At 32.5% G+C, this 72,089-nt stretch overlaps 2 protein-coding genes across 3 annotated transcripts; both read right to left on the minus strand.

Moving 5' to 3' along the window:
- Positions 1-14,119: 14,119 nt before the first annotated feature.
- Positions 14,120-20,409, minus strand: LOC120075196 (ACT domain-containing protein ACR4-like). Of its 2 annotated transcripts, XM_039028396.2 has the most exons (9): positions 20,073-20,409; positions 19,772-19,982; positions 16,114-16,186; positions 15,980-16,025; positions 15,781-15,895; positions 15,625-15,692; positions 14,946-15,539; positions 14,757-14,861; positions 14,120-14,661 (listed from the first exon to the last, which is right to left on the minus strand). In XM_039028396.2, exons 2-9 carry the CDS (start codon positions 19,812-19,814, stop codon positions 14,320-14,322), a joined length of 1,386 nt encoding a protein of 461 aa, XP_038884324.2. In that variant the 5' UTR covers positions 19,815-19,982; positions 20,073-20,409; the 3' UTR covers positions 14,120-14,319. The 2 variants fall into 2 exon arrangements, with proteins under 2 accessions (XP_038884324.2, XP_038884326.2); XM_039028398.2 differs by lacking the exons at positions 19,772-19,982; positions 20,073-20,409 and adding an exon at positions 16,431-16,796.
- Positions 20,410-28,222: 7,813 nt separating this feature from the next.
- LOC120075864 (Translin family protein) lies at positions 28,223-31,176 on the minus strand. The gene is made up of 7 exons (XM_039029575.2): positions 30,956-31,176; positions 30,737-30,843; positions 30,192-30,271; positions 29,793-29,934; positions 29,567-29,716; positions 29,121-29,322; positions 28,223-28,579 (listed from the first exon to the last, which is right to left on the minus strand). Exons 1-7 carry the CDS (start codon positions 31,026-31,028, stop codon positions 28,479-28,481), a joined length of 855 nt encoding a protein of 284 aa, XP_038885503.2. The 5' UTR covers positions 31,029-31,176; the 3' UTR covers positions 28,223-28,478.
- Positions 31,177-72,089: the final 40,913 nt, after the last annotated feature.

The raw sequence follows: 72,089 nt of genomic DNA on the forward strand, positions 1-72,089 counted from the left end.
GGATAAAACCTCATATGTTTGAAGAGCTAGAAACACGCGCTCATGATATAGAGCTGAGCATTGCCAATAAGGGAACTAAAGATTTCCTAGTCCCTGAAGTTAGAAAATACAAGAATGAAGCCAAGGGCACTGAAAAGATTGTGGATAGTGCCACAAAAGAATCTATGGTCGTTCATGTGACCCCGCTGAAATTTTCCTCCAAAGGAAAACAAATCAAATTTGAAATAAGGCACAATGAGGGCGAGAAGCGCCGTCCAACTCTTAAATAAAGGCAAGAGAAGGTTTATCCATTTCCTAACTCTGATGTGGCAGATATGTTGGAGCAACTGCTAAAGAAGCAACTTATTCAGCTGTTGGAATGCAAGCGGCCGGAACAAGCAGGAAAAGTAGATAATCCTAACTACTGCAAGTATCATCTGGTCACTAGTCACCCAGTTGAAAGGTGCTTCGTGCTGAAGGAACGAATTCTAAAGTTGACTCGTGAAAAGAAGATTGAGTTAGATATGGATGAAATAGCTCAGACAAATCACGTTACAGCAGCGACAACTTCAAGTGTTCCAACACTGTATGTGTCCCATGCTCAAAGACAAAGCTTGATCTAGTTTAGAGCCTTCGAGCCTATAGTCGTTTGGTTTCAGCAAGAGATTCAAACAGAAAATTCCAAAAAGAAAGATGAGCTCGTTGGAGATGACAATGAAGGGTGGATAGTTATGACTCATCGAAAAAGAAGACAGCCAAACTCCACCCAAAAAGAGTCGTGTTCCTATCGAAGCTACGGAAGAAGGAACAAGACTCATAAAAAGAAAAGGCAAAAATATGACACGGAAGCCTAAGCCTGCTAAGAAAAAAGACAAGAACTTTCCTCAATTCCGACAGTCGACAACTTCAGCAGAATTTCTCCCAATAAGCTTTTTCAATAATCATCCAGAGAAAGTAACATAAGTTATTGCATGTCATACTATCGGCATAGTGGAAGCGACAATAATCATATATTTGTCGAAGAAGTCAACAACTCAGAAGAAATGAAGCAAAGAACTTATGTCTTCGATCGTATTAAGCCTTTAAGTGCTCGATCTTCAGTCTTTCAAAGATTAAGTATGGCCACAGTAGGAGAAGAAGACCAATGTCCAACGACTACTTCTGCTCGAACTTCAGCCTTCGAAAGGCTAAGTATATCCACATCAAAGAAAGATCAACCTTCAGCATATGTTTTTGATCGTCTCAAGACAACAAGCAATCAACGTAAAGGAAGGATGAAAATTTTGAAGCCAACGTCATTCCATGAAGAAAACAACGATGAAAAGATTCACAATCATGTCCCTTTATGCATAAAGAGGAAATTTTTTGTTGACATAAGTACAGAAGATTTCTTGATAGTGAACCAAAAACTCATCATATTAATGAATCCTACAAATGAAGAGGATGATCAAAACCATGATGAAATAATTGCTTCTGAAGTTTAAATGAAAAAGCTCCTCATCGCAAGAGCCTAAACTGCATGATGCTCCTGGCCCGCATGAGCTTAAAATGTGAACGACCCCCTTCCCAAAAAGAAAAAATCTTTGTACGAACTACGTTACGACTTGATCCCTGTCATTATAAAGGGTACGTAGGCAACTTAGAGAAATTTAAGTTCAGTCGCGCATAAAAAAAACTTTTTGAACTACATTATGACTTGATCCCTATCATTATGAAAGGTATGTAGGCAGCTTGAAAGAAACTTCAAGTTCAGTTCAGTTTTTTTTTTTAAATAAAAAAAAAAAAAAAAAAACCTTGAACTACGTCATGATTTGATCCCTTTCTTTAAGGGTACAAGGAAACTTAAGAAATTTAAGTTTAGTTCATCAAAAAAGGTACCACAACCACCTAAGTATGATACTACAAGATTGATGTTAATCATCCCCGTAAAAAAATGACACTCCAGATTGAAGATGTTCATCCCTCGTAAGGAGCTAACACAGCAAATAAAAGACACACACTTGGAATGCGCTTCGCTTCCTCTTTAAAATCAAACTTGGATGTTCCTCCATCTTTAAGTTCAGAGGCTTCGTCGAATGCTCAAGTCTGGAGGCTTTACAATGCCATCTTCATGCTCAAAGTCACGAAGTTGAGCTCAATGTGAAGATTCATCGATGCTTCGTCAAACTCAAGTGTAGAGGATTTGTCGATGCTTCAAGCTCAAATGCGGAGGGTTCACCGATTCTTCAAGCTCAAGTGCAGAGGATTTGTCAATGCTTCATCAAACTCAAATGCGGAGGATTTGTCGATGCTTTGTTAAACTCAAATGTGAAGGTCTCGTCGATGCTTCTCCATCGATGCTGCTCCATCTTCAAGTTCAAGATTGGCGTGCATGGCCCCACTTCCATCTTCAAGTTCAAGATCGATGTGCATGGCTCCGCTCCGTCCTCAAGTTCAAGGTCGATGTGCATGGCTCCACTCCATCTTCAATCTCAAGGTCGGTGTGCATGGCTCCGCTTCATCTTCAAGTTCATGGTTAGTGTGCATGGTTCGGCTCCATCTTCAATGACTCGGTCTATAAAATCATGACGCAGCTTCACTTCATCTCCAAAGTTCGGTGTGGTTCGCTTCATCTTCAAAGTCATGGCATGGCTTCGCTTCATCTCCAAAATGTTGGCGCAATTTCACTTTATCTCCAAAGTCTGACGTGGCTCGCTTCATCTTCATAAGTTTGGTATCGCTTTGCTTCATCTCCACAAGTCTGGTGTGGCTTCGCTTCATCTCCACAAGTCTGGAATGGCTTCGTTTCATCTTCGAAAGTCAAGTGCGGTTTCACGTTGGAAGAAAAGAGGAAAAGGAAAGAAAGGAAAGATTAGAAGAAGATGAGGGGATGAGGACAATGGAGGGGTTTGGGGTCCTAGAGGTTCCAATGTTCCATAACAAATTAGGAAATCCAAATCAAATAAAAGATTTGATTTAAAATATTAGATTTTTTTATTAGATTTACTAATTTGATTCTATTCTAATTTTAAATTAAATTAAACAAATTTCCTATTTAATTTAATTTTATTAGATTTTGTCCTCAAATTTATCTTCAACTAAGATTTGGACATATTCCAAATTTTATTCAAAATAAAATTTAAATTGTGGATAAAATCACAAATTAAAATTTGACCATATTCCAAAATTTATCCCAAATCTAAAATCACCAAATCACCATACTTTTATCCTCACCAAATTATTAAGTATAAAGTTTTAAATTAAAATTTGGGCATCCTCCAAATTTTATATCAAATTCATCCAAATTTAGATTCTATCTCTATTTCCAAATTGGCAAAGATCTAATATTCATATCAAATTAAAGTTTGGCCATATTCCAATTCAAGTACTCAATAGAAAAAAAAATCTCAATTGATCTTTTATTGAAATTTAGGCATATCCCTAATTTTATCTTAAATCCAAATTAAATTGGATAAAATATCAAATTAAAATTTGGCCATAGTCCAAATTTTATTCCAAATTCAAGTTGTCTAGCCTTGAGTTTTTTTTTTTTTTTTTTTAATCTTCAATCGAAATAAATTGTGAATAAGAAAAAATCTCAATTGATCTTTTATTAAAATCTGAGCATATCCCAAATTGTATCTTAAATCCAAATCAAATTAAATTGGGACAAATCTGAAATTTTTTTGTAAACTTGGCGATATTCCAAATTTTATCCCAAATTCAAGTTAAACTTATGTACTAAATTCATAGTTTGACTGACTCATCCATTGAGGTCAAATTCAAGAACAAATATATTTGGATTTTGATTCCAACTTTATCTTTTTCGAGATTTATCCACCCATATATGTGCATAAATCTCGAAAGAGGCATTTGTTGAATAAGAATTTTGGACCAATCACAAGTTGCCACGTCATTTACTAAATTAATGACGAAATTCTAAATTATTAAATTTGGGCTCAATTAGGAGTTGACATATGTCCTGAATTGAAGTTGAAGACAAATTTCGATGATGCCACGTGTTTTTATCATGACCTGAGATAAATTAATTTGGCCTAATTTGATATTATTATTTGGGTCAAAGTCCAACTAAACCCAAAAATAGGTTGAATTTGATGCAAATGTCAAATCAAACTTAAATCTGATTAATTGGGCCCAAGGCCAGGCCCATGGATCAACCAAGTCCAAGCCCACCTGCGAACTCTATAAATAGATAAGCTCTCCTCATCTGGAGAGGTGTTCTTTGGAGATACAAGCATTCTGAAGACTGAAGTCCTTTGATGACTGAACTTTTTTGAAGATATACTGAAGTACAAGTAATTCTACATTTAGAGAGCCCAGAGAGAATTCATCATCAAGTAGAAGACTCCTGAAGCTGCACTTCTAAAAGACAGAAGACCCTTGTGTCTAAACACTCTTCCAAGACTTCTACTTCAAGAACGGTACTTTTTTTCTTCAAGTCAAGCACATCCACCCAACCGAGAGAGAATCAAAGGATCAAGTACTTGAGATCCACATCACATCAAATCAACCTCAACATCAACACCAACTCAAGTTCAACTCACGAAACAAGTTTCTCCGAAAGCCTCATGCAAACACTAATCCTTCAAGAAGATCAACAAGACTAAAGGGCGATCGTCCAAGAAGATCAACAAGTCTAAAGGTCGATCGTCCAAGAAGATCAACAAGCCTAAAGACCGATCGTCCAAGAAGATGCCCAAAGGCCGATCATCCAAGAAGATCATCAAGCTCAAAGGCCGATCGTCCAAGAAGATCATCAAGCCCAAAGGCCGATCGTCTAAGAAGATCATCAAGTCCAAAGGTCGATCATCCAAGATGATCAACAAGCCCAAAGACCGATCATTCAAGAAGATCAACAGGCCCAAAGACCGATCACCCAAAAAGGTCAACAAGCCCTAAGGCCGAAGATCAATCAGCTTAAAGATTATAATTTATTTTGAAAGCATCAAAATACTATGTATTAAAGATTGTATTCACTTTCCACAGAATTAATACAAATACAAAGTTTCAGTTCCACAAAATAAATTTCTCTTGAAATCTCGTACAAACAATTTCAATTGATATTTTTGGAAAAATTATAAAAAAAATAATAATTTTAAATTATTAAATAAATATTTTATGATTTTTAAACAAATTAACATATTTATTATCTATATTATATTTACATTAGTAACATTTTATTGTTTATTTTTCATATTTCATAAATTTTTCTACAATACAATGAAAATATCGATTCATCCTTTATGTCAATATCAACTCATAAAAATGTAAAAAAATCGACATCTTTTAGATGATACGAAGGGAATTATTTGTATATCATGTGATGTTGCTGAATAAAGAGCTGCCCAAAAATTGGATTCTCCATGTGAGACAAGAATCATAGCACGCAAATGCATACATTTACAGAGAAGTTTTTATATTTTATTTATTTATTTCCCTAACCCCAAAAAATAAAATAAGAAAAATAAGAAAAGTGAAACGCATCGTTTTCAGTGAGAAGAAACTGCAGGAAGCACATGGCTTACTTTGCTTTAGAGTTTCCATGTTTCATGATTTCCCCATAATTATTGTCTTTATTTTGCGCCGTTGCCTATTAAATATATATATTATAAACACATATTTACATACATATCATAGTATATCATCTTATATTAAATTATAAATTTAGTATCTTATTATAATTTGAAATTTTGATTTTGTATCAAATAAGTCTTCAAATTTTTTTTAACTATTTTTCGATAAATTTATTAGGAGTTGTTTGATAGATAATCCAAAATGTTTTTCATATTTTTGGAGTTATTGAACAAATATGCGTTTGAGACATGTGTTTTGTTAAATTGTTTTCAAATTTTGTGATTGAGTAGTGCAAATTCAAAAACAATCGTTTTATATTTCATGTTTCATTATTGTTAACTCAAGCTCGAGAGTTAGTTTTGAATTTTGATCATTTTTATTTATAATACTCTTAAAAGTTTTAGTTTTGGTTTTAGTTATGGATTCATTATTATATTTATAAGCTTGAGATTAATGTAAAGGGTGGATGAGGGAATAGTTTCGTTCTAAAGTTTGATGTCTAAATTTAAATATTAGTGAAGTTATTTATGTTTGTAAGCTTGAGACTAGCCCAAGGGTGGATCATGGGATTATTTTGGTAATTTTTAGTTTTAATGATACTAACTTTGAGTCTAAGCTTTAGTTAAAATTGTTTATAATGATGTGGGAGTGACGGGATACTTAAACTTATTCGTTTAAAAGTTTTCATGTTGAGTTTTATATTTTCAAAATAAAATTGTATACATCTAATTCTTATATTTATATAGAGTTAATTACTTTAGTTTTTTATATGCTTATTTGTTCTATAATTTTAAATCAACTGGTTAGTTTTTAAACTAATTGAGTTTCTTTGTAAAGATATGCAAGGAAAGTTTTGTTGAGACAGATCTAAGATGCATATGTATGAGTACACACGTGTGCTGTTTTCGTAGTTGTTATGCCATAAGTTTATTTAACTTTATAAACAAAGTTTCATATTGTTTTTAATTTCTTTGTACTTTGGCTCTTTGTAGTTTGATATAAAAATTATATTGGAATGAAATTAGATATTATGAATTTGGTACAAGAGTTTAAAGTACAAATTTAAAGTATTAACAAAGTTTGAATTCTAATAATAGATTTGAGATCTAATAATTTGGAGTGCAAAAATAAATAAATTTAAATTGACAAAGAAAAATTGCTGACCTCAATTGGTGTCATCAGAACCTCTCCCGACGATATATTCTAAAAAGGAAAATCAAGGGTTTTTTCGACACCACATGCATGGGACTTTGACATAGGGGATATGCCAACACTATTTCTTGGCATCGAAAGAAATGGACTCTCTCAACACCTGTTTTTAGTACCGTAAAACACATCCTCTCACTATAATGATCTTTGACCAACGCCACAAAGCGTCGGGATAACCTTGAAAAGCATCGACAAAAGGCCCTGCCGACGCTTCTCAAAAGTCGGTAAAAGTCGTTGGGTAGGTTTTTTTCGTTAGCGTCGACATAGACTGTCTATATTTACACCATTTAAGTTCATAGAGTTGCTGATACCGAATGCATGGCGTTGGCATAGACCTACACCGATGACATTTCTATGCATCGGTAAGATGTTTTCCCAATGCATACATTTGTATGCATCGAGATATGTTGTTTTATAGAGGTTGATCTTTTGCCAACACTTACATATAGCGTCGAGATAGATGACTTTTACCTACAAATATGTAGCGTCAGCATTGACTTTATTTTTTAGAAACACTATTTTTCTTAGCTTCAATTGTAGCTAAATATCCTAATAGTTTGTGTGAAGCAAAATATTTGAAAACAAAAACAACAAATGAATTTCATTTAAACAGTCATAAATATCCTTACAACTTATATTGTTCCAAAATGAAATAGACATATATGAACTAAAAATAACAAAAACATGAATCTTGATTAAAAAAAAGAAAAAAGAAAAGAAAACTTAAGTTTAACAGATATAACATTTACATAAGAACATTTCAATCCTGTTTGACTTTGACTTAGATTTTAAAAGGATATTCCCCGACGTCTACATAAAGCATCGGCATAGGATTGCTATCCCAATGCTTGTTTTTAAGACATCGGGATAGCCTTTTCGTAGGGCCGAATTGAGTCCACCTATCGCAACGCGTGGCGTCGGGATAGGAGGTTTGTGCAAACGCCCATCTAAAGTGGCGTCGGGATAAAAATTCTATTGTCAATGGGAGTCTATGGGTGGGCATAGATGGTTTAAAGCATCGACAATATTGGCGTCGGAATCTTTCGATGCGACTTGTGGCGTCGACAAAATGTCCCCAACGCCCATCCCAACATCCAAAATGGGATTGACGTTTTTTCTGCTTCTCCTTGTGCTTTTTTTGCCAATGAGTAAATTTCTTTAAATGGATTTTCAGTTTTCAAATTTTGAAATTCAATTTTATACTTTTTTTTTTTTTAAAAAAAATAAAAACTTTAATAAATATAGTATTTCATGTCATAAGTTTAATTATTTTTATAAAATAAAAATATATGTGTAATGATATATATTGTATATAATATATGATATTGTAAAATAATAATAACTATTCAAAACATGTTTATAAATTAATTAATAAGAATTTATATTCAATCTATTGGGTAACTACAATTAGTTTTATGCGATCTTGTATTTTATCAAAATGTCACCATCTCTTTTATATTAAAAGGACAAAATAGGGAGAATCTTTGACTCCCCATTTTGTGCTTACTTCCTTTTAGAGTTTTCATTTTACCCTTTTCTCTTGTTTTTATTTTTTTCTCTTCACTCTTCACATGACTGTTTTTCTAGATAATCTCATGTCCCTTTGTTTTAAAACCTTTTAAGTATAAAGGATGTTTCAACATGATGATAACTTTTTCTGACTAAGAAGTTTCATGAAATTAGATTGTTTTCTTAATGATTTCTTCATTAAGAATTGTTGGATCCCAGGAATAATGTTTAAGATTTCTGAAAGATTAGTGGTCGTTTAACTTAGTTTCATATTTATATTGCAATTTTAGTTTTTCATATTCATTCCAAGGTATTTTGATAGTCGTAGGTGCCTACAATTCTTATGAGAAGTGGTCAAATTTTATAGAATTAAGTTTGCTTAAAAAGGAAAATTTTAATTTATTTTCAATTTGGAAAATTTGTTTGAATTGAGGAACTTCATGGATTTTTTTTTCTTTTTTTGCATAAGTAAATGGTAAACAATCACTTCAAATCGTGTTCTAAAGATTAGGTTAGGTTGGGCTTTTGATTTAATTGATTTTAAAGAAGTAAATGATGGAAAAGGAAGTTTGCTTAAATGTGATTTTGGATTTGTGTAGTTTTTTTTTTTCTTTTGTAGAAAGAAATGGTGAACAAATAACTTGAAATCGAGGTTGGGGTTTCAATTTGACTGCTTTTACCGAAATAAATGATGGAAAACGGAGTTTGTTTAAAAGGTAATTTTGGATTTGTGTTGGTTTGTTTTTTTTTTTTTTTTTTTTTTTTTGGTAGAAGTGCATGGTGAACAAATGGCTTCAAATTGTGTTCTAAAGATTAGGTTGGAAGATTGATTTGATTGATTTTTATTTATGGAAAATGTAGATTTTTAATAAGATTGTTTTTTTAGATTAAATATTTTTATTGAACAATCGTTTTTTCTTTACGTCTATATAATATAATATATATGTAAATCTATTCAAAATAATAGAAACCAATGATCCTACATTTTTCTTTGATAAGGGAGTGGGAGATGCAAAGAGAAAATTGAGAAAATTCAGCAATAGTGAAAAATGGATGGAGAAATTGATAAAAGTAGGGAGTTTAAAAATTAATTTAATAATATTTCTTAGTTTACAATCAACCATTTATCTATCTTCCTCCTCCATCTCAATAATCTTAAAATAGTACGGAATTTATTTATGGCTATAGATATAAATAGAGTTTGAGAAGATAAGTGAAGAAGAAGGGTACATAGAGAAGTCGAGATAATTAAGGAGATAATTGGTAAAAAAAAAAAAAAAAAAAAAAAAAAATCTAATCTTCTTAACTTTAAATTCAAAAAGCATATCAACCATTCATCTTTTGCATTTCGTATTTTCTAGAACTATTATGCATATAAATGAACTTTTTAAATTCTCTTTAAATTACCAAAATAAATAAACTTTCCAATTTTATTAACTTTTAGATATATTGTGTTTGTTGAAAATTCTAGTTGATATTAGAAAATTTGTTATTGCCCTATAAAATCATAAACAATGAAAAATATTTTGACGGGAGGATTTATGAAAAGTTTTAAGGTAATAAAAATATGGTTTTTTTAGACCACAAATATTTACTTAAATGTCAAAATTATAATTTTGTAAATGGAAAAAATAGTTTAATGTTTTACTTTACAAAAAAAAATATGGAAATTAAAACAAAACTACATAAATATTTATTTGTTTCATGGTAAGGCCTACTACATTTTACATAATTAAATTTAAATTTCAAGATTTCACATGCATTGTAGGTGTTTCTTGACTAATTATTTTAAATGAGATCCAATTTATGAATCTAATATCAACCACATATATGAAGAATATAAATACAACTCTATTTTTATTGAACCATTGATTTTCAATTTTATGTCTTTAGATTGTCTACTAAATAATCCTACTAAACTCTCCATTTTGTATGTAATAATTCTTCAACTTTTTTTTTTTTTGTGTCTAATAAGTTATTGACCTATTCAATTTTTAAAAAAATATCAACATATTAAACACAAAATTAAAAGTTTAGACTCCATTTGATAATCATTTAGTTTTAGGATTTTGAAGATTTGTCTTAATTACTACAACTTCTATAGCAAGAATTTTATCTTCCTTAAATAATTTGAATTTTTAGCCAGCTTTCAAAAACAAAAACAAATTTCTAAAGCCTACTCATTTTTAGTTTTCAAAACTTAGTTTGGTTTTTTAAAACACTCATAAATGCTAGATAACAAAACAAAGAAATCAATTGGTGAAGTAGTGCTTATTACTTAATATTTTTTTTTCCAAAAAAATACAAATCGTTATCAAACGAGGTCTTAATTGTTCTATTAGACACAAATTGAATTTTATGTTGAATAAATTCATTAATTTAAAAAAAATAATGTTGAATGCCAATGAACTATTAGACGCAAAGTTAAATGTTTAGAGTTATTAGATTTTTTTAAAAAAAAAGTTTATGAACCAATTAGACACAACCATTAAAATTCATGGATTAAACTTGTAATTTAGCATATATCTTATTTTTCAAACATTTTCCATTAATATTAAGACTAGATTCAATGCATTGCAATTTTCACACTTATTGTGTCAATTACAATATATGACAAAGGGTAAAACTTCAATTTGAAAGGAGGTAATGCATGTTAATTATTGTTAAGCTAAAATGTCATTTTTATCATTATATTTTAAAATTTTAGGATTTTCATTCATATTGTATTTTGATATAATGAGTTTTTATTTATTTTTTTTTAATGTGTAAACATACAACATTTTACACTTGAATGTTATACTTAGAAAGGCTTTGTATTGACATACTAGATATTATTACTTATATTTATCGAATATATATATATATATATATATATATATATATATATATATATATATATAAAAGGTATAGGGTTTATATATATATAGTTCAACAATATGGAATCAAGAATTTAGATCTTTAACCTTTAGTTGAAAATATATGTCTTACCAATTAAGCTATATTGCATTATTTAAAGACATTTCTAACTCGATCACGGGTAAATGAGTTGAGATCTACATTTTCTCAACACAAATCTTTAAACTCTTTTACAAAAGTTCATAATTATGCCTTCACTTTTTCTCTATATATTGTAGATCATTTTCCTTTTTCTCTATTTTGATTGGCAATAAAGAGTTAGAAATTAACACTAACCTAAACTCGAGACCCAATTTTAGAGGTATATTTATAAATGATAACTATTACAAAATCACTTCTAAACATACATTAATCATCCAAAAATTAATTGAATGCTCAATATAATATTTTAAGAAAATGTCAATTTGATATTCTTAAAATTTTGTGTCTATAGACAAATAGATCTCTAAGCTTTATAAGTATCTAATAAGTCCTTGAAATTTTAGTTTTGTGTCTAATAGACCTTTAAATTTTAAGAATATCAATTAGATCAGTGAAATTTCAATTTTGTATTTAATCGTTCATTATCATATTCAACATTTTTTAGAAATTAATAAATCTATATTAGACATAAAATTGAATTTGTATCCAATAAGATATTAAACTTTAGATTAAGTGTTAAATAAATTTATTATTATTATTATTTTGAAAGTTCAAAGATTGTATTAACTTAAAGATTTACTAGACGTAAATCAAAAGTTTAGGAACTTATGGATGTTTTTTAAAATTTGTGGACTTGTTAAATACAAAATTGAAAGTACAGGAACTTATTAGAGACTTTTTAAACTTATGTAACTTAGGCCCGTTTGGTTTTTTTTTTTTGGAAAATTAAGCCTTTAGACACTACTTCCACCTCTAAATTTCTTCTTTTGTTATCTATTACCAATGGTTTAAAAAACCAAGTCAAATTTTGGGGGGGGGGGGGGGAAGTCAAATTTTTGAAATAGGTTTAATTTTCAAAAATTTAAAGAAAAAAAAAACAAATGACTATCAAAAGGGATCTTAATAATTGACATAACTATAAAGTTCAAAGACTAAAGTTGTAATTTAAAAAAAAAAAATGTATACATAAATGAATTTGGTATAAGTTGTCATATAAGAACTAAAATTATAATCGATCCATAATAATTTTTATCAACACACAATGAATTATTATTTTATTGATTTAGGTGATAATGTGATCTTCAAGATGGGATTCATCTCTCAATTACTTGCCTTGTGGAGTTTGAACTCTTTGAACTAAAGAATGAATTTTTAATACATAAAGCTTCTTTATATTCTCAGAACCTTTCCACAAATAAAAGTGTTCTTCTTTGAGCTTTCTTCCCATAACCATGCTTTTTCCCATTCCCCTTTTTTACAGCTAAAGATTCAAACGAACTTTGGCAAAAAGCCTTGGAATTTATGGCAAAAAACGTATTAGGAAATCCCCAATTGTCTCAATTCTTTCAAGTGAACATGACCACGTAAAGCAATTCCCTATTTTTAATCAACCATCTCCGATCTTTTTTGGATAGATCATTTTTGGGAAGAAAATTTTGTCTATACGTAAATGGGTTGTGAAAGTCATATAAGATTGCTCCAAGCAAAATACGATGAACTCTAGAATTCCTATGATTGAGCTACCAAACCATACTATCATATCCTCAAGGTCACTTTCGTTCATATGTCGTAGTGCATTTGTGTACCATTCCTCTACTCGAGCGACATAATAACTATTTTCATTTAGATTCTATTTAAAACCAACTCAAATCTGCCTAAATAACATTATTCTTTTACCAAAATCCTACTAAATTAGTAAGAAAAATTATATAGTTATTCATCCTAAATAAGAAAAGAAAAATAGAAGAATGAAGATAAAAGACTACACAAAACTGTCCATATTAATGAAGAAAAATATTTTAATACATCTTACGTTGTACCATCTTTGAGCAACTCACCCAATAGTCAAATCATTATTTACCATAGAACAAATCATTTTTTTACCCTTTTTTTAAAAAAGAAAAAAATTGTATTTACTTTTTTCTATATAATTTGATGAGGTTGCCACTTATACTACATGCAAGTATTACTCTTAATAAAATCTTCTACTACACGCATTATTCTAACATTTTTCCTCTAATATTTACATTAATCCATGCATTTAAAAGAGATTTACAAAATTGCACAATCAACAATTTTAAAACGAAAATCTTAGTTTAAGTTGATTTACAAGTTTAAAGATATAAATTAATATTTTTATTTTCGTTAAAAAAAATCTCTAGAATAAATATATCTCAATTTTTTTTGGATACATCATATTTAGATCTAAGACATAGATTTGCATAAACGTCATGTGACTACCTTTTAGAAGTCTTGATCAAAACCACCTCGCTTAATGTTCTTTTTTTCTTTTCTTTTTTCCCCTCTTTTTGATGTCATTTTATGGAAAATTCTAAAAAATCTACCTAGCAATTGTTATTAGTTATAACACAACTCATATAGTAGGTGTATGTCTTGATCTGAAAGTGATGTTAAAAAGGCCACCACCCATCATCAAAGTATCTAGACTTTGTTTAATAAGTATCAATCAAAAACTACTCAAAGTTCAAACCACTATTCTCATTCCATATTGGAGGGATTGAAAATATCAAGGTTCGTTAACTTTCATTTCAAAGTCTTCTTAAAAAATTAACCCAAATATATATACATACATATAATAATTAACAAGATCCTTCCATGTTGGTTCCTCGACCTTGGAAAATTTTCTAGAAATTTGTGCTCAAATCCAAAATAAATGTCAACCCTTCATTCTACCCATGTTACCCCAACCAAATAAACAAACATAATTAATAAAAATTAACCTTTTTTTTTTTTTTTTTTTTGGGGGGGGGGGGGGTTGTGTGGGTGGGAGTTGAGATTTTTTTTCTCCCCTTGATTTTTGGTACATCAGAAAACTAAAAGCTAAAAGAAGACACTAATTCTTGTGCCCAAGGAATATATACAAGCTGATGCTGCTCTATGTTTTTGTTCCTAAGTTGTATTTTATGGTGAGGTCATTTACATGATAGGCTTAAAGTCAGTTTTGAGTAGCAGCACTATGTTTCTTCATGATTAAGACCTTATTAACCCAAAATTAACAAAAGATCTAGATCTAAAAAGACCACCAAATAGGAACCTGGTAGGTGAATCCTGAGAAACTTGTTTTTGATCTTTAGGACTACTACTTCCTTTCACTTTCAGTATTGTTTGCCCGATCAATTCTCGGATCGAATCTATCGTCTTCGAATCGACTGGATACCCCGATGGATCGCGGACATAAAACGTGTTAATCGCCTTACCGGCTTTCGTTGTTACCTCTGCTCTTGTGACAGTCAGACTGTTCTCTCGAAAGATGCGGGTAACATCAGAAAGAAGCCCAACTCTATCTGTTGTGCATAACTCTAGCTTCAACCCCTGAAAGAAGATGGAAAAACAAATCAACAATTTGAACAAAGCTGAAAAAACTATTCATTAGTTTCAAGGATATGATATTTTAGTCCTTCACTCACCTCACACACTCTTCTTCTGATGGCAGCTTCAAGACATTGAATTACTCTTTGTCTCTCTGCATCAGATTTAACAGGAGATCCATCTATGTGTCTAATGTAATATTCCTACAAATTCAAAATAGAGAAGATAAGATAAACCACAAGAATAAAGAGAGAACAATCCATATTATCTCTTGGTTGTATTTTTACCTGATATGCTTCTGTCCCTTCAGCAACTACATTGGCATGAAAAACCACATATTGCATGTCTGTCAAAGTGCAAACAGTGTCGAAAAGAAGTTTCGGTCGATCTTTGCTCCGAATGGTAACAACAGAATAGTCTATATCACACCAATTCACAACTTTGATATTTGGTCTTTGTTCTTCTTCCATGACATCCTCATCGAGAAGTTCATAATCCCTATCAGCAAACATCATCTGATGAAGCCTTCTCTCAATGTGAGTGACTCCATGAGAAACAACAGTCTTAGCTCCATTGGACCTGTTATTGCTTCCCCTTAGTACGTTACTGAGTAATCCCTTGATCCTAGACAGCCTCTCAAGATCAGTAATTGCAGAACCAGTTTCATCGTCTGTAACGTGCATAACGGCGGCCGCACGTGTGTTGTGAGTCCACACCTCAGCGTGCACAACGTTGCATTTGAGGTGAGTGAGGACAGCACTGACTTCAGAAAGTAATCCTTGTCTATCATTGCCAATAAGCTCAATTACTGTGTAATCAACAGATGGTTTTACACCCACAGATCTCATGGAAGGTGCAAAACAAGAATCCGATTCAAGCGACTGAAAAGAAGAAAACAAAACCGAGTTGTATTAATTGAATGAAACACGTGGAAGATACAACAGAAATATAGAAACAGGCATATACCCTTTTGATGTAGTCTAAAACCCCTTCATCTGTAACTTTGTTTCCATCTTGATCGGTGACGTTAAAAACTGTTCAATAAGCCAAAACCAAATGAAAATCTTGATGGGGGAGAGATTCCATATAAGAGGAAGAATGAGAAAAAGAAAAGAAACTTACCATCCATGAACCAGCAACCATCACAAGAAATATAGGCTTTGGTGACGATAAGATTAAGATCAGTAAGGACTTGAACGACTTCAAGAAGAATCCCATGTTTGTTAGCGCTATCTACCTGAGACAAAATGGTTGAAATGAGTATCAACTAACCCAAATGATAGATTTCACCAAACAAGAAACAGAGTTCAAAAAACCATACCCTTATTACAGTAGCATCCTTACAGGCATCATTGTCAATTACAACCCTGAAAAAAGATAATAACTTTAAAGCTTATTTTTTGTACGGAAGAAAGTTATGTTTATTCATTCAGAGAAATGAAGGAAATTATGTACCTGGGTGGATTCATTCTTCTAATCAACTTCACATATTCATCATCAATATCACTGGAAAAGTTCATTTCGATTGCTGTGATAAGAGAAAAAGGGTAATTAGACCAACAAATAACATACGATTGGGTAATTTTGGAAAGCCAATAGGAAAACAGGTTCAAAAGCTACGACCATAGAGAGAGATCTATGATAACAGAATAGTGAAAAGAAACCCAAACAAGAGAGCCAGAGAAGACTAGAACCCCAAATAAGACAGAGAAATCGAAGAACAGAGTAAAGGTAAGGCAAGCAAAATAGCAAAAAAACAGAAGAGGACATACCCATTTGCGATCTCTGAAGATTAGTAATCTATTTCAGAATGTTCAAGGTTTCTTCTTAGTTTTCTCTCAAACGCCGCAAACAAGGTTTTGTACTCAACAACGAGAAAGCAAAGGCATAGATTATATACACAAGCCCAAGGGGATCTAGAGCTCACTTTGAGAAGGTTTGAAATTGAAACAAAGTATTTTGAAAAATCAATTCATTTTTTTACCAAAAAGATAATAGTAAAAAAATAAGACCTCCCGACACGATACTCCAAAACCTGCAACTTGAAAAAAGTACAAGAAAACACACAACACTTCTTCCCCACTTCCCCTCTCTCTCTCTCTCTCTCTCTCTCTCTCTCTCTCTTTTTCAACCCCTTTTTTCGAATTATTTAATTATAATAGAGATTTAATCTCCATTATTTGGTCTCTTTGTCCTTGTGTTTACCCTTCCAATCTCAGTCATTCTGAATCAGCACTTTCATATCATCATCCGAGAGAATTTCACTGGCCGGCGGGATCTTTGGACGTCGGCGACGGAGCCAGTACACGTGTTTTTGGAGGGTTCAAACCTGAAACAGCTCCAAGGTTTATGGAGCTAGAGCGAACCCGAACCGGCGCCAAATCTTCCCACGACTTATGGCCAATTTTATTGCGTGTATTAACGCTCATAACTGTTTTTTTTGTTTTTTTAACAAGTTGAGGGGTAACTGAGGATGTAATAATTATTGTTAAGTTGTATGTGGTGTAGCTCATTGAAAATGTGCAAAGCTGACAGCTTCCATTTCATTTAATTAAGGAAGTTAGGTCAATACTTCACTTTAGTAATTGTTCACTAAAATTAAACTCAGCCTAGAACCAGAACCCCAAAACCACTAATTATATTTGTTAATTTTTCCCTCGTTTCTAACTATTACGATTCACATCACAAATAAATATAAAAGTAAAACTTTGTATAAAATAATGAGAAGGTGAATTTGAACAAACATTAATCTCTAGAGACAACTATTTGACAACTATTTTGTTGTCAAGAAACTCAAATGATATTTTATGATACATGAAATAGGTGGCTATCATCCATAGAACACTTTCTCTCTCACCCCTTAACATTTTTATCTTTTGAAAATTTTCAAATAATTCTACAATTTTTTTTCCTTTAAGAAAGCACCGTTTACATCATATAAAGAGTTCAGCTCCCACAACGTTTCTTCCCCATGTCATATAATAATATCTAAAATTAAGTCCACATGAAAGAGAAAAAAATTAGAAAAAATATATATTGTACAAATAAAATCCATCCTAATTGGACTTAAACACGTTGTTTGATAAATGGGCATTCATTACCCCCTCCCCAAAAAAAAAAAAAAAAAGTTGTGCATGCGGCATGCCTATTACTTTAAATGAACAAACCCTTAAATAAAATCAAATGACATATTCAAGCCCTGGCAAAAGAGTGAGTAGGACTAGAAAAAGGAACAGCCCAAATACAGCTCGGATAGCAATAAACATTAGACAGACACCAATCAACTACCAGAGTTTCAGTGTCTAATCGAACCCATTCAACGTAATGCACGCAATGCATTGCTAATAATATAATAAGATAACACTTTATGGAGGGGATGTTAGTTGATATGGTTTAATTATGTTCTATTATGGTTGGTCAATTTCGAATGTAAATTTCATTTTTAATGTCTTTATTTTCAAATTTTTATTCTCACTTTACTTTTAAAACATCTATTAGTCCCTTTACCAAAAAAAAAAAACAACAAAAAATTATCATTGTAATCGCTTTATTTATTTTGGCTTCATTACTGTGGCATGAATCACGGTTTCTTTTCTACTCCAACAATATGGAGCAAATCATTTGAATCAAATGTCTTAACTTTTATAAGAATATGTTTGATATCATAACTAGTCGTGCTTAGGTTGATATACACACTTTCAAGTTCGTATTTATTCCGTTCATGAATTATTCAAAATATCTAATAAGTTTTCTAAATTTACAATTTTGTCTCCATAGGTATATAAAATTTTAATTTTGTGTTTAACATGACATTTACCTATTCGAAGTTTTTAAAACTCACTAATCTAATACACAATAAATTGAAACTTTATGACCCTATTAGACATAAAATTCGACTTTAAATAAAAATATATCATTTAATTTTTTTAAAAAAAATATATGTCATAGAACTTTGCACATAATATTATAAGTTCAATGACCTATTTAGGGTGTCTATGGCTCAAAGAATTGGGAAGTAGAAATTGGGAACTCTATTGTTTGGTCCAAGAAGTTTGTGCATCCCACTACAAAAAAGCATCATTTTTATAATTTATCGGCTCCTTATACTGTTGTGAACCCTAAAGGGATGCTTGGGGCAAGAAGTTGATTATTTTCGTCCTAGATTATTATCTTTGGGTTATACTAATTTGTGTTTGGGGTGTAGATTATTTTAATTTGGATTATAATAGTATGTGTTTGACATGTAAATTATTTTAGTTTGAGAATGATATAGTAAATACTGTAGCAAAGAATAAAAAAATTATGAATGTAAAATAATAAAAACTGTAGCAAATAGTAAATATTGTAGCAGATGGAGTTTTAAAATAGTGTTCACTGTAGTTAATTGGGGGTTTTGAAATGTATTTATTGTAGCAAGAGTTTGTTATTATAGTCTTAGGATAATCTTTGCCTCAAATGGTGCCTAAGAGTTCACAACCCTCTAAATTTCATAACTCCTTGAAACTCAATATTTCACTCCTTGCCCCAAACACTCACTTAGACATAAGCTTGAACTTAGGAAGTAAACTTATAATTTAGCCTTATGTTTTTTTTAAAGAAAAACTTGATTGTTGAGTTGCACTTATCTTTGAGCAACCCAATCAATTTTCTAATAAAAATCTATCATGTGATAAATATATATTTTTCTAAAGAAAGATGAATTCTTATTAGTTTTTTCAGTGGGTAAAAAAAAATCCTTTTGTATATGATTTGCTTAAAGAAGGGTCAAAATCATTATTCTTTTGAAGTACATTCCTAAAGTGATCATGTTAAAAATACATAAATCAAAATAAATAAAAGTTAAAAGTATAAAAACTAAAATCATCCGTCGAAGATATAAAGATTAATATGAGATAAAATTGAATATTTTGAATTTGACGGACATGATTTAAATTTAATTTAGTAGTGGGGGTTTGTCATACAGGCAAAACAAAACACTAACCTACTCGTTTTGGCATTTAGTCAAACACTTGGTGCGCATACGCGCAAGTTAAGCGCAAACAACAAATTAAACTTAGTTTAGCAGTGAGCAAGATAACGGTTAGGGCAAAACAAAACAAAACAAAACACTAACCTCCTGGTTTTGGCATTTTGTCAAACACTTGGTGCGCGCGCATACACGCGTGTCTTAAGGCGACTGCCGGCCGGCCTCGTGGTGCTGTCACATGATCAATGATCCTTCATCGTCCCCCCCCAACCCCCCAAAATTTCTACAATGCCTGTTTGTGCGATTTAGGGCGCACACACACTCTCTCTCTGTCTCTGTCCTTCTGCATACGTAGGTGCTGCAGTTCAATTTCAGGCCTATTAGTGGCGTAGCCGAGTGGAACATTCAGAGATGCTTGTGCATATAAGTTATTATGAACTTTACTTACAGAAAGAAAGATAATCAAAAATTGGTCTGCCGCGCTTTTTTTTTTTTTTTTTTTCTCTTCAGAATCGGCAGAATTTGCTGGTTTTGATCTCCGTTTCTTGATGAACATTGTTTTTTATTGATGATAATAGTGGATCTTCTTCGGGCTTTGTAATGGAGAATCGGATTGCTTTTTTGGGTGTACGGTTTCTAAGCATTTGAAAAGACAAGACGTTCGATGATGGTATGGCAATCTGAAACTCCTCTGTTCATGTTCAGATTTGCCGATTTATCAATCAAAGGAAACTGTAACTTTGTGAACTCAGAAAAATAATAAGAGAATAAAGGAAATTATTTTTACTTTTAAAAAAAACCATTTGATTCAAATACTGTTTTGTTCTACGTAGTTTTAGATTTGCTTCCTTTTGCTACTTTCAATATATTTAATTTGATCATTGTGCTTTTAATATTAATTTATCTCTTGTAAAAAATTGATCATTTTCGTCTCTTTGTTTTTCATATTGAAGAGACCAAAATATTGTTTTCTATTAAAGTCTAAGAACCAAAATTATGACCAAAATAATTTTTTTGGATTTTGAGAATATCGAAACTAAAATGAACTCAGTTTGAAATTATATATACAAAAATAAAACGGATGAAATCAAAAGTACCATGACTAAAATAGTATTAAATCAAAAAAAAATTGTTCTTAAACTTTAAAGTTTTTTTTTTCTTTTTGAGGAAATTTTTTAAAGATTTAGTTTATATTCTTTCAAAATTATAACATTTTACTACTTGAATTTTAATAAATAACAATTTAGTCGGTATATTTTACTATTTGTAACGATTTAGTTTTTATTGTGAAAAATATTATTAAAAATTAATGAATTTTCTTATAAATGTGATCAATAAATTGATTGAAAATCTTCTTCCTTTTTTAGACTATAAAGGTTGGAATTTTTTTTAACAAATAAAGACTAAGGTATTACATAATAAATTGAAGAGTTTTTTTTTCACCATAGAGACCAAAATTAATACAAATTTCAAAGTATAGGGACTCAGTCAGTACTTGATAAATTTTAGGAACTAAACTATTATAAGTTTAAAAGTATATTATTACTTCTATAAAGGTTGTTTGGATTGCAGATATTGTTTCATGGATATAGATATTAAATATCTAAAATTTGAATGTCTGGATTTTGATGCCTAAGAAAAATAATATCTATATTTAGATGTGCATGATAATCAATGTCTGAAAGTTAAATAGTCGTATTCAATTTAATAATTTGTATATAGAAACTAAAAGTAAATTACTATTTAATTAATGCAATAGATCAATTAAACTTAACATTTATTAATTTATTGTTATGTTAATTAATTATTTAATTAATTGAATAAATAATAAATAAATATTTTTTAATTTAACATAATTAAACTAATTACTAGCCATAATTAAATTAATTAATAAATAATTAGAATATTGATAATTAACGATAATAATTTATATAAATAGTTAAGAGAACATAAAATATTAATGGTAAATATATTAGTTGAAATTTATTAAGTCTAAATAATATATTTATATTTAATATTTAATACAATTAATATTAATGAATACTTGATATCAATTTATTAATTAATTAAACTATATTTTTACTGTTCATCTCCTAAATATAAAAATCTCACACTTTTGCAGGTATTAAAAAACTAATGTCAAGTGGGTTTTAAAATTTCCTAGATATTTCTAGATTTTAAAAAGTGGAATTATATGAAATAAACTGGGATATGAAAAGTTGTCTGAAGTCCCACGGGAATGTTCGTGAAATAAATAGGGCCTAAAAATTTTGAGACTAAAAGTGCTTTTTAGTATTTTGCTTCTATAAAAGTTCAAAGAAGTTTTTTTTTTTTTTTTTTTAATTTATAAAAATTTAGAGACCAAAAGTGGGGTTTTTTTTTTAACCTTTTTATTTTCCTAGAGAAAAATCAATATTTAACTTAAAAATTGCTAAATTTTGATTCCAACATTAACTTTCAATTGGATTTTAGATAGTTAAATAAATGCTATAATTTATTTTTCTTACACACCGCTTTTAATAAAAGTGAAGGTAAACATCTTTTAAAACTTAATTTCGATTAAAATAGCTTCTATAGAAAAGTAAAAATACCTCTGATTGCTTTCCACTAAAGTCTCGTTAATTTTCTAGGAGACATATGTTCTATAATTCTTTAAAACGTACATAACCATTGGTTCTTCTTTAACATGTTTTAAATAAAAAAATTTTATTAGGTGAAATATTGCAATATTAACTTAAATAATATATATCATGTAAAATTTATCCAAGTTTTACTGCAGTTCGAGAATTTTAAAATCGTAGGCAACAAATTAATGCACTTTGTCAAGTTCAAGAGTAGATTCATATTCGATAAGCTAATAATTACAATTTTCTAAAAATTGATGATTCGACCGTCGCTCCTGCTATGATTGAAATTATATATATACACTTATTCTATCTATTTTATGTGGGGGAGTGAACATGTATAATTCAACTCCAATATAGATTATTTTTTAAACAAATTGACGTTTTTATTAATAAAGTAAGATCTTTTTAGTATAATTAGAGATACGAGATATTCGAATCACAGACTTCGTGATTTATAGCATACTTATATGTCAATTGAACTATATTTGACTCAGCAATATAGCAAGTTGTTTGATAGTATAATAAATGTACGAAATAAATATGAAAAATACACAAACAAACATAAGATTTAAACTTAGACAAAGTGATGATTTACTTTAATCTCTTTTAATAATTCGTTTGGTTCACTTTCTCAATTATTAAATACTCATTTTTGCTCTTTCTAAAAAATACTCATTTTTGTTTTCTACTATCCCAATTAAATATAACTATACAATTAAAATAATTAAAATTAAATGTTGAACTTAAAGATTAGTAATCGAATGAAAAAAAAATAAATAAACGTTTGAAAAACATTTAGACTTGAAGCATGTTTGGATTATTTGAAAAAGATATATATATTCATTTAAACAGTTTTAAAAAGTGTTCGAAATAATTTGTCGTATTGCTAATTACTTTATTATTTTATTCAATTAATGTTCACCTTATTACTCAATATCGGTTGTGAAGTTAGATATAATCCAAAATTTTGTTCTTTTATTATTTATTATTATTATTATTTCCTTTCAAAATTATATTTTTATCTAATTAAGAGACCTAAAGGGTAAAGTTGAATTGTCCATGTCCTAAAAAAGCAATTCAACACTACAAAGGCGTGCTCAAAACTACAAAATTATAATAAAAATAAATATATATATAAATTTTTAAAAAAATTACATTAAATTATCTTCCCCTCTTAAAATTGACATACGTGTATATAACAACTTCGTTCTAATTAATTTTGTACTTTACTTTTTTTTCCAAAGAAAAATCTTATAAAAATCTTATTCTCTCTTTTATATATATATAAATATATATATATATATATATATATATATTAAATTTTCATCAACATATCAATATTTTATTAATATTTTCATATTCTTATGGATTTAAAATCGAAACGAAGAGTGTATTGACATTGTCACTGTATCGAAAAAATCGATAAAACATAAAAAATAAGACAAAAAAGATGTGTAATATAAATATAATATATTTGTCATAAATAAAGGACAAAAATCAATTCATATTCCTAAACTTTAGGAATGTATCAACTTAAATCTCAAACTAATAATTATATTAATTGAAATCTCGAACTTTCATAAGTGTATCAATTTGAACATTTCATCATGTTTTATTTGGACAAACATCGTGTGAGCCTTGTAGTTTTATCAATTAAACTTCTAAATTTACATAAGCGAACCAATTTAAACTCTCTTTTGAGATTTATTTGAAAAATTATCTATTTAAATTATGATCATGATTTTGTTAAATCGACATTTGTAGAAGTCTATATATGTATGAGAATTTATGCATTGACGACTTTCAAATATAATCCTAATAGATGTTCTAAATTGATCCATTTATAATAATTCACAAGTTTAATTGAAAAAATTAAATGTGGTTGCATGATATTTTTCAAACTAAATCTAAAGGAATGAGAAAATTCACATGCTTATGAAAGTTCAAGTTTTGAGTTGATATACTCGAGAAAGTTCATGGTTTAAATGGATGCAATTACTAGTTTGGGTATAAATTGATACAATTTGAAAAGTTGGTTAAATGGATACAACTTCAAAATTTAGGGGTATCCTATAAATAATAAATATTTCGATTTGGATAAAAAAAACATAAAATATTAACTATCAATTTCTATTTTTTTTATATAACTTTTTTAAATATCCAACAATATTTTATTGATATTTTCATCATCATTTTTATTAAATTGAGACATCATTTTAAACCTTATTCCTACTTTATTGAAGTACCCTTTTGTTTTCTAAATAAGTAATTAAATTAAGAACTAATCGTAATTAGTGGACGCAAGTCTACGTCTTATCTATAGACCCTACGTTTTAAGTGGGGCCCAACGTAATTTTCTACGGTCAAAGGATTTGTCCGGAAATCAAAGGGTTTCGATTATCACGTTCCCACGTGGGACCTGCAGTTAGCGCACGTGACCTTAGGGGCGGCGCCACCGGATGAAAACGACGTCGCAGGGACTGGGGAGAGGCCCTTTTGAAAATTTTATTTTATTTTATTATTAGTATTATTTTAAAAATTGGTCTCTTGGCAGTTGGGAAGGGTCGTTATCTAAGGTAAAGTACATTCTTTTGTTGTCAAATTTTAGGTTTTGGTCGTTTTTTTAAAAAATTTGTAGGCTAAATTACAATTTTTTTAATATCTAAATTTGGTAGTTTGTGTCTTAGTCATCAAACAGTTAAAATTATAAAGTCTTTAAAAAATTTATTTTTCTAAAAAAAATTCGTGAATCTATTAGACACAAAATTGAAAGTTTAGGTCACATTCGATATAGATTATGTTTGGAATATATTTTCAAACATTTAATTTTAAAACAAATTATTTTGGAAGAAATTAGAGTGTTTGGTAACTATTTAAAAACAACTTTTCAACTGTATTTTCATAAGTTTTTTTTTTTTTCAAAAGTGTTTAAATAAAAATGAATTTCTTGAAAAAACATCTTTTTCTCAAGTTAATCAAAACAGTCCTATAGTCATTTCGTTTTTACTTTTTGTTTTTTGAAAATTAAGCTCGTTTTCTTTCAATTTCATACAATGATTTGTATTTTTCTTAAGTAGAAGAGTTATATTCTTAGCCAAATTTCAAAACAAAAAAAAAAAAGTTTTTAAAAACTACTTTTTTAATTTTCAAAATTTGATTAATTTTTGGAAACATTGGAAAAAAAAATAGACAACAAAGTTATAAATCTAGAGATAGAATGGGCACTTATAGGGTTAACTTTTAAAAAACAAAAAACTCAAAATCAAATGATTACCATACAGAACCTTAGTGATCTATTAGACACTTTTGAAAGTTTAAAAATAAAAAGACACAAATTTTTAGGAACTAAACTTATAATTTAACTAAAATTATATTTAGTTTCTATTTGATATTTGAAATTTCAAATGTGACATTATAAGGTCTATGATATTTGAATTTAATTTCAAATTAGTCTACAATGTTTGAAATTAGTTTCTAAATGATACTAAATGGAGAGTCAACCTTACCCCTTAACCTAAGGAAATAACTGGATAGTTAATGTATAATGAGTAGACTCTATTCATATGTATTTATTTTAAGGGATTTTTTAGGAGATTTTTAAGGGAAAATTACCTTATATTTTTCTCTAAGTTTTTACGAGACACTTTAACATCTAAGTTTATAAAAGATGCATTTAATGTGAGTTTTGAAAAATGAGTTGTGAACTAACTAAGTGATAATTAATATGTATCACTTCACATTTTAAAAAAAGTTTTTAATTCTCAAATTTAGGACCAATATGTATTTGTATTCCTTTTTTTTAGTGTTTTTTAAATTTATTTATGTTTTCTATTTTTTCTATTCTCATTGACCAATTAAAAGTAAAATTCAAAACTTGAACAATAGAACTTTTAAATTTTCAATATAAAAATTAAATACAAATCTAATTGATGATTAAAATTACATTGAATCATATGCATCCCGTTTTTCTTATTTAGTTAAAAAAAATAGAAATAACATAATTTTTTTCATAAATAAAACACTACCACATGACCAATTTTATTAGTGTGAGACACAAACAAGTGCAATCAAGAATGCACCAAAAAATTTTCATTAAGAAATGTTAGTTTTGAAAATTAAATAACAAGGGAAATTTAATGAAATTCTTAAGACCAAAAGAGAATTTTCTTTCTTTCTTTTTTTTTTTAAAAGAGAATTTAGTCACATTTTCACAAATATTTTAAAAAACTACAATATTTTACCTATTCTATAATGTCACATTATCCGTCCATGTCACAAAATAAAAAAGGGACCATTGGCCCAATTAACTTTTAAAATGAATTATTATTATTATTATGGTCCATAATTTGCGTGAATATTGTGAAGGGTTTCGAGTTCCCATACGCACGTTCTCATCCCCCGTTTTGAGGAACGCCATGCAGACGTGTCCATTTCTGACTGGATCTTCGGGCAAGCACAAAAATATCAATTAAAATTTTATAAATAAAAAATAATTAGAAAATATATCAATTTATACCTTTTTTTTTAAGGGTTGTATTAAACCATAAATTAAGGTTTGTATCAATAGAGCGTAGTTCAACTGATATAATATTCATAAATGAATTAATTGAGATTGCTAGATAATTTTGTTTTCTTCAAATCGTGAATGAATTTATTCTAATAATCTATTTTGTTAAATTGATGTTTGAAGAAGAAGTCTATATATATTTGACTTAAATTATAAGTTTCACATGGTATTGTTCAAACGTAATCTAAAGGATGTAAATTGATACCATTATGGAATTTTAGGTTTAAATTGATACCATTATTAGTTTATGGTTTTAATTGATACAACTCCTAAAGTTTAGACATAGATTGATACTTGCCCAAATAATTATGAAACTAGTTTTAAACTTCTAGTCATTTGTGATATTTACTATAGTGGCAAGAGCATTTCTACAATGACATGATATTTTTAATTTGAAGTATAATAATTCATGACTTTTAGTTTTGATCTCACTCAAAAGACCTCCCACTAATAGAAATAACCAACTTCATGCTGAAAGTTATCGAGTGAAGTGGTATCTCAACCATTGAGTCATGTTCATGTTCAAGAATTAAATGAAGATTGTGAAACAGAAATCACATGAGAAATAATTAGACAAATATCATTACTATTTTTTTTTGTGGTTTTTAGTTATTTTCCCCTTGATTTCATTTTATTCAACTCAAAATCACCTATATAAAATGAATCTTCTCCAAAAGTCTTACAAAGGTACTAGAAGAATAATCAATTGATTCTTTCTAAATAATGAATGAAAAGTAGATGAAAGATGAGCAAATGAAAAACGGCTCAAATTAAATGAAAAACCACTACTATACTTGATTCTCTCATTTTTTATAAATAAGACGTAATACACGTGTAAACATTGTGCATTAACAATTTTAAAACAAAATTATAATAGAAAGCCCAAATTGATTCACTTATTAAATTCATGGTTTAAATTGATACAAATTTTAGCTTAAAATTTCAATTTGATACAACCTATATTGTAGGTTATTCTCTTAATGAAGAAAAAAAAAATCTTTGAAAATTGTATGTCATATTATTTTTTGACAATAAAACTCTAAAATCTAAACGTTATTTTAAACATAGCTCAATTGGTTAAGGTACATATGTACAACTACGAGGTTAGAGGTTAACCATACATATGCCAACCATTTGACTTATGCTTGAGTTGAGCTAGAACTAGATAGTTGCCTTTTGTAACATAATCAGTCCCCACTTCCTGTCTCATTTTTTTTTAAAAGATATTTTCACATATAGAAAAAAGAAAAAAAAAAGTTTGAAGGGACAAGAGGAACATGTTTCCTGCGACCATCACCTCCTTGCTTTCTCACGTTCTGGTCTCCCCACCGGCTGATTGGCCTACAAACCCTACCTTTGGCCCAAATTTATTGTAAAGATTTCTATGCCTACATTGAAATTTCATTTAAAAATATGAAAAACAATCAAATCAATATATATAAAGATCTTAATTCAGGATCACAACTTAGCATTATGGCCAAACATCCAAGATGCTTCTTGCCCCTAACTTAACAAAATTTCCCAAGTTCTAAGGTTTCTCCTCCTGAAGTTTTTCTCTCTCTTTTCAGGCAAGGATGATAGAATGTCGGTCCTACCTTCTAAGTGTTTTCATTTCCAATAACAGCAAAATAAATGACTTGGCAAAAGTGAAAAAATGACTTTAGAGCTCGATATCGGGAACCCCTGACAAGAATGAACCTGGATCGTCTGACCCAAGTAGTGGCATGTATTCTGATCCTCGAACATGAACACTGAAGCAAGCTGCAAAAGTAAACACAAGTTAAGATATTGGCAACTGAAGCAAAAGGACACATCTGATGAAATATGTTCTGCTAATTGATCCATCTACACCATCATCATGTATGTAAAGGAATTTAAGTTTGGAGTCTCCAAAGAATTAAACTCTTGATAACCACATGAAATATACATTAAATATCCTGGAAAAGTTAAATTGATTCTATTAAGAGTATAGAAAGTTGAAAACCTCAAAACAATCAATTCCTCTCTAAAAATCCATCTCAAGTAAACCAATGAAGACTATTTCCATTCCACCAAACTTTACTATTGTCTTTAGTGGATTAATGGTTTTTCAGCCCAGTGCCCCTCAACACATGGGCAATAACACGCGTACTGCTCATATCTATAATCGTTCGCATTCTTTGTTTATACAGTATCAAACTGGCTATTCACAAGTTCCTACGACTACTAGTTAAAAACATGCTTGACCTGATCAATGGGTTTCTGACTTCCAATGCACAAATGAAGTAGGTCATGCTTACAGATGAACATTTTGAGAAAATACCATTTTCTATCTTCATCAGACTTTGAAGCATGGTATCCATCTTCATTTTCATATCTGAAGTATCATCCATATGTGGTACTAAAAGAGTGAGCTCACGGTAAATGTCACGAACAAATCGGCATATCATCTCAGCATACTCAAGTTCACCGTCTGATATTCGACCAATTGCCAACCGCATCAGTTCTCCAGTCAAATCTGAAAGCTGTATGGAACATGAATTTTCTCTTAGTCTAGAACAGGGGTTTAACATGTACTAACAAAATTCGTGAACTCACTTGTTTATCACTTTCCAATAGTAGTAACGATTAGATGGATTTTAGAGATTCTTAACTGACCGATAAGTACATATCACAGAGCATGGTGTGGATCTCTTAGTACAAAATGTATTTTGGTCCTAATCATTTTGAACAAAATAATGCCATGATAAGAAACAAAACTTTACTAACCCCCAAGAGGTAGTCGAGATTGTTAATTTGTAAAGGTTCAAGTGATGGATCACTGAGGGGTAATAATGTAGCATTTATCTCATCAAGACTCAAAAGGGTTCCTGTTTTGCAGAATTTACATAACGTTGCAGCTTCAACATACTCTTGCACCTGCAGGAGCCAAAGCTAAGCAAATCAGCTCATCATTTAATTTTTGGCTTAAAAAGGTAAAAGAAAGAAAGGTTACCCCTGGTGAGTATGCTCGCCTTAGCTTCCAGAAATCGGTTCCCTGTAGTTCTTTTACAAGCCGAGACACATGCCGAGTTGTCACATACCCCAAGTCCTTTTCTGCCTTTTCCAGAACTTCGTCTTTGTTCTGTTTACTGATTCTGTTTTAAAAATCATACCACTAAGCCACATTCTACATACATATAATTATATTCATCATGAGTTCTTATCAACAACTAGACCATGAAAATCCAAAATGGATATAAGTGAAAAACTGTATAGATAGATGTGCTCAACAGTTCAAGACTACCAATGGTTGAAAATAGACGAAACCAAAACAATAATATACAAAACAAAGTAAAACAAAAGATATTAAGAACAAGAACAAGTAGATATTAACAGAGTGGCAAGATCCCACCTGTGTACTTGAAAAATGACCTTTTTGCTGTTCATTGTAATATCACGGCTTGCTTTCACCACTCTTTCTCGCTTGTCATTCTGCAGATTTGGCCAACCAAAAAAGTAGAATAAAAAAAAGGGTTCAAATTGATGCAAACTCATGCATTATAGCAAACTAGTCTACCCAAAAAACCCTAAAACTAACTAGCCTGAAGATCTCTTGATGCTGGATGGCCAACTATTGAGTTCATACTTCATAGTAACAAGCAAGAAATAAGAAACATGGGCTTAACTTAACCAACTACATTGCATTTCATCGGCAGCAATTCAAGCCAATAAGCTAGTAATGTGACAAAGGAAACAAACTAAAGCAACCCACAACGATAACAACAGCAACAACAACAACAAACACTAACTTTCCAAATTGGTTTCCTTCAACAGTCTCCAATAGCCTTTGGCCCAACGCGAAATCGTCGGAGCTAAAGAGAAATGAAGTAACAACGATAGCATTCGATTCATTGGTGCCTCCTTACACAAGAGTTATAAGGAAAATGATGAACTCACAAGGTTATTAAGGTAGTCAGCATATTTAGCGAAAGCGTCTTTCATGGAGGATTGAGTGGATAATGTCCTCGCCCTTTTGGCTGAGCTCTGCACTGCTGTCCCTGCAACTGCCCACAATTTGAAATTGTAACAACAAAACAGAAGAATATAGTAAAATCGAATTGCAAAATTCAATTGCTATAAACCCTAATTCTCAGAGAGAAAGAGAGAGAGAAATACTTGTATGGAGTAGCTGGGCTTTGGGTTTGGAAGCCATGAGAGCGGCCTTGTGAATTCCGGTAGCATTAAACATCTGTCCCTATGGGACACCTCAGTTTCAATGTGAATTTGGAGTTTTTATTTTGGTAAAGTTCATGTAGTTTTACAAATAAATGACAAATAGAGGATAGTTCGGGGGAAATAAACAAATAAAATTTAATAAGGTAAAAAAACAAAATTATGATTTGGGGGTAGAGAGAAAAATTATAAAAGTCAGCTAACATACTTTTTGATGTCTAGATTTGAAGTCTGGTTTTTATTTCATCGTTAGGTTTCAAAATGTTATATATTTAGTCCTTTAATTTTAAATTCGATTTTAATTTAGTTTTTAGATTTCAAAATATTACAATTTTACCTTTGAAATTTGATTTTTGTTTATTTAATCCCTAGACATCAAGATTCACATTTTCAACCTTAAATTTTCACTAAATATTCATTTTCGTCTTCAATATTAATGTATGTTAGTAAATTTAAAATAGTTAGATGAATTATAGTTAATTAAGTTTCTTTGTTTTTCATCACTTTTAAAATAAAGTTTAAAAATTTTATTTCATAATTATTTTAAATTAATTAATAGACATTGATGTCAATGTTTGAAAGTGAATATTTCATGAAAATTTGAGATTAAAAATATAAAGTCTTGAAATCTAGGTACTAAATTCAGACAAAACTCAATTGTGAATGGTAAAATTGCAACATTTTGGAACCTAGAAATTAAATTGGAATCAAATTCAAAATTTAAGGACTATATGTGTAAGATTTTGAAACCTAAAAATTAAATAGAAATTAGACCTTGAATCTAGAATTTTTTTTTTTTTTTTTTTTTTTTCTAAAAAAAATTTGTGGACAGATTTAGGGTATAAGACTCGTGAACAAGGTACACGTACACATACACGACTTTTCTTCCTTTTACATCACCTACATTATTTCTTCCACCTATGTGGCTAACTTCAAACTCGTGGTGGTACACGTCTACACAATCATTTCTTTTATTGCATTTCTTTGTATACGTTGTTTTTAGAATAATGAAACATATTATATGAATAATTTCACCAAAAATATGAGAAAATACATAACCTTGTAAATGTGAAAGAATATGAGTCCAACGAATTCACGTTGTCTCCTTATGACAATTTTACTTACTAATGTCTGAGTTTCTTGAGTAATTGTCTCACATGACATATAGAACAAATTACCTTTCTTATGGAAGCAAGCAACACCTCGTCCACGAGATCCAACGAACTATATTTTGTGGAAATAAACTGAACTTCAAAAACTTGAAAACAGAGAAAGTTTCATGAGAGAAAAGTGATTATGAAAAAATTCTTAAAAAGAATTTGAAGAAGAGACATATTTATAGATTATTCGTGGTCGTTTGAATAGTCATGTCTCTTTTATAAGTTGGTTATTTTCAAAAGGACATATTCATTTATGAAACTATGCAACTCTACATGAAAAGTCACTATCATTTATTCCAACAATCCCCCCCCCCCTCCCCCTCAAATGGTAAATTGGCAATTCATGATAAAAGAAAAAAGAAAACGTTCTAGTATTTCCCAATGAAGAATTAGATCGTCCCCAGCTAAAGTGGGGGCTGAATCATCTACATTTTAAGAACGAATTCATGGTGATATACGTGGATCTATTAACCCACCAAGTGGACCATTTAGATATTTTATGATATTAATAAATGCATCCAGTAGATGGTCACACATGTGCTTATTATCAAGTCGAAATCTTGCATCTGCAAGATTACTTGCTCAAATAATTAAGTTAAGAGCACATTTTCCTGTTTATACAATTAAGATCATCCGTCTTGATAATACTTGTAAATTTACATCTAAAGCTTTTGAGAATTATTGTATACCAATTGGGATAAGTGTTAAACATCCTGTAGCTCATGTTCATACACAAAATAGTTTAGTAGAATCATTTATAAAATGTTTGCAATTAATTGTTAGACCATTGCTTATGAGTGCTAAGCTTTCTACATCTATATGGGGTCATGCTATTTTGCATGCTGCATCATTTGTACATATTAAGCCAATAGCTTATCATAAGTACTCATCATTACAATTAGCTTATGGCCATGAACCAAATATTTCCCATATGAGAATTTTTGGATGTGTAATACATGTTCCAATTGCTCCACCACAACATACTAAAATAGGTCCTCAAAGGAGGTTAAGAATATATGTTGGATATGATTCCCCATCAAATATATCTTGAACCTTTGACATGTAATATAATTACTGCACGATTTGTTGATTGTCATTTTAATGAGATAAATTTCTAACGTTAGGGGGAGGAATTAATAAGTTGAAAAAAGAAATTACATGGAATGCATCGTTATTGTTTCATTTAAATTCTTGTACAGAACAATGTGAACTTGGAGATAAAAAAAATAATTCATTTGCAAAATATAGCAAATCAGTTACCAGATGTATTTATAGATGCAAAAAAAGTAACTAAGTCACATATACCAACTACAAATGTTCCATCGAAAATTAATATCCCAACACATTAAGTTGTCACTAATGAGTCTGTAACATGCTAAAAGCGTATTAGACCACTGGGTTCAAAAGATAAAAATCCTCAAAAAAGAAAAATAGTCAATAGTAAAAAAGACTTGGTTAAGGATGTAAATATCTATGAAAAAACTTTAGATATGACTGATAGTCGATTAGTCAAGAAGGTGAAATATCTAAAGATAATAATAAGATTTCAATAAACTATGTCATGGCAGGGAAAAAATGGAATCGAACTAATATAGTTATTGACAACAATTTTGCGTATAATATTGCTCTTGATATTATATCTGAAATGAGGATTTTGAACTAAAAATCAGTTGAAGAATGTCAACATAAAAAAAATTGACTTCAATGGAAAGAAGCAATTAAGACATAATTAAACTCACTTTCAAAATATTAGGTTTTTTTTTACCAGTAGTTCAATCACCAAAAGGTGTCAAACATGTGGGATACTAATGGGTGTTTGTGAGAAAAAGAAATAAAAATAATGAGGTCACATGATATAAAGCAAGACTAGTTACACAAGGTTTTTCACAAAAACCTAGCATTGATTATGAGGAGACATATTCTCTGATGATGGATGCAATTACACTAAAATGTTTATTTAGTCTGACTGTGTATGCAAGTATAAATATGCATCTTATGGATATAGTTACACCATATTTATATGGATCTCTTGATAATGATATTTATATGAGAATCCCAAAAAAACTTAAGATACCTGAAACATATAAATCAAATTCCTGGGAATGTATTCAATAAAGTCATAGAGATCACTATATGGATTGAAACAACTAGGACGAATGTGGTACAATCTCTTGAGTGAATATTTATTGAAAGAAGAATATCAAAATAATCCAATATGTCCCTGTATTTTTACAAAGAAATCATAGTCAAGATTTGCTATTATAACTGTATATGTTGATTATTTAAATATAATTGGAACTTCTGAAAAGCTTTCAAAAGCAATAGAATATCTTAAGAAAGAATTTGAGATGAAAGATCTCGAAAATACAAAATTTTGCCTTGGTTTGAAAATTGAACATTTAGTAGATGAAATATTTGTTCAGCAGTTAACTTATAAAGGAAGAATTTTGAATAGGTTTTATATGGACAAATCACATCTATTAAACATTCTAATGGAAGCCCATTCACTAGATGTAAAGAAAGATATATTTTGACCTCAAGATAATAATTAAGAAATACTTGGTCCTAAAGTACCATATCTTAGTGCAATTAGTGCATTTATGTATCTTGTTAATAATATAAGACCAGATATTGCATTTTTAGTAAATTTTTAACTAGATATAATTCTTCTCCAACAAAAAGACATTGGAACGAAATTAAGCATATACTTCGTTATCTCTGAGGAACGATCAATATGAGTTTGTTTTATTTAAATAAATCAAATTTTGATCTAGTTAGTTATGCAGATTCTGGATATTTATCAGACCCACAAAGTTGATCTTAAATAGGTTATCTATTTACATGTGGAGGAATTGCTATATCATGGCGATAAGTGAAATAGGCCATAACGGCCACATCCTCAAATCATACTAAAACAATTCATGAGGCTAGTCGACAATGTGTATGGCTAAGATCAATGACTCAACATATTCATGATGTTGGGATGTATGCCCTAAAGCCTCGCAGTTATATGTTAGTTGAATCAATGGTTGATTAGTTTTTATGTAGCTTGTGCAATAATCCATTAAACTAAAATCCAAGGTTATCTAATGTAACTTAACCATCTATGTAGAGACATAAAGGTGGGTCATGTTTAAATGACAATCTAAATGGTTAGTAGTATATGGATAAGATTTGGTATCTTATCCTAGTAATGCTATTGATGCGACCCGCTTTATAAATGTTACAATTGTTGTAAAGTATTACAAATGATCTGTTCCTGATCGTTCATATGGAGATATGTGAGCGAGGGTATCCAATACAAAGAGTTTGTATAAGATCGGACCACAAAATGCTGAGTCTCTCTTTGTAACAACATTGTTATAAAAGACTTACATTTTACCAGGATGACCATAGGTGATTTGACCTTAATCCCAAGTGAGTTGTGAACTTCTGCCTATGAGAGGATCCTTTTATCTACGTTGGTGAGAGTTGCCAGATTTGTTGACTCAATATGCCTACCATTTTAGGGATTCATCTGATTGGAGAGCTGAGAACACAACTACACAAGAAGGAATTCGCTCATTCCCTATTGTAAGGGTAAGTAGAAAAATTGCCCCCTTAAGGACTGATTCTATGACTTTAACAATGAGGCGTCTCACCCTCTCCTGACCCGAGAAGGGTTCAGTCGTAGTTAGACTATGACTAATTGTTCATTAGAGGGATCAATGGTACTTAAGGAGTTAGATGTAACTATAGCGGTAAAACGACAATTTGACCCGATTATACTTACGGACAATTTGTGAAGGGTCAATGCTATTGGGATTGATGTCCTAAATCTCTTGTATTCTCGTAGTTTGTAAACATTGTATAAATAAGTTGTTATTAATAAAATAATTGTTATTTTATAAACATACACTAAATCCAATAAACTAAAGATCCTAGGTTTTTTTTATGTAATTTAAACAAGTATGTAGAGACATACAGGTGGATCTTGTTTAAATAATAACCTAATCAGTTTGTAGTAGATGGATAAGGCTGGGTACCTTATCCTAGTGACACTATGGATACGACCCGCTTTGTAGGTGTTACAAGTATTGTAAAGTGCTACAAATGATTTGATCCTGATCATTTATATGGAGACATGTGAGTGGGGGTATCCTATACAAAGAGTTTGTATAAGACCGAACAACGAAATGATTGGTCTCATTATATAACGTCATTAATAATAGATACTTACATTTTACTAGGATGACCATAGGTGATATGAATTGAATCCTGAGTGATTTGTGAACTCCTGCTCATGAAGGCGGTCCTTTGATTTGTATGGGTAAGGGTGAGTCAGATTTCAACTCAATAAGATTACCATTTTGGGGATTCGTCTGACTGGGGAGCTGGGAACATAACAACACAAGATGAAATTCACTCATTCCCCAATGTCGGGGTAAGTAGATAAATTGCTTTTTTAAGGACTGATTTCGAGGCTTGAACATAGTGGCCACACCCTTTCTTGGCCCGAAAGAGACTTGGTCATAGTTGGACTATGACTTATTGTTCATTAGAGAAATCAATGGTACTTAACGAGTTAGATGTAACTATAGGGGCAAAATGATAATTTTGGCCCAACTGTACTTACGAGAAATTTGTGAAGGATCATTGTACTGTTGATTGGTTATATCCAATGGACACAGAAATATATCTATAGTACGAAGAGTGCAACTCCCAGTCTTTAGTGGAATGACCGACAATTAATGAAAGTTGGGTAATTTAATTAAAGAGTTTAATTAATTATCCAAGTACCATTGGAGCTTTAATCTACAGGTCCATAAGGTCCCCTTTGTAGCTCAACAGGGATTTAATTGAGACTTAATTTTGGATTAATTTGAAGTGTTCAAATTAATTGAGAAAATTAATTATATATGATATAGTTTACTAAATTAATTATATATGCGATATAATTAATATAATGTATTTGATACATTATGATTTAAGGTAATATGAGAGGAATTTGAATATGATTCAAATTATATGGATGAGATTCATATAAGTGAATTTAATGTAAGTGTGATTTATATTAAATGCCATGTATGGTTGAGAGAAAATAAATCTATAAGTTATATTGTATATGATACAATGTGTAACTAAAGATTATGTGTTATATGAAATATAACATATAATAAGGTTGTTATTATATGTATAATTATTATTAATTTAATTTTATTAAATTAATATTAATTAATTAAAGGGAGGGAGGGAGTTATAACTCCCCCTTCCCCTAATTTATCTCAACTAAGTACGTGATGTGGGAAGAGGATGAGGTGTCTGATGCTCATTCATCTTCCTCCTTGAAAACCTGGAGAAAGGTTCTCTTTGAAGGAAATTTTCACAAAGAAAGGTTCCCTAAAAAATCCTCTTATTCCCTCTTCCAAATCAAAAGCAGAGCCCACAACTCCTGCCAATTCTCAATCCTAGAAAATATAAGAGGCTCCATTTGTGGTGATGCCCCAATTGGATAAAGGGATCATGATATGTTCGAGGGAAATCTTGAAGAATTGTTCTTCAAAGGTAAGTCTTTCTTCTCCTTTTTTCCCTTTTGAAAAGCATGTTGTAAACTTAATTTTAATGCATAATTTGTTTTCTTTTAGTTCTGTAATTTCATAAATTCTGTGAAAAACAAAATTGGGATCGATCCCCACTTTTCATTGCAAAAACCTTTGATGGTTTTCCTTTCAAATGCACTATCAATTGGTTATATTCAATGGACACAAAAATATATCTATAATGCGAAGAGTGCAACTGACGATCTTTAGTGGAGTGATCGGCAGTTAATGAATGTTGATTAGGTTAAATAAAGAGTTTAATTAATGAATCAAGTATCATTGGAGCTTCAATCTATAGGTCCATAAGGTCCCTTCATTAGCTCAATAAAGACTAATGAGAATTAAATTAATTTTGATTTAATTTGAATTGTTCAAATTGATAGGGAATTAATTGTATAAAATACAATTAAATAATGTATTTTGATACATTATAAAGTATAATGTATGGTGATACAATATATAATTTAATGAGAGATATAACATTTGAATATGATTCAAATATTTATTATATAAATGGAATTCATATAAAATTATATGTTAAAAATTAATGTAAATATGATTCATATTAAATTTATATAGTTTTATGAGAGAAATGAATATTTGAATATATTAATTATGTAAATATGATTCATATAGAAACTATTTATTAAAATTAATGTGAATGTGATTCATATTAAAAATCTATATAGTTTTATGGGAGAGATAATTATTTGAATGTGATTCAAATATTTTTTATATGAATGTGATTCATATAAACTATAGGTTAAAATTAATCTGAATATGATTTTTATTAATAACATAGGTTATTTGAGAGAATAGTAAATTATATGTGATATAATATAAACTATAGAGTATATGTTGTGTATGAAACATATATTAAAGTGGTTAATATATATTAAATTCAAAATTTGAATTTAAATTTAATAATTCCCTTTGGGAGTTATTCTCTCAAATTAATAAAAATAAAGGGGAAGGAGATATAACTTCCTCAACCCTTTAACCTCTCTTGTTCATGTAAAAAAATCGTAGAAGAGAGAGATGATGATCATTTCTTTGGTTTTTGGTCTCTTTGTATTCTCTCAAATTCTTCTCCTCTCTCTTATCAAGATTAAGTGCAATCTCACAAACTCTGCACGATTCTCGTTCCTGAGAATAACGGGGAAGACCTTGTGGTGGTATTCCTTTTTCCTTGATGATACGTTCGTGGTGCCGGATTTGGGAAATCAAAAGGAGATCGGGCAAGCTCGTACTATGGAGAGGAAACACGAAGATATAGATCTTCAAGGGTATGTATTTCTTAATCTCTTCCTTTCTAATTGCATAGTAGAAGGATGCTTAGGTTTTATTTATCCTACGTTTCCGTCGCCTTTAAATTATTATTGTTCTGTAAAATGAAAATTAGAGACCAATGCATTCCATTGCTTCCACTGTAAGTATTCAAATTCCTTTCAGTTAGTATCATAACATGTTTTTAAATGGCTTAAAATTGATTTCAGAGTTATAACTCCCTCAACCCTCTTAATTTCTCAAAAACACGTGAAATAGAAGAGTGAGAAAGTGGTTCTCAACTTTCTCTTCTTCTCTCTGGCTTTTGGTCTCTCTGTATTCTTTCAAGTACTTCTTTTACCCTTACCAAGATTAAATTCAAACCCACAAAATCTACACGATTCTCATCCATAAGAACAGTGGGGAAGACCTCGTGGTGGTGTCCCTTTTTCCTTGATGTTATATTCGTGGTGCCGGGTTTGAGAGATCAAGAGAAGATTGGGCAAGTTCGTGCTATGGAGAGGAAACACGAAGATATAAATCTTTGAGGGTATGTATTGCTTAATTCCTTCCTCTCTAATTGTACAGTAGAAGTATGCTTAGGTTTTGTTTATCCTACATTTCCGTTGCTTCTGAAGTATTATTGTTCTGTAAAATGAAAATTAGAGGCTAATGCATTCGATTGCTTTTACTGTGGGTATTCAAATTAGAAACATACAAGTTGATCATGTTTAAGTGATAACCTAAATGGTTTGTAGTATATGGATAAGGTTGGGTGTCTTATCTTGCAAATATGACCCGCTTTGTAAATGTTACAATTATTGCAAAGTGTTATAAATGATCTGATCCTGATCATTCATGTGGAGATATGTAAGCACGAGTATTCTATATAAAGAGTTTGTATAAGACCAGACCACAAAATATTGAGTCTCTCTTTATAATGTCATTGCTAGAAGAGACACACATTTCACCAAGATGACCATAGGTGACTTGACCTTAATCCTGATTGAGTTGTAAACTCCTACCTAGAAAGGCAGTCCTTTGATCTACATGGGTGAGAGTGGCCAGAATTGCTGACTCAATATGCCTACCATTTTATGGATTCGTCTTATTGAGGAACAAGGAACACAACTACACAAGAAAGAATTCACTCATTCCTTGTTGTAGGGTAAGTAGATAAATTACTCCTATAAGCACTGTTTTTAGGGCTTGAACGATGAGGCGCCTCACTCTTTCTTGGCTCGAGAGGGGTTCAGTCATAGTTGGACTATAACTAATTATTCACTAGAGGGATCAATGATACTTAAGGAGTTAGATGTAACTATAGGGATAAAACGATAATTTGACCCAACTGTACTTATGAGAAATTTGTGAAGGATCAACGCACTGTCGATTGGTTATATTCAAAGGACATAGAAATATATCTATAGTGTGAAGAGTGTAGCTATCGGTCTTTAGTGGAGTGACTAACAATTAATGAAGGTTAGTTAAGTTAATGAAAGAGTTTAATTAATTAATTAAGTATCATTAGAGCTTCAGTCTATAGGTTTATAAGGTCCCCTCGTTAGCTCAATAAGGACTAATGAGAATCAAATTAATTTTTGGTTTAATTTGATTTGTTCAAATCAATTAAAAGACATTAATTGTATAAGATACAAGTAAATAATATATATTGATACATTATAAAGTATAATGTATGTTGATACATTATATTAAATTTATATAGAAATAATTATTTGAATATGATTTAAATATTAATTATATGAAAACTATATATTAAAATTAATGTGAATATTATTCATATTAAATTTATGTAGTTTTATAAGGGAAATAAATATTTGAATGTGATTAAAATATTAGTTATATGAATATGATAAGAAACACAGACACAGATACGAATACAGGATACGGATATGATATGGCGATATGTCAATTTCTAAAAAACTAAAATATGGATACGCTGAAAATACGTTAAATAAAATGGGTTGTGGGTTGGGCTTTTTAAGTGGCTGGACTTTAATTTGAATAAAAAACCCAACGTATCCCCTTCACGTATTTGAAAATTAATAAATAAATAATTTATCAGATACTTCAAATCATGTATCAGACATATATCTGTCACATATCTGGACTTATCCTATCTAATATCGATTCTCTACGCAATTAGAAGAATTTGTGCTTCCTAGATTCATATAAACTATATGATAGAATTAATATGAATATGATTCATATCGAATCTATATAGTTTATGAATAAAATAAAGTTTTGAATATGATTCAAATATTAATTATATGAATATGATTACTATAGAAACTATATGTTAAAATTAATGTGAATATGATTCATATTAAATCTATATAGTTTGATAAGAGAGGTTGTTATTTGAATATGATTCAAATATTAATTTATATGAATGTGATTTATATAAAAACTATATGTTATATTATATGTTATATAATATAAACTATAGGTTATATGTTATATATGACATATAGTTTAATATTTATATATATTAAATTAGTTAATATATATATATACACACACACATATATGTTATAATTATAGTTATAATTCAAATGATTTGAATTTGAATTTTGAAATTAAAAGATGAGGGAGTTATAACTTCCTCAGTCCTTTCAACCTCTCAAAAACGTGTGAAACAGAGTGAGAAAGTGATTCTCAACTTCTTATTCTTCTCTGTTTTTTGATCTCTCTATATTCTCTCAAGTACTTCTTCTCTCCCTTACCAAGATTAAGTACAAGCCTACAAACTTTGGAAGACCTCGTGGTGGTATCCCCATTTTCTTTGATGTTGTGTTTGTGGTGTCGATTTTGGGAGATCAAGAGGAGATCGGATAAGTTCGTGCTGTGGAGAGAAAACATGAAGATATAGATCTTCAGAAGTATGTATTGCTTAATATCTTCCTCTCTAATTGCACAGTAGAAGCATGCATAGGTTTTGTTTATCCTATGTTTTCATCGCCTCTAAATTATTATTGTTCTATAAAACAAAAATTAGAGACTGATGCATTTGATTTCTTTCGCTATGGGTATTCAAAATTTTCTTCAATTGGTATCAAAGCCAGGTTAAGTCTCTAATTTTCTGTTTTCGAACTTCAATTCAGAGTTTTTTTTTTAATTAAATTTTTTTATGGGATTTATGTTTTGTACTGTTAAATGTTGAATGTATGAGGATTTACACTTTGGATGTTTTCAAAAATTGACTTACATTACTGCATTAATGTTGTAATTACCCAGTGTTTTGGGTGTTTTAATTCCGCTATCGAGTCTGTAAGTTTGTGTCGCTCGAGCTGAAGATCGAAGTAGACAAAGGTTCTGTGGTAGAGTGTAACGAACAACATAACTATGCTACCCTTTACGCTGTAACACAGAAGGGTTGGCATCGTTACTGCTGCCTTGAGCATTATGCTACGCTGTGACTAAATTTGGATCAGCATAATTATGCTCCCGGCAGCATAGCATTAGTTGTAACAAAGTTGAGATCAGTGTAATGACACTCGACACTACCGACGAGCGTCATTACACTTCGAGGTTCATCCGCACGCACGCCAGGCAGTTCGTGAAGGTGGTTTCGAGCATTCCTTCAAGTAGTTTTACTTATTTCATTTTTTATTTAATTTATATTTTAATTAATTAAATTAATATAGTTGTTATATTAATTGAACTGGTTTATGATGCCAATTTTTGGCCCAAAGTTGCTTTTAGGGGTGATCATCGGCCGGTTGGGGTTGGTTTTTTGACTAGACCAACATTAAGTTGAGAAGAATTGGTTTTGAATCTGACCAAACCGGTCTGGCCGTCGATTGAGCAAAAACATGACCGGCCGACCGGTCGGTGGGTCAGTCGGTTTGGCGACCGATTTGCTGTTTTCCCTTTCTTTTTTAAATAATATTCTTAAAAAATGGCTATATTTAATATCTAATTATTTACATTTTACCACTTAGTAGTTAGTACTATTTGCTATTAGGTAAAAGTTATATTTAGTTATAAATTATTATCGTTATAAATAGCAATTTTTTTTATACAAATTAAATTAACTATCAAAAGTCAACTATTTGTTAACTTCCTTTTTCTTCCTTATCAATAATGTTTAGTTTTTCCTCTTAATTTGTGATTGTGATTCAGAATTCAAGATACCATTTCACATTTTATTACTTATGGTTATGGAATAGAGGTATTAAAAATAAAATATTGATATGATTTGATTTGACAACCCTTAATATTTAATGATTAACATGTCCATTGTTTAGGACTGTGTTTGCTTCACATAATTGCTTAAAGAAACACATAATACACATATATTTGAAAACAAAAGTAATATAAGAATCGAGAGTGTACGTCACAAATAGTATCAAATACAACGAAAACACAAATAGTACGTCACATCACAAATGTCACATGACACATACAATCTAGTTAGAAATTACAACATAAAGTCAAATACAATCAAATTATAATAAAACACAAATAGTAGTACGTCACAAATAGTCAAATACAACCAAAATCATTGCTAGTAAATGATGTCACTTTACAAAATCTGGAAGGTCTTGAATCTTTTTTTCATTATTCATAACCGCTCTAAATCCTATATAATTATGATTAAGAAGAGAGACAATCTCATTAAGATTTTAAACTAACAAGTTACAACTACAAAATACAAATGAATAAAATTTAAAGTTAAACAATTGAATAAATACCTTCTTCAAATAATGAAGCTTCTTCCAAGTCATGTTGAACGTCAAGATCTATTGGACTAGAATGTAGCCAATTTTGAGTACAAATGAGAGCCTTTAATGTTTTTGGAGCCAATGAGCAACGTGATGAATCAATAACACGTCCTCCTGCACTAAAAGCCAACTCATACGCTATAGTAGATACTGGAATTGCCAAAATATCTCTAGCCATATGACTAAGAACCTCAAACAGATGACTGTTCATCTTCCACCATTGAAGTATGTCAAAATCACCTTCATTCTTAACATTGGCTTCCAACAAATAAATATCAATCTCTGACCCCTTTTTGAAAGGTGTAGTCTCATCATCTTCAAAATCTATATCAATTGTATCATAGACAAAGTCTTCACCCACCTTTTTAGTTGGATCACAATCAATCATGGTCTCCGCGACTGAGACAATTGGTGTATTAGTAGTAGTAGTACTTTTACTCCACTCCCACTCCCACTCCCAATCTGAGTACTGTACTTATGAAAGAGATGTCTACAATATTGCTCCACTACATACATTTCCTATAGATTTGGCAACCTCTGGCCCAAAATTTTTTTAAGGCAAAAAGATACAAACCTTAGCTTTTTTCGAGGATCTAGCACAATAGCAATGTACAACAATAGATTATTTTTTTTCATTGTTCCCCCAATACTTTTCAAATTTGGCCTTCATGCTATTGGCCATTCCAACTAGCATTACATTTGCACTACCAACATCCAAACGTATACAATTCTGAACCACTATAATCTGATGAAAAACCATATCTGAAGTGGTGTACAAAGAGCCCGAAATTTTCATTCACATCATAAAAGACTTTTAAAACCTAATCAACATCTTAACATTTGTCCAATCTTCCTTATTTAATGACAAATCGTATTTTTAAGAAGTATCTTCATCTTCTAATCTATCAAAAACCTTTTCAAACTTCACAGCTGCCTCAAGCATAAAATATGTGAAGTTCCATCTAGTGGGAACATCAAGACACACATAACTCTTACAAGAAATTTTTTCAATTTCAATGCACATTTTAAATTTTAAAAAAGGTGCAGGAGAAGATCTTATAAATCATACAACATATTGAATCCTATTAATGTAATCATTATGTTCCTTAAAAGCATCACATACTATAAGATTTAATATATGAGCACAACAACGAACATGTAGAAATTCTCTACCAAACAATAATCCCTTATTGAATCTTTTCAGAAGATAAGCAATGGTAGTGTCATTCGAACTTGCATTATCAACCGTCAAAGTCATTACGCTTTCAATGCCCCAATCCTTCAAATTCTTTTCTATGGTTTTACTGTTGGGGTTGATGCCCTAAAGTCTTGTGTCCTATAGTTTGTAACAGTTGCAAATGCTTGTGTTGTATAATATATGATATTTAATTCACATCTTGTATTTTGCTCAGTTGCTTGTTTTATTTGCTTTACCAAAAACCAATAAACATAAAATCCCTGGTTATCTGTATGTGACTCAAGCATGTATGTGGTGACATACAAGTGGATCATGTCTTGAGTGATGACCAAAATGGTCTGTAGTATATGGATATAGGAGGGAAACCTTATCCTGGTAACGCTATGGATGTGATCCGCTTTGTGGAATGGTCATAAGTGTTGTGACTTGTCACAGATGGTCTGATCCTGATCATTCGTGTTAGGGACATGCGAGCAGGGGCTTCCTAAACAAAGAGTTTGTATAAGACCTGACCACGAAGTGTTAACGTATCGTTATATAACACTGTTCATGACAGAGACTTTACTTCACTAGGATGACCATAGGTAACATGACCTTAATTTTGAGTGAGTTGGGAACTCCTGCCATTGAGGGCGGTTCTTTGAGAGTGCGAGTGGCCAGGTCGCCAATTCAAACCTACCATTTTGGGGATTCATCTGATTTGGGAGCTGGGAACTCAGCTACACAAGATGGAATTCACTCATTCCTCGGAGCAGGGGTAAGTAGATAGATAGCTCCCTTAAGGGTTGATTCCAGGACTTGAACGATGTGGCGCCACTCACCTTCTCTTGGCCCGAGAGGTGTTCACACATAGTTTGACTATGTTATATTATTCATTAGAGGAATCAGTGGTACTTAGGAGTGAGATGTAACTACAGGGGCAAAACAGTAATTTGGCCCAGCTATACTTACGAGCATATGTGAAGAGTCATTGTACTCATGATTGGTTATATTTGATGGATACAGAAATATATCTGTAGTAAGAAGAGTTTAGCTGTTGGTCTTTAATGAAATGTCTGACAGTTAACGGATGGTGGATCTCGTGGCTAAAGAGTTTAGTGAGCTATTCACGGACCGTTGGAGCTTCGAGCCACAGGTCCATTAGGTCCCCTGGGTAGCTTGGATAAAGTCGAGAACCAGTGTTTGGGTTAATTTGAAATGTTCAAATTGACAAGAGGAAGTTCAATTATATATGATATAATTGGACTACTTAATTATATATGATATAATTGGCTAAATGTATGAGATACATTATTTTGGAGGAAATTTGATATAAATATGATTTATATCAAGTAGAGGATAAAATATTATAGTAGATATGTGATATCAAACTATAGGATAAAAATATAATATGATTATATTTATTATTAATTAATTAGTTAATTATATGATAATTAAGCCAATTTTTCACGTTCGGACGTGGGTTAGTGGGGCAGCATTGTACCGATGAATTAAAATGAAAATGGTTTTCATTTTGAATAGCCCATCCAAAAAGAAAAAGAGAAGCGCGCTGGTGAATAGTAAACGATCGTTTACGTATTTCGAAAGCCGATACGATAGTCACTCTTCGCCTAAACGATCGTCCACCTCGCGCCTAAACGATCGCACACTAGTTCCTACACGATCGGATAGCTTCCTTAAACGATCGTAGTGTGTCTCAAGTTTGCTAAACGATCATATACCATTTCCTAAACGATCGCTCAGTAAAACCTACACGATTATGTAGCTTCTCCTAAACGATAAGCATTTTGCTATATGATAGCGCCTTTTCCCCTCCCACTTGCTTATCGTCTACACAATCCGTGCTTCCTCCTTCCTCTACCAAATTCACCAAAGATCACGCTTTGGGTTCTTACTCCGAGAATATCTAGGGCTCTTTTCTGGTGGTGTCGTCCGCAATGCGGTCGTGAGTTTGCAGTTGTACGTGCTGCTGCGTTGACGATCGGGTGGAGGTTTCCGCTGCTTTGAGTTTCGAAGTTTGAAGACTGTCTTTAACGGTATGAAAACTCTCTCCCTTGTTATATCTTGTTCATAGCATGCTGATAATTACTATTTATTTGCATAACTGTACGTTTGAATGTATATTATTGTATTTCGGTCACTGTGAAATTGGAGCGATCCGAACGCGCTCATGGAACTCTTCGGTAAGAGATCCTTCATTTACCAATAGTATCACCTTTATGATTCTCAATTGGACAAAAACTAAGTATCCTTGTATGTAATCTCCAATCAGAATCTATGAAATGGGCAGTTAGTACCATGTAATTTATATTTTATCCCGATGTCCAATAATCTGTAATGAGAGAAACTCTATACTTCTTATTCGCAACATGTCTTTCAAACACTTTTTCTCATTAACATACAACTTAAACACATTTCTAGCCACAGTAAACCGAGACAGAACAACAAATCTAGGTTGACTTGCACATGTTAATTGATGACATGCAGAAATGCATGTCACCTTTATGATTCTCAATTGGACAAAAACTAAGTATCTTTTTATGTAATCTCCAATCAGAATCTATGAAATGGGCAATTAGTACCATGCAATTTATATTTTGTCTCGATGTCCAACAATCTGTAGTGAGAGAAATTCTATACTTCTTGTTCACAAACATGTCTTTCAAATGCTTGTTCTCATTAACATACAACTTGAGCACATTTCTAGCCACAGTAAACCGAGACAGAACAACAAATCTAGGTTGACTTGCACATGTTAATCTATCGACAAATTTCTTAAATCCTTTACCCTCCATAAACTTAAATGGAAATTCGTCAACAATTATCATTTCAACCAATGCTTCCCGACAACACTCTAAACTATATGACTCACATACAAGTTGTGAAGTATTATCCCCAACATTGTCTTTGTCTTTAGTTTTGAAAGCTAATGTCATTTGGGTTGGATCTCTCTTTTTCTGGTAAAGGTATTTTTTTACAATTTTTCGAATGATTCTTCATAGTCCCAATACCATTATGTTTAGAATGACATGCATAGACAACTCCATAGTATTTACATTGAGCATAGGGGTCTTTAGAATCACCTTTTAGCCTCTTAAAATGATCCCAAACTATGGATTTTTTCACGTTCTTCCTTCTTTTTGGTGGATTTGGAACATCTGTTGCCTCATTTGCTGAATCAACATTAACAATATTTGTATTGGCATCTGTTTCTGCATCTTGTTCATTTTTTGAAGTATCAGTTGCAGTTCCATCAAACTCCATATCCCTTGAATCCATGTAGATGAACCGCACCATATATTGTCAGTATCACACAATTCACAATTTCACAGAATAATTTTAGACCCAACTATTTCAGTCTTACAAAAACTCAAAGTAATAAAATTGATTTATTATTTAGTATTTTAGTCTTACAAAAACTCAAGTCTCAAAGTAACAAAAACTCAAGTATTTCAGCCTTACCGAGGTTAGGCTGACTGTTGACGGCTGAAGAGTGAACGAGGGGACAGTGAAAGATGAATGCTGAATGATGGGACGGTGAACGTAGCCTTACCAAGGGGACAGTGAACGATGGAGCCGGGCTACACCTGCAACGTTGGACAGACGACTTAAGATCGATGGACGGATGACTGTCCATAGGCTAGGCTACAACGATTGGATGGACGCCAGACGGACACGGACGACTGCAAGGAAATCGCTGAAGATGAACCCTACCCTAGAATTTATACCACGCACACCCTATTAGTTTCTTTTTAAATAATAAATTAGTTGGGTCGGGTCGAGACTCAACTAAACATTGAACCGACCGACTTTCACATCAGTTAAAAAAAACATAAATCAACACCGATCGTAGTTCATCGATTTTCGACCGTCCAACTTGATTTCGGTTGGTTTGGGTTGGTCGGGTCGGTTTTTCGGTCTACCATGCCTAGTTGCTTTTATTATTTTGTACATGAGATGTATGTTTTAATTTAATTATATAGCATATCATATGCCATATAGTATCAAAATCCCACCATAGGATTAACATTATTTCATGCATTATTTTAATATAAGTGTTATATTATATAGTTGCATGATATAATTAAGCATGTCCATTCATCATATTTAATATAATTATTATATTATATGGTTGCATGCATAAATAACATGCCCATGCATCATTTTAGATTATAATAGTTATTATATATTGTTACGAAATCGACAATTAAAAAACACAAAAAGGAATGTAGAGATAGAGAAGATCGACACACAGACATACGTGGTTCACTAACGGTGTGTTAGCTATGTCCATGGGCAGAGGGAGAACAGTATTATTAGGGAGAATGTTTTCAGAAAATTACATCATAACGTTGCCTCTAGGGTTAGAGAGTTCATATAGCGCACTACTCTAAACCCTAGGGTCATACTTGGTTGTTCGAAGCACCAACAAACAAATTTAAGACATTCCAACATATATTGTATGGTTTGGATGGATGAATGTTAATTTTTTTCATTACTTTACTATATAATTGTTATGTATAATGTAATTAAAATTTGAGATGCATGAAGCATGACACTACTTTAGAAAAATATAATTATTATATTTTTAAAGTATGTCATTATATGCATGTATATGTTTTAATTGTTTAATTAAGCTTTATAAACATTATAAGTTTAGTGAAATTAGAATTAAAATCTATAATCAAGAATTGCATGCAAAAATAGGTTAAAATTAATTTTAAATTGTTAAAATTGATTTCACCTAAGCCTATATTCAAAATATTTCTAATGAGATTAGAAATAAGATTAATTTTTCATTTCCTTTTAGTAGGATTAATTTGAAAATAATAAAAGATTAAATTTATAACATAATTTTCTATAAGGGACCTTTGTCTAAGGAAGGTTCTAAGGTTGAGGTATTTAATGTTGGCTTTTTGGCCTTTAATCTCAAATTAATTTATTTTAATTAATTAATTGATTGAGCGGCTAGGGCAAACAGCAAAAATGGAAGGGGGGGGGGGGGGTCACGCGTGCAACTTCCCTAAAGAGGGGGTTCTACTCTTGTTTTATAAAAAATAATAATAACTTAAAATAAAATAAAATATAACTTTAGTTTATATTTTATTTTATTTTATTTTATTATTTAAAACCCACATAATTGTAAATGCGTAGATATATATATATATATATATATATATATATATATATTTTAAATCTTCATTCTCTTTCCCTCTTTTAAAAACAAAACCAAACTCTGAATTTGAAACAATTTTCCCCAAATAGCATCTCACTTTTGACATTAACTTAAATTCAAATTTACAAATCTTTTTAAATACTTGATTTAATAACTTCCAAATAAACCAATTATCTTATCCTAATTCTTTACTTAAATTTTGGATCCAAATTCCAAAATTAAAGAGGGTAAAATTTTAAAACCATAATTTCTCTTTTCCCTTTCAAATTTCACAAAAACTCAAAATTTCTTATCCAAATAATTCAATTATCCCTTCCAATTAATTTAAAACTCTACTCAAAGAATCTACATTAACCAATAAAACTTCTTCAACTGTAACAATTTGATTCTAAATTCTAAAGATTGCAAAAACTAAAACTCAACAATTTGAGATAATTAACTTAAATTTTCTTTAAAATTCGGGATGTTACAGATCTCACGATGTGAATTATTCAGGGAGAATCGTGAAATGGAAATTGAAGTATTGTATACATCATTTTCCTCCCACTGAGTATTTTACAAATCAGGATTCACTACTTAGGTAAATTAGGCTAAGAAATTTATCTAAGTGGATTGTTAAATTGACTCAATATAACTCTTATATTGGATAGTTTAACAATATATGATTTTTGTTTATTAAACACTTTAATAAACCTAATCATTTATTGCATGCTTATAACATTGTTGTCTAATTCACCTTCTAGGTCTGTTCCCAGGTAAGGGTGTTCCGTTTACATCAGCTTAAATGTAGAATCGATATGGCAACCCTAGAGGAGGGTGAATAGAGTTTATTAAACTTAATGAAAACTTTTTCCTAATGTGGGCCCAATTAAACAAATTAACAAACTTTTTGCTAACAAGTAATTTAAATAATAAATTCATGCAAATAAATTCAATCCAAAATAATCAAGAAGTTAATAGTATACTATAAAGCCCCAAAATTGATTCTAATGACAGGATTGATAATAAATATAGAAATTTAAATACTAGTAATCAAAATATACAAATATAAACAATTAACTTCAAGAACAAAATGCAATTAGTTTCAAGCAATAAAATATAATAACAAATTAATTACAAAATTAAATAGGAGAGAGATAGAGAATTTGATACAAAGAATTCTATAATGGTTCACCATAACCGGCCTACATCCACTTCCCAAGCTCCTTTTGGGTATATCACTACGAACTTGACTCTTTCTACACCTTAGAGTCAAACCATGTACCCCAGACGTAACCACCAGCCGTTCGCTTCATGCCTTCTCCAGTCATAGACCCGTGCGCTGAAACCCATGCCTCGTCGTCCCTCCCCTTCATGCTGCCGCCAGCCACGACCTTCTACTCCAACCGCGATGCCTCCGCTCTGCTCGACTTCGAGTTCCCAGCCACCGAGTGGAGTCGCCATTCGTGGGTTCCGCACCGCTGCCCAGATCTGAAGCCAGCAGAGCCACCCGTCCTTTCTAGCCGAAGCTAGCTGCGTCGCCTGGAGGAACTCTTAAACAAGAAAATCATTAAGCGGAAGCAGATTATTTTGTGAAAGAACAAAACATTTACAAATAAACAAGAACAGTTATGCATCATCGAGTAAATTACAACATGCTTTTAAGTTAAATACAAAGGGAATCGTGTGACATAACTTTGAAGAACTCTTCTTTGAGTATTCGATCAACATTAGTCCAGCGTCTAAGCACACTCGATCAAGCGCACGAACACAACAAACAACCAGTGCAAATCACGAATTGTCAGATCCTCAAACACAATCGAGAAATACTCGATCCTCGACCATCGAACAACAAACTCGACACCACCAAGAGGTTACCTTGGTATTCTTGATGTGAGAATCCATGAGGTGTCGGCTCTGTGTGGATTTGGTAGAGTAATACTCGATCGTTTAGCAAACGAGAAGCTATCGTCTAGTAACGAGGAGCTTGGTCGTTTACTCTCTCCAAGGCTATCGTATAACTTTTCTTTTACCTGATCGGTGTGAATGCTTATTCCAAAAAATGAAACAATTTTTTCCTTTTATTCACCAGTTATTAAAACTAATAAAAAACTTCCCAATCAATCGGTTAATAAAGAAAAAATAACCACCCACCAACAATTATCTAATAATTTTTTTAGTATAAAAAAATGTAATAACTAATTTATCATATTATATCTATAACCTATATTTTTAATATCACATCATATGTAATATTTAAACCATAGTTCTTTTACTCCTTTATGACATTTAATATAAATCATATTTATATTAATTCCTCCGATTAATGTATCTAATACATTAAATCAATTATAGTACATATAATTGAATCAATTTAACTATATCATATATAATCAAATTACCTCATGTTAATTTGAACAATTCAAAATAATCCAAAAACTGATTCTCAACATGAATCCATTGAGCTACCAAGGGGACCTTATAGACCGGTAGCTTGAAGCTCCAACGGTATGTGAATTACTGACTAAACTCTTTAATCATGATATCCATCATTCGTTTACTACCGGGCATTCCACTAAAGACCGACAGCTGCACTCTTCGCACTACAGATTTATTTCTGTGTCTATTGGATATAACCAAGAGTACGATGACCCTTCACAAATTATTCGTAAGTACAGCTGGGCCAATTTACCGTTTTGCCCATGTAGTTACATCTAACTCCTTAAGTACCACTGATTCCTTTAATGAACAATACATCATAGTCCCACTATGAGTGAACACTTCTTGGACCATGAGAAAGTGTGGCGCCACATTGTTCAAGCCCCGAAACCAATCCTTAAGGGAGCAATTTATCTTCTTACCCCTGCTTCGGGGAAGGACTGAATTCTGTCTTGTGTAGTTGAGTTCACAGTTCCCTAATCAGACGAATCTCCAAAGTGGTAGGTTTGAGTCGGTGATCTGGCCACTTGCACCCATGCAAATCAAAAGACCGTCCTCATAGGCAGGAGTTCCCAACTCACTCAGGATTAAGGTCATGTTACCTATGGTCATCCTAGTGAAATGAAAGTCTCTGTCATGAATGACATTATATAAAAAAACTAAACATTTTGTGGTCCGGTCTTATATAAACTCCTTTGTATAGGATACCCCTGCTCGCATGTCTCCACATGAATGACCAGGATCAAATCATTTGTAGCACTTTACAACACTTGTAACATCTACAAAGCGGACCTTATTCGTAGTGTCACCAAGATAAGGTTTCCCTCCTTTATCCATATACTAAAGACCATTTAGGTTATCACTTAAGGCACGATCCACTTGTTTGTCTCCACATACATGCTTAAGTTACAACGATAACCAGGGATTTTAGTTTATTGGTTTGTGGTTAATGAAACTAAAATATCTCATATTTCATAGACAGTGTTGAATAAAATATCTCATATTATTACATCACAAAAGTTTATTCATACATGTGTTTACAAACTACAGGACCCTATGAGATTTAGGGCATCAACCCTAACAATCTCCCACTTGTCCTAAAGCTAGTGGGGTGCACAAGATAAGTACAAATACAAAAAAATACACTAGGGCACTAAGGCCTAGTACAAAATCTCCCAATTGTCTTAGTCCAGCCGTGGTTGGTCCCGAAGACCCATGCTTTGTAGGTGACCCTCAAACACTGTAGCCGTGATAGCCTTCGTAAACAGATCAACAAAGTTGTGCTTCGTAGCTATCTTCATGACTATCATGTCCCCTCGATGCACAATCTCGCGGATGAGATGGTATTTCCACTCTATATGCTTGCCGTACTTGTGACTCATAGGCTCCCTGGAATTCGCCATAGCACCACTATTATCACAAAAAAGGGAGATGGGCCTAGACATGTTTGGAACAACTTCTAGATAATTTCCTGAGCCAAACGGCCTCCTGAGCAGCTTCACAAGCCACTACATACTCGGCCTCCATAGTGGAGTTAGCGATGCACCCCTCCTTAGTACTTCATTATACTACAACCCCTCCGTTAAGAGTGAACACTAATCCTGAAGTGGATTTCTGAGAATCTTTATCAGTCTAAAAAATCAGAGTCCATGTATCTAGTAAGACTCAAATCCTTAGATCCATACACAAGCATGTAGTCCTTTGTTCTCCGAAGATACTTGAGGATGTTCTTGATGGCAGTCTAGTGACTCTGTCTTGGATTAGACTAATATCTACTGACTATCTCCACAGCGTAGCAAATGTCAGATCTAGTACATAACATTGCATACATCAAACTGCCAATGGCAGATGCATAGGGGACCCGTCTCATTTCCTCAACCTCTTGAGGTGTCTTAGGACACCGTTCCTTAGACAATGTAACACCATGCCGAAAAGGCAGTAGGCCCCTTTCGAAGTTTTGCATCGAGTACTTGATCAATACCTTGTTAATGTACGATGCCTGAGACAATGCTAGCACTTTGTTCTTTCGATCCCGAAATATCTGAATCCCAAGAATAAACTGAGCCTCTCCCATCTTTTATTTGGAATTGGGTCACTAGCCAATTCTTAACTAAAGTCAGTAAACCTACATCATTCCTAATGAGTAGAATATCGTCTACATATAACACTAGGAACTACTAAACTGTTAATGATTTTCTTGTAGACATAAGGATCATCAATATTTTGGTCAAATCCATGAGATTTGATCGTAGTATCAAACCTTATGTTCCAAGATTGAGATGCTTGTTTCAATCCATAAATGGACCGATTCAGCTTGCAAACCTTTTGCTCTTGATCTTGGGCTACGAATTCCTCGGGTTACACCATATAAATGGTCTCCTCGAGATTACCATTTAGAAAGGCAGTCTTGACATCCATTTGCTATATTTTATAGTCATAATATGAGGCAATGAATAGGAGGATACATATAGACTTAAGCATGGCAATAGGTGAGAAAGTCTCCACATAGTCAACTCACTCCACCTGGGTATAGACTTAAGCATGGCAATAGGCCAAGTGAAGGTGTGTGGCGCCACATCGTTCAAGCCTCGGAATCAGCCCTTAAGGGAACTATCTATCTTCTTACCCATGCCTTGGAGAAGGAGTGAATTCCATCTTGTGTAGCTGAGTTCCCAGCTCCCAAATCAGATGAATCCCCAAAATGGTAGGTTTGAATCGATGACCTGGCCACTCGCACCCATACAAATCAAAGGACCACCCTCAATGACAGGAGTTCCCAATTCACTCAGGATTGAGGTCATGTTACCTATGGTCATTCTAGTGAAGTGAAGTCTCTGTCATGAACGGTGTTATATAATGAGATGTTAACACTTCGTGATCAGGTCTTATACAAACTCTTTGTATAGGATGCCCCCGCTCGCATGTCCCGAACACGAATGATCTGGATCAGACCATCTGTGACAAGTCACAACACTTGTGACCATTCCACAAAGCGGGCTGCATCTAGCGTTACCAGGATAAGGTTTCCCTCATATATCCATATACTACAGACCATTTTGGTTATCACTCAAGACATAATCCACTTGTATGTCACCACATACATGCTTGAGTCACATACAGATAACCAAGGATTTTATGTTTATTGGTTTGTGGTAAAGCAAATAAAACAATTAACTAAGTAAAATATAAGATGTGAAGTAAATATCATATATTAAAAATCATAGGTGTTCGTATATACTGTTTACAAACTACAGGACACGAGACTTTAGGGCATCAACCCCAACAGATTTAACCTACTAGATGAACTCATATCAACAACTCTTGTTTATGTAGCAGGCTCTTGAACAACTCTTGTTGAAGTTTTAGTAGTTTCGTTGGAAAGCTCACACAACACGATTTTACTTTTTGGACTGTGCTCCCTAATATGATCCTCCTTAAGAAAGGTAACATTTGTCAATACAAACACCTTATTTTCCTTAGGATCATAAAAGTAACCCCCTCATGTCCCTTTGAGGTAGCCTACAAATAGGCACAACCTTGAATGTGATTCCAGTTTCTTAGGATTAGCCTCAAGCACATGTGCTGGACAACCCCAGATGTAGAAGTTATGCAACTAGCTTTACGCCCGTTCCACAACTCCAAAGGTGTTCTAGTAACACTCTTGGAGGGAACACAATTGAGGGTATAAGTTGCAGTCTTTACTGAAAAACCCCAAAACGAGTTCGGTAAGGATGCGTAACTCATCATCGACCGAACCATGTCCAACAGGGCTTTTTTTCTCCTCTATGATACACCATTCTGCTAAGGTATACTAGGTGTTGAGAGTTAGGAAATGATTCCATGTTCTATCATATAGTTTTGGAACTCAAAATCTAAAAACTCTCCACCTTGATCAGATTGAAGTGTTTTAATCCATTTATCTAATGCGTTTTCAACTTCAGCCTTGAACTCTTTGAACTTTTCGAAGGATTCAGACTTATGTTGCATTAAATGAACTTTTAACACCAATTTTAGGTTTTAGCAAAATAGTTCTAATGTACCCTTAGTGAAAAGACATCTATTTTGCAATGATGCCCCAATGAGGCAGGACAAAAGTCACCGTTGGGATGATCAAGTGCCCCTTCACTGGGATGAGACATTCTCAACCATTAGACAGAAACAACTCTTGTAACTGACTCTAACAGTCACCATTTTTTGGTCCAGAATTTCTTAACAACCTTAACAATTTCGTGTAAGTGTAACTTCATTTTAGGCCCTAGAGTCCCGCTCTAATGCGCCCATCGTAGGGAAAAAGCAGATTAGGACAAGAGACTAAAGCAACCCTATCCTTTACAAGAGATCAGATAAAGAGTTGTGCAAAACTGCCATCCTTTAGGGGGACACTCCTAGGGTGTCTTGAGGTGATGCACAAAAATGTTATCCAACCTAATGAGAGAGACCGTGGGATATGTTGTCACACGTACCGCTCCTACTTACTATGAACATTGTTTCCATTCACCTTGGTATTGACCTACCCAAACACCATCCTTTAGGAGGACACTCTTAGGGTGCTTCGAGGCCGAGTATAGATCTCACGGTGTGAACTATAGAGAGAAACTTGTTGAGGTTTAAGTCAAGTATCATATACCCCAAGTACCACCCACTAAATGTTCAACTTAGGGATTCATTAACTTAGATAATCCGACTACTGATTTTATCTAAGTGTGAGTTTAATGTGCTAAAAAACAACTCTTTCTTTTGATAATTAAACAAGTTCGAATCAAGTCTCATTAAACACTTTAACAAACTATCATCAAATTTGCATGCATGCAACAAATCTATCTAATTCACCTTTCCAGGTAGGTTCCCAGGTAGGGGTGTTCCATTTCCGTCAGCTTAAATACCCCAGCCTAGACAGAATCTACCTTAGAGAAAAGGTCTCTTATAGATAGATTTAGTACATATTTAATCTTTTATTAGTCAATTTAATCCTATTAAACCGATTAAAAGATTAAACTTACATTTCTAATCTCATTAGAACCATGATCTTAGGTCTATCTCAATAAATTTTAAAACTCTTTTAAAACATGATTTAAACCTAAGTTTGCATGCATGTCTTTCTTATTGAGTTTAGTTCTAATTTCCATTATAACTCTTATAAAAGGAAACAACTAAAACCTTCCACATTGCTAAGATAGACTTGGTATTTATAACTTTTATAAATTATCTTATGTGTCATACCTCATGTAATGTTCATTCATTACTATATATAACTCTTATATAAATTGTAATGAACCAAGTATACATGCTTTCATACACCCTTATACTATAACACTTATAATATAAAGATGCTGCATGGATATGCTTAATGTATGCATATATTATAACTCTTATATTATATAATGCATGAGCATGCTTTAATGTAATTTAATTATGCGAGATACTATATTATAACTCTTATAATATATAAATGATGCATGAATAAATGCATAACCTATGGTGGGATTTAAAACTATATGACATACCTTATGACATATGATTTAAACATACATCAAATGTACATTCATAAAAAATTAATGGACCGGGATGAATAGCCTCAAAAACTGAAAATTAAAACTAACTATTACATAAACCATAGAGTCAACCAGTTCAAACAGGTGAACCAGGTCTTAAACCACCCCGACGAAGCCTCGCTCCCTGATCGTGTAGCTTTTCCTTGTGATCGTTGAGTAACATTGGTCGAGTAGCCACGATTGTGTAGCATGGATCGAGTGCCTTTGATTATGCGATGAAGCATGAAGGCCACTTGATCGTGCAACGCATCGAGTATAATACCTGCCTAAACGATCAAGTAGATGAAAACTATTTGATGAAGCATGATCATCTAAACGATTGAGCAACAAGCGTCAAGTATCACATACCGAGTGATTGAGTATCCAGTGACTACGCGATGAGCATGCTAGCCTATTCGGTCGTTTAGTGCGCACGTCTACCATACAACGAGTATCTCATACTCAACGATCGTTTACCCCCACCGTTTACACGATCAAGTAGCCAATACAACACGATCAAATGAACTATTTATCGATCACGTAGCATCGGCCATGCGATCGTTTAGCAAATGCTACATGATCGAGTAGAACTTTTCTACACGATCGCCTAGCTAAATCTAAACGATCGTTGCTACACGATCTGACCAACCCTTGGTCTTCTTCCTCGATATGAACTGAATCTCCATGACTTGAAGCTGTTGGGTTGTATGTCCTAAAACTCGTAGTTTTGTAAACAGTAAACATATATGAAGTTTATTCAGACAAGTGTTGTTGATTGTTTAATAACTCAAATCCAATAAACTACGAAGCCTTGGCTATTGTCATGAATACTTGGACTTTATGTGGAAACATAAAATTGATCAAGTTCGAGTAAAATAGCCTAAACCATCTATAGTACTTGGATTAGGTTGGGTACCTATTATTGGAGATACTATTAAATACGACCTACTTTATGATTGTTACAAATGTTGTAAAGTGTCATAAACGATGTGATTAGTTCGTTCATGTAGAGACATGTGAGCGGGGGTGTTCTACACGACGATATTGTGTAAGACAGACTACGAAATAATCACTGTTACGTATTAACACTGATTAATTTCTCTTCTTGATGACCTAGATAACTTGATCTGAATCCTGAGCTATCTATGAACTCCTGTTTATTTGCGATTGTCCCTTGATATGCATAGATGAGGGTAAGCCCGTTGTCGTTGCTCAATATGCCTCCCATTTCAGGGATAAGACCGGGTATATGGTTGGGGACATAGAATTTTCAAAATGAAATTCACTCCTACCCATTTTAGGGATTGTAGAAACGTTGTTCCCTTAAGGGCTGGTCCTGGGTCTTCAACAAGGAGCCCCATTCTCTCGTTGGCTTGAGAGGGAATGGATTTAGTGATTATGATCCTAAATCAATTGTTCATTAGAGAGACAGTGGTACTTAAGGAGAAAAGATGTAACTCAGGGGTATTTCGGTATTTGACCTAGTTGAGGTTACGAATAACTTGTGAATGATCAACTTATTGATGACGGTTATATCAAATGGACACATAATATATCTACAGTGAGAGGAGTGCAACTACAGACTATAGTAGACAACCCTGTTAGTTAACGAATGTTGATTAACTAAGTTAAAGAGTTTGACCGGTTAGTCTCGGATCGTTGGAACCCATGATCTGTAGGTCCATCGGGTCTTCTTGCTAGCTTAATACGGACAAAATTGAAGAACTAGGTGAAGTGAGAATTTGAAATGTTCAAATTCAGTCTTAACGGAAAATTGTATTTTATATGAGATATAATTTACAAAATTAATTAATTAATTAATTATTTTTGATAGTATACTTGATCATTAACATGAAAGTATTTTTTTTTAAAACTTGATTAATGTGATTAATCAAAGTTAGGTGCCTTAAATAATTTAATATGTGATATTAATTTTTTTTAATTGAAATTGTTTTAATTAAATAATTATCAAAATTTGAAAATTATATTTCATTTTGTTAATAAAAATATTAGTTAGTGGAAAAATCCAATTGTTGGATTTTTCCACTAACTAAGTGGATATTGAAGTGGCTTTTCCCAAGTATGACACCTAGAGATTACATGCTAATGGAGTTTGAGGTGGAAGATATGAAAAATGAGATTTTGCATGTATTTTCTCTACAAAAGGCCTTGTTTTTGAATTTTGCAAGGCTAATGCTTCCATAACTTTTAACCTAAAATCTTCCACATCTTTTCTCTTTACTCTCCTTCTTTCTATAGTGAAATTCCCTTATTGTTACTAACATATCGGTCCTACAACTGTGTTTTTCAACCGAAGAATAGCAGGATTTACCGTTGATGGTGTCGATCGAGCTCGGGAGAGGAAGATTGCGGTGGCGTCTTCAAATATTGAATTTCCTATCCCTTTTGCATGCTTATTCTTGTTTTTATTGCAATTATAATGTTGTCAATTTCATCGCTTCCGCTGTGCATGCGTTCTTTATGTTCCATCAGAAGCTTCATCACGAACGACTCAAAACACTCCAAACACTTTAAATACAGACTCGATAGTAAGTTAATAATGCCCAAAAACATAGGGGCCCTTACAAATTAACTTTGAAATGTAAAGAAAGCAGTAAACAGAGGCAATCATCCCAGAAACATCCATCAATTCACATCCACAAATACATCAAGCACTTAAACACAATGTAGATATGCTAAAACCCACCAAAATTATAAATGCAATTCAATACATCAATGGAAATTGGAATATCAGAACAACCTGGCTCTGATATAAATTGAAGAAACTCTTAAACAAGAGAACCGTTGAGCAGAAGCATATCGTTCCAAACCCATTGTGAAAGAACAAAGCATTTACAAACAAACAAGAATAGTTATGCATCATCGAGTAAATTACAACATGCTTTCAAGTTAAATACAATGGGAATCGAGTGACATACCTTTGAAGAACTCTTCTTTGAGTATTCCTTCAATCAACACTAGTCCAACGTCCAAGCAAACTCGATCAAGCGCGTGAACACAACGAACAACCAGTGCAAATCACGAACTGTCAGATCTTCAAACACAATCAAGTAATACTCGATCCTCAACCCTCTAACAGTAAATTCGACACTACCAAGAGGTTACCTTGGTATTCTCGGCATGAGAATTTAGAAGGTGTTGGCTCTGTGTGGATTTGGTAGAAGGAAGGAGGAAGTGAAGGATCGAGTAAGTGGGAGAATGGGAAACCTCTATCGCATAGAGTTGGATACTCGATCGTTTAGAAAATGAGGAGCTATCGTCTAGTAACGAGGAGCTTGGTCGTTTACTCTCTTAAAGGCTATTATATAACTTTTCTTTTACCCGATCGGTGTGAATTCTTATTCCAAAAAATGAAACAATTTTTCCTTTTATTCATCAATTATTAAAACTAATAAAAAACCTCCCACTCAATCGGTTAATGGAGAAAAAATAACCAACCACCAACAATTATCTTATAATTGTTTTATTATAAATAAATATAATAACTAATTTACCATATTATATTTATAACATATAGTTTTAATATCACATCATATGTAATATTTAAACCATAGTTCTTTTTCTTCTTTATGACATTTAATATAAATCATATTCAGATTAGTTCATTCGATTAATGTATCTAATACATCAAATCAATTATATCACATATAATTGAATCAATTTAATTATATCATATACAATCAAATTTTCTCATGTTAATTTGAACAATTCAAACTAACCCAAAAACTATTCTCAACATGAATCCATTGAGCTACCAAGGGGACTTTATGGACATATATCTTGAAGCTCCAACGGTGCGTGAATAACTGACTAAACTCTTTAATCACGATATCCATCATCTGTTAATTGTCGGGCGAATACTAAAGACCGATAGCTGCACTCTTCGCACTATAGATTTATTTCTGTGTGTATTGGATATAACCAATCAATAGTATGATGAACCTTCACAAAGTGCTCGTAAGTACAGTTGGGCCAATTTACCATTTTGCCCCTGTAGTTACATTTAACTCCTTAAGTACCACTGATTCCTCTAATGAACAATATATCATAGTCTCACTATGAGTGAATACTTCTCAGGCCATGAGAAAGCGTGGCACCACATTGTTCAAGCCCTGGAATCAGCCCTTAAGGGAGCAATTTATCTACTTACCCCTACTTTGGGGAAGGACTGAATTCCGTCTTGTGTAGCTGAGTTCCTAGCTCCTTAATCAGACGAATCCCCAAAGTGGTATTTTTGAGTCGGCAATCTGGCCACTCGCACCCTTGCAAATCAAAGGACCGTCCTCATAAGCAGGAGTTCCCAACTCACTCAAGATTAAGGTTATGTTACCTATGGTCATCCTAGTGAAATGAAAGTCTCTATCATGAATGACATTATATAACGAGACTAAACATTTCGTGGTTCGGTATTATACAAACTCCTTTGTATAGGATACCCCCACTCGCATGTTTAGTGAAATGAAAGTCTCTGTCATGAACGACATTATATAATGAGACTAAACATTTTGTGGTCTAATCTTATACAAACTCCATTGTATAGAATACCCCCTCTCACATGTCTTCACTTAAATGACCAGGATCAGATCATTTATAGCACTTTACAACACTTGTAACATCTACAAAGCGGGCCGTATCCGTAGTGTCACCAGGATAAGGTTTCCCTCCTTTATCCATATACTATAGACCATTTAAGTTATCATTTAAGGCACGATCCACTTATATGTCTCCACATACATGCTTAAGTTACAACGATAACCAAAGATCTTAGTTTATTGGTTTGGGGTTATGCAACTAAAATATCTCATATTTCATAGACAGTAGTGAATAAAATATCTAAAATATCTCATATTTCATACACAATAGTGAATAAAATATCTAAAATATCTCATATTTCATAGACAGTAGTGAATAAAATATCTCATATTATTACATCACAAAAGTTTATTCATACATGTGTTTACAAACTACAGGACCCTACGAGATTTAGGGCATCAACCCCAACACCGCCCATGTTCTCTTCTTGCTATTCACCATCAGTTGCTTGCGTCGCTAGAAACTCTTGAGGTGGCGATAAGGTTTGGGCTTGTTGGCCTAATTTGTGGCTTATATCTTGAACGACCCACTTTGGGTTTGGGTTTAACTTTGTGTTCCTCTTGCTATTGAAAGGTTTAAGTGGATCTTTTTGAGGGAAGTAGCGGCTGTTTTGTGGTGTTGTTTCATCTTTGACGACTTTTGGGTAAGATTCCAATCCTTGTGACTATTCTCGAGCATTTTTGGTTGGGAATTATTGGGTTAAATGTCGTATGTTCTGGGTTTGGCTTCAAAGGTTGAGATTTTGTGTTGTGTTTTGTCTTAGGGGCTTAATTTAAGATTTGGTTTGTTGAAGCCTATTTATTTGGTTTATTTTGGAAATTTCGATTCGTGGTAAGTAATCTTACTACTGGAACTGACTTCGTGCCGAGCGATAAAATTAAGAATAATTGGTTCTGAGATTATATGTATCATGACTATTGATTAGGGAGGTTACATGAGCATGTGATAATTATGTTTGAAGCATGTTTTATGTATAAACATGATTTAGAATTTTATGAGGTATTAAAAGGGCGATTGAGCATGGGCCTAAATTCTGACGTAAGTGACACTACTGTTGGAATGCCATAGCGCCAGGCGAAAACTAGAAAGATGTTGATGTACAAATTTTCATGTGATTTATTTTGAAACTATAAATGTAAGCCATGTGATTTATTATGAACTTATGAATGATTTATTATGCACATATCTTTAAGGAGTATAATGCATGAAAGTGATACACTAGGGTCGATTCATTAATATGAGATTATGCATGCTTGTCACGACTGATTAGCATGACATTATTTATAAGATTTTATGTAAGACTCATGCATATGTGGATGTGACATGAAATTATGAATTTGGATGTGATCTCTTTTCCTTTCCACAACATTTGACTGCACAAAAGTGGTGCAGGCTCAGAGGCTCTAGTGCATGAAGAGATGTGCTAGGATTCGTATGTATGAAAGTGATACATACCTAGAGGAGTCTGGAGTGTACGAGAGAGGTGCACCCTCATTCGGTTATGTGTATACGAAAGAGGTGTATACATAATCATTTGTACGAAAGAAGTGCACAACCCGACATAACCAAAGAGGCCTGAGGTGTACGAAAGAGGTGCAAACTCAGTCGGTTATGTGTATACGAAAGAGTTGTATACATAATCATGTGTACAAAAGAGGTGCACAACCCAACATAACCAAAGAAGCCTGAGGTGTACGAAAGAGGTGCACACTTAGTAGGTTATGTGTATAGAAAGAAGTGTATACATAACTATGTGTATGAAAGAGGTGCATATCCTTACATTCATAGGGAAGACTTTGGGTGTATAAAAGTGATGCATTCCTAAAGGGTTCAATGTATATGAAAGAGATATGCATCAGACCTAATGTGTGTGGAAGTGGTGCACGCATAGAAGGAAAGATAAAAGAGTGAATCTAGTAAGAGAAATCTTCAGGTTCTACTAGTATAAAGTTCAGTTCTTGTTGCATTTATTGGACATAAATGCTTAGCTTGACCTCGGTAATGGGGTTACTTACTAAGTATTTTATACTCATCCTTTCTTATGTTATGTTTTTCAAGTAAGAGCAAGGACGTACCGACGAGTGATAGAAGGAATCTGTGACCGTACCATTGGGATCAAAGAAATGCTTCCACTCATGTTTTCATGTTTTAGTGTTTTAAATTCCAGTCTTGATGTGAGAATTTAGAGTTTCATGGTTGATTTTTGTTTTATTCATTAGACTTCATGAAATTTATTTGGAAAGATTTTTAGCTATTTGGATGTTACAAAAGTATTTATGTAAATAAATTCGTTTGATTTAGTTAAAATTTATGATAAAGTCGTTTTGAGGTTTATGCATGTATGAAGTAACGGCCTAGTATAAGTGCTAGAAAGTCGGGTCGTTACAAGATCTATGCTCCGCCTTGAGATACCTTTGCTTGTGTCCCCTTATGGATGGTGTTTGCATAGGTCAATACCAAGGTGAATGGTGATAGTGTCTATAGTAAGTGGAAGAGGGAAGCGTGTCAACACATCCCACGGTCTCCTTCACTGATTTGTAGTAAATTTTTATGCTTGGTCTCAAGACACCTTTGCTTGTGTCCCCCTATGGATGATATTTACATGAAATTTTACTTAAACTCTAGAAATGAATAGGATTGCTTTAGTTTTTGCCTCAATTGTTTTTTCCCTATGGTTGGCTCATTGGGGTGAAACTCTAAAGTTTAAAATGAAGGGCTACACTTACAAGAAATTGTCAAACAAGTTAATGGTTTCTTAACCAAAATATGGTAACTAAATAGTATAAGAATAAGAGTTATTCTGGTGTAATATTTGGTTGAGAATGTCTCAATCCAGTGAAGGAGTAACCGACTGCCCTATGGTGGCTTTTATTCTAACTCACTAGAGTATCATAGCAATAGAAATTTTGAATTAATATGAATGGAATTCAAATTAAATTTGTTGAGTTCATTTTTTTATTTCTATGCTGAATTAGAATGGATATTAATTTGCATATAGTCAATTAACATGTTTTATATAATTTAAAGTTTTGTTTTTTCTCTCAAGAGTTTTAATTACCGATATAAGTCAAAGTTTTGATAAATATGTTACTTTAAAAAATGTCATCAACACATAGTAGTAGTGTAATTTTGTCTTCTATTTGAGAAATGTTCTAAAAAAAAAAAAACGGTTGTCAATTCATGAAGTGTTTATGAATAACTTTTGCAGTGATAGCTAACTTTTATTATCTAGATAACATATGATGTATATGGACAATAAAATAAAGTCATAACAAAACATATTGTATGTTGGAGTCATGGGAAGCTAAATAACCTACAAAGTTAAGTATTATTGGTATCCACAAAAATTATTATGACTAGAGCTAATAAAGAAAATGTTTCTTAATCAGTTTAGGATGTCAGACAATGAGAAATTTTTAGAAATACCTCAAAGAGAAGAACAATAAGAACAAGTAAATTTAATTTACTGAATTCTTGGTGGAGGATATATATTCGTACCTTGATTGTTGAATATTGATTCACTATCATAATTTTTATTCATTACAATTAGATTTTAAATCTTGAAAAATATTTAATTTAGTGGAATAGTTATACTATTTGGCAACGGGGAGTTGATCTCAGTTAAAGTAATGTGAGGCATTCAAATATTATTTATTTATGCTGAATACGGTGCTTTTATCACCATAAGAGAAATTTGATTTCTCCAATCTTTATTACTAAATATTTCATAGAGTATGAATGGTTTTAGTAATAAGGCATGTTTTAAAAAATTATTTTTGAAAATATGTTCAGCTTTAAATAAATACATTTTTGTGTGTTAATTTAAAATGTTGTTTATTTATGCTGAATATGGTGCTTTTATCACCATAAGAGAAATTCATTTCTTCATACTTTATTACTAAAAATTTCATAGCTTATGAATGTTTTTAGTGATTAGGCATGTTTTCAAAAGTTGTTTTGAAGATATGTACAACTTCAAATAAATGCATTTATGTGTTAAAGGTTAACACATTTGCGTACTAAATTGAGAGAGTAAAGTTTTTTGAATCTAGAAAGAAAGAAAGATCATATTCTTCTAAATAGGATATATTTGTTTGGCTTTTAAATAATAGTTACAGGTAATTCTCTAACAGTTAGAGTTAAATTATAATTGATTGTAAAAAAACCTTGCTTTTCATGGAGGTGTGTCATTAAAACTTTATTAAATAATCGACCAATGTTGGACTTTCTTTGATCCAAGTAGAATTGTGATTGAAAGTATAAATCTGACTTCATAAAAGTCATTAATATGATTGATGAGTATTTATGATTAAATGTATCTTATGTTTGGGTTGATGCCCTAAACTCTCGTAGGGTCCTATAGCTTGTAAACACATGTATGAACAAACGCTTGTGATGTAATAATATGAGATATTTTCTTCATTTTTTTCTATGAAATATGAAATATTTTATTTGCATTTACCACAAATCAATAAATTAAGTTCTTGGTTGTCGTTGTAACTTAAGCATATATGTGGAGACATACAAGTGGATCATGCCTTAAGTGATAACCTAAATAGTTTGTAGTATATGGATATAGGAGGGAAACCTTATCCTGGTGACATTACGGATATGACCCGCTTTGTAGATAGTTACAAGTATTGTGGCGTGCTATAGATGGTCTGATCCTGATCATTCATGTGAAGACATGCGAGCAGGATATCCTATACAAAGGAGTTTATATAAGACCGGACCATGAAGTGTTTAGTCTCGTTATATAACGCCGTTCATGACAGAGACTTTCATTTCACTAGGATGACCATAGGTAACATGACCTTAATCCCGAGTGAGTTGGAAATTCCTACCTATGAGGGCAGTCCTTTGATTTGCATGGGTGTGAGTGGCCAGATTTCCGACTCAAACCTACCACTTTGAGGATTCGTCTGATTGAGGAGCTGGAACTCAACTACACAAGATAGAATTCACTCCTTCCCTGAAGCAAGGGTAAGTAGATAGATTGCTCCCTTAAGGACTGATTCTGGGGCTTGAACGATGTGACACCGCACACCTTCTCATAGCCTGAGAGGTATCCACCCATAGTAGAACCATGATGTATTATTCATTAGAGGGATCAGTGGTACGTAAGAAGTTAGATGCAACTACAGGGGAAAAACGACAAATTGGCCCAACTGTACTTACGAGCATCTGTGAAGGGTTATCGTACTGTTGACTGATTATATCCGATGGACACATAAATATATCTGTAGTGCGAAGACTGCAGCTGTCGGTCTTTAGTGGAGTGCTTGGCAGTTAACGGATGGTGGATCTCACAACTAAAGAGTTTAAGAATCGCTTCATTAAGTATACTTCTAATCGTTTAACTAAAGAGAGACTGTATGACAACCTTCTAAACGAGTTTCTAAACGATTGTATACACGCGCCTTTCTCTAAACGATCCTGTAAAATTTTATTAAATGATCGTGTGGCAAGCGAGATTCACTAAACAATCGTGTAAACGATCAAGCCTGTTTTTTCTAAATGATCGTGTACATGCTGAGTTTTACTAAACGATCAAGCACAAAGTCTATACGATAGACAGTTCACTCTCCCACTTGCTTGGTTGTATAGTTCGATTGTTGTTTTCTCCAACCCTTTATCAAATCCAACAGAGTCCACACCTCCTAGATTCTCACTCCGAGAATACTGAGGTTGCCGAGTGGTGTGTCCGAGAGGTTACTTGTTCATGGAGAAGACTGTTTGTGATCTAAGCGACAACAAGAGATTGACTAGACGATCGTAGCAATAATGAGAGCTTGCTGGTCCAAGTCTTCACGAGAGCGAAAGGTCTTTAGAAGAAGGGTTCTTCAAAGGCATGTCTCTCGTTCCTTTTGTATTTATTTACTAAAGCATGCTGTAATTTGTTTTGAGATGCATAATTAGTTTGTATGTTTGTGAATGATTGTAATTTTATCACAATGAATTTCGATCGATCGTTCTTCCGCTCATGGGTTCTCTTTGATAAGAATTCCTTCAATTGGTATTAGAGTCATGTTTTGATATTCCAAATCCATTGATGTATAGAATAGAATTTACATTCTTTGTGGGTGTAAGCATGTCTACATTCTTTTTAAGTGTTAAATATGTTTGTGGATGTGGATAAATAGAGTTTCTGGGATGGTTGCCTCTGGTTGTTGAATTCTTTTACATTTAAGACCTAATTGTAAGGGCCTCTACATTTTTTGGCATATTAACGTCCTATCGAGTCTGTAATTCAAAGTGTTTGAGTTAATGTGAGTCGCTCGTGATGAAGCTTCAAAGAAAGAAGTTGCGTATTACTTCGAAGAAAAAGAAGACCAAGTGTTGGTCAAATCATGTAAATGATGGGAGTAAACGATCGTTGAGTATGGGATACTCGACTGAAAGGTGGATGCGCGTGCACTAAACGATCGTGTAGTTCAACAATCTTCATCGCTTAGTCACTGACTACACGATCGCATAGTAATTGTTACTCGACGCTTGTTATTCTATCGATTAGACAATCATGCCTCACAACATTGTAGTCGTCTAGACGATCGTTTAGACTTGCGCTGTTTAAATTTAGTGCACTAAACGATTGAGTGGCCTCATGCTTCATCGCATTGTTAATGGTACTCGATCGTATCTAAGCGATTGTGGTTACTCACCCAATTTATTAAACGATCAAGGAAGACTTCACTCGAGCGATTCAAGACCTGGTTCGTTTGTGAACCGATTTGCTCGGTGTTTTTATGTAATAGATAGAATTTATTTCCATTTTTTAGGCTAATCATCCCGGTCCATTAATTTTGTGAATGTACATAAGATGTATGTTTTATTATATGTCATATAGTATGCCATATAGTTGAAATCTCACCTTAGGTTATGCATTGGTCATGCATCATCTCTATATTATAAGAGTTATGATATAGTAGTTTACATGATTGAAATTACTCAGGAGCATGCTCATGCATCATATAATATAAGAGTTATATTTAGGCATGCATTAAGCATATTCATGTGTCATCTTTATATTATAAGTGTTATAGAATAAGGGTGTATGGGAAGGTGTTGATGGGAAGGTGCAAACCTTCAAGGCTAGACTAGTGGCAAAGGGTTATACCCAGGTGGAGGGAGTCGACTATGCGGAGACTTTCTCACTTGTTGCCATGTTGAAGTCTATTCGCATCCTCCTATCCATTGCCTCATATTATGACTATGAGATATGACAAATGGACGTCAAGACTACCTTTTTGAATGGTAATCTTAAGCAGACCATTTATATGGTGCAGCCTAAGGTCAAGAGCAAAACGTTTCAAACTGAATGGTCCATTTATGGGCTGAAACAAATGTCTTAATCTTGAAACATTCAGTTTGATACTACGATCAAATCGTACGACTTTGACCAAAACATTGATGAGCCTTGTGTCTACAAGAAAACATCAATAGTTCAGTAGTTTTCCTAGTGTTGTATGTAGACGATATCCTACTCATTGGGAATGTTATAGGTTTACTAACATCAGTAAATAATTGGCTAGTGACCCACTTCCAAATGAAAGATTTGGGAGAGACTCAGTTTGTTCTTGGTATTCAGATCTTTCGGGATCGAAAGAACAAAGTGCTAGCGCTGTCTCAAGCATCATACATTGACAAGATGTTGCTCAAGTACTCGATGCAGAACTCTAAAATGGTCCTATTGCCTTTTAGGCATGAAGTGATATTGCCTAAGGAAATGTGTCCTAAGACACCTTAAGAGGTTGAGGAGATGAGACAGGTCCCTTACGCATCTGCCATTGGCAGTTTGAGGTATACGATGTTGTGTACTAGATCGGACATCTGCTACTGGGGATAGTCTGTAGATATCAGTCTAATCCAAGATAGGGTCATTGGACGCCGTCAAGAACATCCTCAAGTATCTTCGGAGAACAAGGGACTACATACTCGTGTATGGATCTAAGGATTTGATCCTTACTGGATACACGAACTTTGACTTCCAAATTGATAAGGATTCTCGAAAATCCACTTAAGGCTCAGTGTTCACTCTTAACGGAGGAGTTGTAGTATGGAGAATTACTAAGCAAGGGTGCATCACCAATTCCACAATGCAGGCCGAGTATGTAGTAGCTTGTGATGCTACTAAGGAGGTCGTTTGGCTTAGGAAGTTCCTGACTGATCTGGAAGTTGTTCCAGACATGCTAGGCCCATCAACCTTTATTGTGATAATAGTGTGTTGTGGCAAACTCCAAGGAGCCTAAGAGTCACAAGCGCGACAAACATATAAGGTGGAGGTATCATCTCATCCGCAAAATAGTGCATCGAGTGAACGTGATAGTCACAAGGATCACTTTGGAGCAAAACATTGTTGACTCGTTTATGAAGGCTCTCACGGCTACAGTTTTTTAGGGTCACCTTTAGAGCATGGGTCTACGGGACCGCCCGCGGCTGGACTAGGGCAAGTGGGAGATTTTTGTACTGTGCCTTAGTGCCCTAGTTTATTGTTTTTTATTTGTAGTTATCTTGTACACCCACTCGTTTTAGGACAAGTGGGAGATTGTTGGGGCTGATGCCCTAAACTCTCGCAGGCTCCTGTAGTTTGTAAAAACCTACATGAACAAATGCTTGTGATGTAATAATAGAAGATATTTTCTTCACTATTGTCTATGAAATAAGAGATATTTTATTTGCATTTACCACAAACCAATAAACTAAGATCCCTGGTTGTCGTTGTAACTTAAGCATGTATGTGGAGACATACAAGTGAATCATGCCTTAAGTGATAACCTAAATGGTCTGTAGTATATGGATATAGGAGGGAAACCTTATCCTGGTGGCACTACGGATACGAACAGCTTTGTAGATAGCTACAAGTGTTGTGACGTGCTACAGATGGTCTGATCCTGATCATTCATGTGGAGACATGCGAGTGGGGGTGTCCTATACAAAGAAGTTTGTATAAGACCGGACCACGAAGTGTTTAGTGTCGTTATATAATGTCGTTCATGACAGAGACTTTCATTTCACTAGGATGACCATAGGTAACATGACCTTAATCTTGAGTGAGTTGGGAACTCCTGCCTATGAGGGCGGTCCTTTGGTTTGCATGGGTGCAAGTGGCCAGATTGTCGACTCAAACCTACCACTTTGGGGATTCGTCTGATTGGGGAGCTGGGAACTTAGCTACACAAGATGGAATTCACTCCTTCCCCAAAGTAGAGGTAAGTAGATAGATTGCTTCCTTAAGGTCTGATTTCGGGGCTTGAACGATGTGGCGCCACACACCTTCTCATGGCCCGAGAGGTGTCCACTCATAGTAGGACTATGATGTATTGTTCATTAGAGGGATCAGTGGTACTTAAGGAGTTAGATGTAACTACAGGGGCAAAACGATAAATT

The sequence above is a fragment of the Benincasa hispida genome, chromosome 4 (genome assembly GCF_027475165.1).
Source record: "Benincasa hispida cultivar pf3 chromosome 4, pf3_genome.v1.1, whole genome shotgun sequence".
Taxonomy (NCBI): Eukaryota; Viridiplantae; Streptophyta; class Magnoliopsida; order Cucurbitales; family Cucurbitaceae; genus Benincasa; species Benincasa hispida.

Bases quoted from the DNA above. Each gene is read 5' to 3' on its own strand.
- LOC120075196 (XM_039028396.2), bottom strand. From the start codon at position 19,814: ATGCGCGCGCACCAAGTGTTTGACAAAATGCCAAAACCAGGAG. The intron at 16,187-19,771 runs GTTAGTGTTTTG...CTCTTATCACAG, and splicing joins CAAAATGCCAAAACCAGGAG to CAATCGAAATGAACTTTTCC. The intron at 15,896-15,979 runs GTATGGTTTTTT...ATTTTGTCTCAG, and splicing joins AGGATGCTACTGTAATAAGG to GTAGATAGCGCTAACAAACA.
- LOC120075864 (XM_039029575.2), bottom strand. From the start codon at position 31,028: ATGTTTAATGCTACCGGAATTCACAAGGCCGCTCTCATGGCTTCCAAA. The intron at 29,935-30,191 runs GTGGGATCTTGC...TTTTTAAAACAG, and splicing joins GTCATTTTTCAAGTACACAG to AATCAGTAAACAGAACAAAG. The intron at 29,717-29,792 runs GTAACCTTTCTT...TGGCTCCTGCAG, and splicing joins GGCGAGCATACTCACCAGGG to GTGCAAGAGTATGTTGAAGC.